At 43.2% G+C, this 72,089-nt stretch overlaps 1 protein-coding gene across 3 annotated transcripts; it reads right to left on the reverse strand.

The window, feature by feature from the left end:
* Positions 1-2,136: 2,136 nt before the first annotated feature.
* On the reverse strand, positions 2,137-45,737 carry LOC126281859 (uncharacterized). 3 transcript variants are annotated; one of them, XM_049981122.1, is made up of 4 exons: positions 45,584-45,737; positions 44,656-45,128; positions 3,491-3,707; positions 2,137-3,417 (listed from the first exon to the last, which is right to left on the reverse strand). In XM_049981122.1, the coding sequence occupies exons 2-4, from the start codon at positions 45,108-45,110 to the stop codon at positions 3,241-3,243; spliced, it is 849 nt and encodes a 282-aa protein (XP_049837079.1). In that variant the 5' UTR covers positions 45,111-45,128; positions 45,584-45,737; the 3' UTR covers positions 2,137-3,240. The 3 variants fall into 3 exon arrangements, with proteins under 3 accessions (XP_049837079.1, XP_049837078.1, XP_049837077.1); XM_049981121.1 differs by having other exon boundaries at positions 2,137-3,414; positions 45,573-45,737; XM_049981120.1 differs by having other exon boundaries at positions 45,573-45,737.
* Positions 45,738-72,089: the final 26,352 nt, after the last annotated feature.

Below are 72,089 nucleotides of genomic sequence, written 5' to 3' on the forward strand. Positions count from 1 at the left end.
GAGAATAACAAGAGTGGACAGCCAAGAACGGAGTGCTCAAATGAGAAAGGGTGCAAAACAGGGATGCAGTCTTTCGCCCCTACTTATTGTTCAATCTATATATCTAAGAAGCAATGATGGAAATAAAAGAAAGGTTCAGAAATGGAATTAAAATTCAAGTTGAAAGGATATCAATGTACGATTTGCTGATGACATTGCTGCCCTGAGAAAAGTTAAAGAAGAATTACACGACACGCTGAAGGGAATGAACAGTAACGAGTACAGAATATGGACTGAGAGTAAACCAAAGAAAGATGAAGGTAATGATAAGTACAGAAATATCGACTGCCAATTACAGCTGTGTATGTTCATATTATGGAGTTTTTATTGTATTCCTCAATTTGGCATTGCCTTTGATGCTGCCTTAAAAGCCAATGATATTGCAGTGTTCACTCTCTAAGCCGATCAGAAAGTGTGCTGCAGACCTTTTAATTAAAAGAAGCACAATGGAACTCTGCATGAAAACAAATTTAGGCCTACCAGCATTCTGACCAATGGAAATCAGTGAACCAACGGATGATGACTTGAACACCCGGAGGTGTATCAAGCTGTGCGAGGATAATGATGATCAATATATGGACTTCTGGACAAATAACTGTAAGGATTATTCAAGTTAAAATGAAATAATTGTACATGAAACGGGACTTTCTGGGGAGGTTTTTCGTTCTGTGTGTGTGTGTGTGTGTGTGTGTGTGTGTGGGCGCGCGCGCATTATTAAACCCCTGCACTATATATGAGTTATTATCTATACTTGTCTCATTGCAAAAATTTACAACAGAGTAACCGTTTGTCATAATAAGTTACATTCAATACCGTTATGTAGGTTAGTGTTACTAGGTTTTTCTAAGACCATTTACATTAGTAAACCTCAACTTGTGCTCCCTTTGTAGCTCTGAGAACGTTGAGGCGGTATTCCAGTTCCCACCACCTGTTTCGTAACATGCGTTCTGTCACAGTGGCCACAGCAGCTTGTATCCTATAGCCTTCAGTTTGTCAATGTCAGCAAATGGTGTGACGAAGACTCTGTCCTTGATATAGCCCCATAAAAAAGGGCAAGAAGCATAATGTCTGCAGAGTGAGGTGTGCAGGGTGTTGGATTGTTCCTTCCAATCCACTGATACGAACATTACTCACCTCTCCAGAAATTACGCTCCTTGACCTTTTTTTATGGGGCTATATCAAGGACAGAGTCTTTGTAATACCAGTTGCTGACATTGATGAACTGAAGGCTAGGATAAAAGCTGCTGCAGGTACTGTGACAGAATACATGTTACGAAACACCTGACGGGAACTGGAACACCTCCTCAACATTCTCTGGGCTACCAAGGGAGCATATGTTGAGGTTTACTAACGTAATTGGTCAAAAAAAAAAAAAAAAAAAATATTAACACTAACCTATTTAACAGCTTCAGATGTAAATTATTATATCAAATGGTAATTCTGTAATAAAGTGTTAGAATTGGGGCAAGTTTTTGTGCTCACTCTGTACTTCTGTTTTGTCTCTAAAACCAGTGGCAATAAATGCAGGGAAGTGTTGCACTTTACTGCATGGCAGTCAGAGCAACTCTTCAACCAAAATATCAACAGAAAGGTGAACGGAACACACTGACTGAATTATAAAAATTCCAAATTCAATATTATCAGGTTTCTTTTTAAGGGATCATCACGTGTTTTCGTTTTCATTTAAAGGATTTAAAGCAATGTGTACGGGAAAAATTTCATCAGAAAATCATCTTTCCAAATCCCATTCCTTTTTTACTAGAACACTGAACTACTGAATTGTGAGCAAAAATTATAAATGATGAAAGTGTGAAGCATGTATCAGATCCATGTTGGGAATAAATATTCCTTTGTATTGCTTCACAGTAACAGTCATCATAAAACATAAAAAGCTACTTTTTCCTTGTTTCTTACAATTAATTTGCTCCACCTGAAGTTTATGGAGAAATGCCTGCTTTAGGTAAATCAGTCTTTATCACATTCAGTGAACCTGAAATAGTGGGAATGATTATGGAAGTGACAGTAGTAAATAGTTAAGTTTATAATTTGGAACTTAGAATTACCAGTCATGGAGACAAAATGCACAAGACAGCATCATTACTATTTCTTCTTGTTTTATTGTCCAACTTGAAATGGGAACAGGCATTAAACTAAAAAATTCAGTAACAACAAAAATTTTGACCATTGTATGCAACAAATAAAGTGAACACAGCACAACATGTATTACAAGGTAGCAGACTCCACTTTTTTTTCTTATTCGTAGGTCATTAAGGTTTCATTCTATTACCACACTTGTTTTATAGTTGTTAATAATGATTACACTCATAAATCCAGAGTGGACAAAATTACAACTCGCTGCATCATGTAATGAATAGAAGCACCAGTGTTTGAAGAGTGGATGCACTGAAAATCGAATGTAGTCTTTTTAATAAAAAAAACTGCATTGTACGGTCTGTGCTGTAGCATTTCTTTCTGGTAAGTCTGGCATCTCTGGAACCAGACTCATACAAGCAACACAATTACCACTACTATGTTTATTACGTTTTGTTGTGTCACTGCCCAAATTCAACAACGAAAACTGTTCATGCAACACAATGTAGTCAGACAATCACAATCTAATACAGAAAGCATATTATTATTATTATTATTATTATTATTATTATTAATGATGTTATGCTTGTTCAGACAGTCTCCTTCAAACTTTAGCATTACTTTCTTATGCTGAAACTTTAGTCTTTAACGAGTTGTGGCACAATAGCAGAGTTTCATAATATTCAGTAGATTTTACTAATGTAGATATATATCATTATGACCATTATCTACAATGTATCCACAGAATGAACTGAAAATATGACCAATGGAATGAAATTAATTGAACTGTGTCAGTGAATATACATTCCTGCAACTACACACTACATTTCTGAGTACACCAACAGAAGGTATTACAAGAAGAGACAATTCAAACTGACATATGATCAACAGCAAAGTTCACTATGACACATACATACTCATCTGCATGAGAACATTTATTTACAAAATATCTCTCCAAAACATAACTTTATATAATGATAATTTAGTAGTACCGAATTACATAAAACTGAAAAAAATAAATGGAGAGGTACATGAGAAAACAGTAATTTATGTTACATACATACACTTTGAGGATTCATACGGTAAGATTATACATACATAACAAAACTGTTAACTGAATATAGAACATGCAGGAATTTCCACAGACTCCATCTTCACCTCAGCACCACTCTCAGGAGGTGGTGTTTCTTCAAGCGTGTCATTGAATGACAGATAATGACGAGGTAGTCTTAAAGGATTATAGCCTTGTAATTCTAACAGAAAATCTTCCTGTTCATGTGATGCCTGCTGAGAAAAACATGAATAAATACTTGTAACACACTGCAATGTTGCCAAATAGAAATTGGATATTGTTTCTTACCATTTGTTTTTTACCCGGATACTTTCGAACTCTACCTGATGGTGGGTAATTAATTCTTGCTACATTCCTGAAGACATCAGATCTCTCTGCCATTGGTGATGTCATAACAAGTTTTGACAACTGATCTATTGTTTTGTTGAAGAACTCCACCGTTTCTTTATTAAGCTGCTTCCCAGGCAGACCACAAAACATATAATATAAGGTTTCATACAGACTTCTGGGAAAACAAAAACAACCAATAGAGAATGTTAGTGATACAATGCACAAAGCAACTTTCACATTAACTATTAAGAACCCTTTTCCATTAGCATGAAAACTCTAAAGCCATCAAGTACTGAAGCTGTAACATGATGCTACTTAAAGACACAGGACCAATGAACAAATTAATAATATTTATTTCTGCCTTTGTATTGCCAAAGTCAAGAACATTATGGCTCTAGTATACTGCGTATTTAACTGAATGTAGGGCTACAAAAGAATACAGGTGCCAAAGATACTGACAGCTACAAACCTCTGTTTCCAAAGCTTGCATAATCAACTGAGCTGCCATAACAATGTAATAACAGAGAAAAAAGCTATAATTACCAGAACTCAGGAAACAGAACTTTGAGCTCTAAGGCCAATGGGGAGGAAAGACATGGAATAGTGAAGCCAGCAGAGAACAAACTACACAGACACTTGGGACCTGGTAGAAATCCTTTGATGACACACAATATACTGAATTTGATCGATTAAAGAAGATGATATAAAAATGCAGCAAAATTGGAAAGGTGGATCACAAGGAAGTGCAAAATGACATACCTATTTGGAACTGTTAAAGAGCTAATGAAAGTGATATGTTCCCACTCAAGTCTGAATTTATCATTGAGTAGGAATGGGAGTGCGAGGGCTAGGCTGAGTTAAGGGGGATCGAGCAATACAGGCTCCGACAGTGACAGCGAAAGGCGCGCCTTAGAATAGGCAACTCTCTCAACCCAAATACGCGCCCAACGTACAGGGTAAAAGATCACGATTGGGTGCGGAACATTGGAAACTAACGTCAGCCCTGATGATTATTATAAATACAGACATTTCTTGTCTTCCCAAAACTTAAGTCGGAAGAATATATATAAAAGGACATACCAAAATTATGGTCACTACATAATCAATACCCAGAATTACTTTAACTTTTAAATATTAACAGACAGATAAAGGACTACAACAAAATAATCATTGAAGCAACAAGTAGTGGGTGTTACTAACAACCATAATACTCACAAAGAACGAAACTCCTCTAGCTTGAAGGGCAAAACAAGATGGCACTACGGTTGGCCCGCTAGATGGCGCTGCCATAGGTCAAACGGATATCAACTGCGTTTTTTAAAATAGGAACCCCCATTTTATATTACATATTTGTGTAGTACGTAAAGAAATATGAATGTTTTAGTTGGACCGCTTTTTTAGCTTTGTGATAGATGGCGCTGTAATAGTCACAAATGTGTAAGTACATGGTATCACGTAACATTCCATCAGTACGAATGGTATTTGCTTCGTGATACATTACCCGTGTTAAAATGGACTGTTTACCAATTGCGCAAAAGATCTATATCGTGTTGACGTATGGCTACTCTGATCAAAATACCCAAAGGGCGTGTGCTATGTATACTGCTTGGTATCCTGTACGACATTATCCAAGTGTCTGGACCGTTCGCTGGATAGTTACATTATTTAAGGAAACAGGAAGTGTTCACCCACATGTGAAACGTCACCCATGACCTGCAACAAATGATGATGCCCAAGTAGGTGTTTTAGCTGCTGTCGCGGCTGATCCGCACATCAGTAGCAGACAAATTGCGCGAGTATCAGGAATCTCAAAAATGTCTATGTTGAGAATGCTACATCAACATCGATTGCACCTGTACCATATTTCTGTGCTCCAGGAATTGCATGGCGACGACTTTGAACGTCGTGTACAGTTCTGCCACTGGGCACAAGAGAAATGACGGGTTGATGACAGATTTTTTGCAGACGTTCTATTCAGCGATAAATCATCATTCACCAACAACGGTAATGTAAACTGACATAATATGCACTATTGGGCAACAAAAAATCCATGATGTCTGCGACAAGTTGAACATCAGTGACCTTGGCGAGTTAATGTATGGTGAGGCATTATGGGAGGAAGGATAATTGACCCCAATTTTTTCAATGGCAATCTAAATGGTGCAATGTCTGCTGATTTCCTACGTAATGTTCTACCGATGTTACTACAAGATGTTTCCTGCACGACAGAATGGCGATGTACTTCCAACATGATGGATGTCCGGTCCACAGCTCGCTTGCAGTTGAAGCGGTATTGAATAGCATATTTCATGACAGGCGATTGGTCGTCGAAGCACCATACCATGGCCCACACGTTCACCAGATCTGACTTCCCTAGATTTCTTTCTGTGGGGAAAGTTGAAGGATATTTGCTATTGTGATCCACTGACAACGCCCTGACAACATGCGTCAACGCTTTGTCAATGCATGTGTGAACATTATGGAAGACAAACTACTCGCTGTTGAGAGGAATGCCGTTACACATACTGCCAAATGCATTGAGGTTGACGGACATCATTTTGAGCATTTATCGCATTAACGTGGTATTTAGAGGTAATCATGCTGTAACAGCATGCATTCTCAGAAATGATAAGTCCACAAAGGTACATGTATCACATTGGAACAACACAAATAAAATGTCCAAATGTACCCACTTTCTGCATTTTAATTTAAAAAACCTACCTGTAACCAACTGTTCGTCTCAAATTGTGAGCCATATGTTTGTGACTATTACAGCATCATCAGTCACAAAGCAAAAAAAGCGGCCCAACTAAAACATTCATATTTCTTTACGTACTACACAAATATGTGATAAAAATGGGGTTCCTATTTTTAAAACAATAGCAGTTGATATCCGTCTGACCTAGGGCAGCGCCATCTGGCAGACCAACCATAGCGCCATCTGGTTTCCGCCTTCAAGCTAGACAAGTTTCGTTATTTGCAGTTTTTCCATTTGACGCATATTCATGATACATTTGACCCGGTCACGATTAATGGACCACCCAATAATCACAGAGCAATGATGTATTTGGTTATAACAGTAATATCAAGTGTACACTCATTGAACACTCAGTGTCACTCTGTCGAAAGGCTCCTCTCTTGTTGCTTGCCGTTAAACTGTCATTCAACGGTGCACGTTAACAACAACAGAAAAATTCGGGGGACACTACACGAAAGCCACAACAAGAATCCGCACATACGAACTCACAAATCAAGCTGACAATATACTATTGAACGGTGAACACACACACACACGACCACAGGCAGATTCCAACTGTGAGCATCGCTCTACCACGAGGCAATCTCGCCGGCAGCAAAATAAACAGCAAACCAACAGCACATACTAGCAACCAATGCGGCCGTCCTCACGGGCCACCTCACATCAACTGCCCATATGCTAGTACGTCCTCTCTCTCTCTCTCTCTCTCTCTCTCTCTCTCTCTCTCTCTCTCTCTGAAAGCCCCAGTGATTGCATGCTAGGCACAGTGACGCCCTCCAGACAGAAGCCCCTAGAACCGCTCGGCCACACCGGCCGGTGTCGATGTAGAAGGCCGAACAGTATTTACATAACAGCTGGTATATGACGTGTTGCTTCGCATGTAGCTTTCCCTTTCATAGTGTACGTTTTGCCACTTACAGGGCTATTATCGGTTGTGGTGGGAGGGTGTACAGGGTAAGACTTGCAGTGGGGAAGGCCATAGGCCTATGAGCCATAGGGTAAGGGATGGGTGCAGAAGGAGCATAGGGTCCGACAAGAATTGCGGAGATTGGGAAGGGTGACCGAAAGCTATTCTAGCTGTGGTGGGCAAAATTTCAGGTAGAATGGATCTCATTTCAGAGCATGATTTTAGTAAGTCATGGCCTTGTCGAAGTAGCTGATTAACACATTCCAGACCAGGATAACACCGAGTCATCAGTGGTGTGCTCCGAAGTTGTTTTATGGAGGGATTTGCAGTACCATGACTGGATATGATGGACCAGGAAATATGTTTTTTAAGTAGGCTGGTGGGGTAACTATGTGCAGTGAAGTCTGAAGTGAGAATCTGAGAGTCTGCATCCAAACAAATACATTTGCCTCAGATGCCAAGGCTCTATGGGAGGGAACATTTGATATGGAAAGGATGGCAACTGTCAAAATTTAAGTACTGCTGTTTGTTGATAGGTTTAACATGAACGTGTGTTGCTGGCTTTCAGTGAGGATGAGAACATCATCAAGGAAAGAGGTATGGGATTCGGAACAGGACCATGTGAAACTTAATTGGGAGAAAGTATTCAGAGATTCCAGGAATTTTAGCACGTCAGCCTCACCATGAGCCCATATGGTACATATGTTATCAATGTATCTAAACCAAACCAGGGTCTGAAGGCTTATGAATCTCAGGAAAGCCCCCTCCGAGTGATCTATGAAAAGGATGGCATAGGAAGGAGCCATCCTGGTTCCCACCTCTGTACCTCTGACCTGCTTGTATGTCTGCCACTCGAAGGTAAAGTACTTGTTGGGAAGTATAAAGTTGATTAACGCGAGTAGGAAGGTTGTTATAGGTGTGAAATCAAGTGGGTAGTGACTGAGGAAATGTTCAGCGGTAGACATACTATGTACTTGGGGGATGTTGGTATAGAGGGAGGTGGCATCAATAGTGACAAGCAAGGTGTGCGGTTGGAGTGGGACGGCCACAGATATCGGATGATCTAAGAAACAGCTGGTTGGTTGGTTTGGGTTGAAGGGACCAAACAGCAAGGTCATCAGTCCCTTGTTTCAAATGTGGTCCATTCCGGTAGTGTGATATCTCAGTTAAGTCAGAATGATAAAAGGGGAAAGACTAAAGAATGTAAAAGGGCAATCATGTTGTCAATGGTAAAACAAAATGAGGTAAGTCAGCAAGAGAGAGAACCCAACGCTATGATAGAGGCAGGAAATATCCCACCTCTGAAGCAGCAGAAGCAAAACCACCTGCGACTTAAAAGGTGCAACCGCTAGAATGTGGAAGTGCGTATGGGAAAAGGAGACTAACCAATCCTAAAAAATGATGAAAACAGAGTAAAAGGGAGAGAAAAAGAGGATCGTGGTCAGGGAGGGGAGTCGGTAACCTCCAAACACGGATTACAGTGGGAGATACCCCAACACTCACCGCCCTGCCCCAACACCAGAGAGAGATTAAAAACCTTAAAACTGAGAATGAAAACCACTTTGCCAGTGGAAACCAAGAACCAGGTCGACCATGCGGGAATCGTCAGCCAACATAAAAGGTAAAGTGCAGGGGAGCCTGCACTTAGCACGCAGAGCCAAAAGAAGGGGGCATTCAACCAAAATGTAGGCTACTGACTGGAAGGCTCCACAACTACAAAGTGGGGGTGGCTCATCACGCAAAAGAAAACCATGGGTGAGCCTGGTATGGCCAATGCGGAGACGACACAGTGTGGTCGAGTCCTTTCAAGAGAGGCGAAAGGAAGAACGCCAAGGGCCTGTTGTCACCTTAATCGCACGAAGTTTATTAGACAGGTAAGTAGCCTCCCAAGAGTTGGCCCATGAGTGTGTAAAGTGGGATTTGATGTGAAGCCGTAAATCCGCTGCAGGAGGGGTTACAGAAAACGGGGGGTAAGTGACTGCTCCCCCAGCCAAACGATCAGTGAGCTCATTACCCGAGATATCCACATGACCATGGGACCCCAAGGAAGTCAACGGAACAAGCAACACGGTGAATATCAGCGAGTGGTCACGGATGGCAGAGACCAAGGGATGGCGCGAAAAACACTGGTCAATAGCCAGAAGGCCACTCATTGATTCCGTAAATAACAAAACGCGGTTGTGTTGGGACTGTTACCAAAGGTAAGGGTCTGGGAAATTGCCATAAATTCCGCAATAAACACCCCACATGTAAGTGGCAGCAGATGATTTTCAGTTCCAACAGAGGATGTGAAGGCATATCCACATGATCAGCAGATTTAGAGCTGTCAGTGTAAAAAACATCATCCCGAAACTCCCATAAAATTAGGCAGAAAAAGGAACGGAAAAACCATCAGGGGGATGGAATCTTTTGGACCTCGGTGGAGATCCATCCGAATTCGAGGCCAAGGAACTAACCAAGGGTGGGTGGAGGGAAGGGAGTGAAGAAGACAGGACAAAGAAGGAAGCTGAAAATCACAGCAAAGAGACGCAAGGCGGAGCCCAACCGGTAAACCCGCCCGAGGACGGAATCAGTTGGGTGACGTCCATGGTCTTGGAACAGGATAGAATAGGAAGGATGAGTGGGAGTGGAACGGACAGTGAGTGCATAAGACACCAGAAGCTAGGGCCGCCAAACAGAAAGGGGGTGGGGATTCCAGCTTCAACCAGGAGACTATCAACAGGGCTAGTAGGGAAGGCACCGGTGGCCAAACGGATACCATGATGGTGGAATGGATCCAGCACGTGCCGTGTGGAAGGAGCAGCCGAACCATAAACTTGACAACCAAAGTCCAAGCGAGACAGAACTAGAGCACGATAAAGACGAAGGAGGAGGGAGCGGTCCGCACCCAAGAGGAGTGGGCAAGGAAGCGAAGGACATTGAGTCTATGGAGACATCCTACCTTCAGAAGTCTGATATGGGGCAGCCAAGTGAGCTTGTTGTTGAAAAGAAGATCCAGCAAACAAAACTGTGGGACCACAGGCAATTGTTTTGCATCGAGACAGAGCTTTGGATCAGGGCGGATCGTAGTATGGTGACAGAAGTGGACCATCCATGATTTTAAAGGAGAGAATTGAAACCCATGTAAGTGGGTTCATGCAGAGGCACGCCGTATAGCTCCCTGGAGCTGCCGCTCTGCACACACCATCGGAGAGGAACTAACTCAAATGCAGAAATCATCCACATACAGGGCAGGGGCGATAAAAGGTCCGAAAGAGGCGACGAGTCCATTGATACGAATGAGGAAAAGTAGGACACTCAAGACAGAACCCTGTGGCGTGCTCGTCTCCTGGGTTCGTGGAGAACTAAAAACAGTACCAACCTAAACATTGAATGACCGATGGAACAGGAACTGGCAGATAAAAATCGGGAGTGGGCCCCCTAAGATGCCACTGATGAAGTGTAAGTAAGATGTGATGGTACCAGGCCTTGCGTAGGTCAAAAAATACTGCAACAAAATGGCGGTGTGGGGAAAAAGCCTGCCGAACTGCGGATTCCAAGTGAAGTAAATGACCGATTGAAGACCGCCCCTCTCGGAAGCCACACTGGTAAGGGGACAATAGATCCCGAGATTGAAGGACCCAACTGAGCCGACAGGCTACCATATGTTCAAGTAACTTGCAAACAACATTTGTCAGATTAATTGGCTGATAGCTGTCAACATATAGCGGGTTCTTACCAAGTTTAAGGACAGGAACCACGAAGCTATCCTTCCACTGACAAGGGAAGTCACCCTGGAGCCAAATACGGTTAAACACCCATTGCCGTTGTGGAGCACTGAGATGTGAAGCAGTTGGTTATGAATGGAGTCTGGGCCAGGGGCTGTATCATGGGAAGAAGAGAGTGCGGAAAGAAATTCCCATTCAGTAAAAGGTTCGTTGTAAGATTCTGACTGACAAGGGATAAAACATAAGGTGGAAGCTTCGGCCTGCTATTTCCGGCGAAGGAAAGCAGACTGATAGGATGCTGATGATGGCATTGCAAAATGGGTCGCAAGATGTTCCACAAGAACTAACGGGTCCGTACAAAGGCCATCTGGGAGGTGAAGGCCTGGGAGGGTGGACTGCCGATGGCAACCTTGGAGAGGGCGAAGTGTAGCCCATACCCGTGACATAGGGACAGTAGAACCGAGGGAAGAAACAAATCATTCCCAACATATCCGTTTGCTCTGTTTGATTAAATAACGGGCTTTAGCGTGAAGGCGTTTAAAGGTAATAAGGCTGGCAAGGGATGGGTGCCTCTTAAGGTGTTGCAAAGCTTGACAGTGATCATGGATGGCAATGGCAATGGCAATGGCTGTACTCCACCACAGGACTTGCCAGTGACGAAATGGTCCAGATGAGCGCGGTACAGCTAGGTTAGCAGCACGAACAATCACGTCAGACATGTCACGTAGGATGTCATCAATACAACCCGACAAAGAGGGAGAAAACACGACCTGTGCAGTGAATAGAGGCCAATCGGCGCGTTGAAAGACCAACTAGGTAACCTGTCCATCGGGGAGTGGGAAGGAAGAGAGAGAATCAACGGGAAATGGTCACTACCACAAAGGTCGTCGTGTGGCGACCAGTGTAATGAAGGGAGGAGAGAGGGAGGAGAAAGAGAAAGATCAATGGCAGAAAAGGTACATGATCGGCACTGAAATGAGTAGGGGAGCCATCATTAAGAAGGCATAGGTTGTGGTCTGCAATAAACTGATCTAAGAGAAGACCTCATCTAGATGGAAATGCACTACCCCACAAGGGATGATGAGAATTAAAATCCCCAAGGAGGAGGAAGGGAGGAAGTTGCTGAAGAAGGGCAGTTAAGGCAGCAGGTGTAAGAGCCGTCTGGAGGGAGATAAAGATTGCAAACCGTGACCTCAGAGTCCAGGTGGACTCTAACAGCAACCACTTCCAATGCAGTTAGAAGAGGAAACCACATGCTAGCAATGTCTGTACAGACCAACGTACAAACGCCACCAGAAGCCCGCAAGGGTCAGACTCGATTTCGACAGAAAACACAGAACCCACGAAGGTTCGGTGAGTGAGCATCAGTAAAATGAGATTCCTGGAGAACCACACAAGATGCAGAGTAAGACGAAATAAGGGATTTCAGTTCCGGAAGGTTACGGTAGTATCCATTACAATTCCGTTGGATAACCACAGAACGATGATTTAAATGGGGGCTGAACAAGCTAAAGCCAGTCATACCGCCGGGTCACCACCCGTCACCGACAAGGAAGGAGCGACATCATGAACGATAGGTCAGCATCTGGTTGTGAAGCCGGGGATGGGACCTCTGGTGACACCAGAGGCTCTTCGTCCTGGAACTTATGTTTATTCTTCTTCTCAGGTTGAGATCGAGGAGGGCTGTGTGGCATAAAGAAGCCAGCTGCAGCAAGATCGGGAACAGAAAGAGATCGGGCGACCTGGGGGCCGACAGACCGCGGTTCTCACGGTCGTCGCGTGGCAGCAGACCTTTGGCCTGGAAAGTGCCAGGAAGGGGCATCCCGGGAGGGTCGCTCTTGACCGGCAGATGCCGAAAGAGTAGGACACTTCTCCGGCTGGGGAGGGGGAGCAGCACCTGGAGGAGAAGGTGTGGAAGCTGCAGGGGAGGGGGGAGGGGGGAGGGGAAGGAGAGGGGTCCGGGACTGGGGTAAGGAAGGGGTGAAGATGTAACTAAAGCATAACTATACGTCATGGACACGGGGTGAAGATGTGTATACTTCTTACGAGCCTCTGTGTAGGTTAAATGATCAAGGGACTTATACTCCTATATCTTCTTTTCCTTCTTATATACAGGGCAATCTGGTGAACGTGAAGAATGATTGCCATGACAATTAACACACACAGGAGGTGGAACACAGGGAGTGGACGTCCACAGTCACCACAGAGAGGGGCCTGCGAACAGCGGGAAGACGTGTCCAAAATGCAAGCACTTAAAACACCGCAGAGGAGGTGGGATGTACGGCTTCACATCACATTGATAAACCATAATCTTTACTTTCTCAGGGAGAGTATCCCCTTCAAAGGCCAGGATAAAGGCACCAGTGTCAATGTGATTGACCTTAGGACCCTTCTGAACACGCCGAACAAAGTGAACACCCCACCGTCCGAGATTGTCCCGAAGTTCCTCAACAGTTTGAAGGATGAGGTCTATGTGAAAAATCACTTCTTGAACCATATTTAGAGACTTGGGGGGGGGGGGGGTAATGGACACAGGAATAGTGCCAAGATGGGTACAGGCACGAAGGGCCGCAGACTGGGCAGCTGAAGCAGTTTTGATCAGCAACGAACCCGAGCGCATCTTTCTCAGGGAGTCCACTTCGCCAAACTTGCCTTCAACGTGTTCCACAAAGAATAAAGGTTTGGTGTTGATGAAAGTATCCCAATCAGTCCTGGTGCAAACCAGATAGCAGGGGAAAGGCTTTGCCCCTAGCTGATGGGCCTAACCCTCTTCCCAGGGGGTAGCCACGGAAGGGAAGGCCGAAGGGGCAGGAGAAGCAGCATCAGAAGAATCAGTTCCATGCAGAGACGGTCGCAGAAGAACAGCCAGAGTTCTGGACCCGTATGCGTTTCATTTGCATAGAGTCCGCCCTGATACCACTCACTCCGATCAGGGGCTCTCCTCATGGGCGCCACCCAGCCACAGCAAGGGCTGTATGGCACGGCGGCCATTGCCCCGAGTTCCGATGCTCCAGGATGACAAGAAACCACTTCAAGGCTTGCATGAGGAGGTGACAGCTCAGGTATCTGAAGTGTGATCCCTGTGTTCAGGGGGCGCAACCAAAAGGGTACATAGCGACCCCACCACACGGGCTGGCTACCGTGCTGGCTATGCACCCTAGCATCAGACGACGACGTGAAAGAAAAGGCGGAATGAACTAGGAGGGCACACGTCGGAGACACTAGGTAAGGTGCTCTTCCCCAAATGGCTCACACTACAGAAGAGAAATTTAGTAATGGAGCAAACTCCAAAGGGGGACCAGGGAGTGCCAAAAGGAGGTGAGTAACCAACAAAGCTAAACTTCAACACCAACAGAACCAGGAGGATAGCAGGGGCCAACATAAGCAAGGGCACCGAGGGAGAGGAGAGGGTGAGGGGGAAGGAGCAAGGAGAGGAAAGGAGGGGAAGGGGAAGGAAACGCAGCCCTGAAAGAAGGAAGGCTCGGGGCCCCGTGCTCACCACGCACATATCCACAAAAGAGTTGTGGACCCCCTGGAGGGGAAATGGTTGGTATCTTTGATGCAGGAGAGGAGTCTTTGCACTATAAGTTGTGGGTGTTGATCAACTAAGGCAAATACACGTTCGGTGAGTGCTTTGAAACCAGCAACTATGGGACAACCAGTATTAATGGGTTTGTGGATCTTAGCAAGAAGGTAAAAGATGGGGGTGCGTGGTTTGGGTGGGGTGAGAAGTTTTACGGATTGAAGTGTTGGTCCTTGTGAGGGGCCTGAGGTTTTGAGGAGGGACTGCAGGTCAGTTTTAACCACAGGGATGGGATCTTGATGGCAGACGCTGTATGTAGTGGCGTAGAACTTAACTCACATACCCTTTCGATCATGTATTGTAGTGGTAGATCCTTTGTCTGCTGGGATGCTGGGAGGATAATGATGGAGTCGTCAGATTTTAGGGAACATAGTGTCTGGAGTTCTGCAGAAGACAGGTTGTAGAGATCTGAGAAGGGTTGCGAAGCAATGCTGGATGCGAGCAATTCTTCGAAAGAATAATTTTGAGGTGGTAGTTATGGATGAAGTTGGGATTGTGGTCTGAACTGTTCAGGATTCAATGCCAGGTTCGCTGTTAGAAAGGTTTTGGGATTGGGCTGCAAAGTGATATTTCCAATGGATATCACGCGAGAAGGAAAGTAGGTCCTTCAGCAAAGCTATATGATCAAATGTAGGTTTAGGGCTGCAAGTTGTTTGTTTTTAGGGTGCAAAAACATCTGGGGTCATAAGAGACCTAGTCAAAACTATACAACAGGAAGGCAGAGAGGACAAACGATGACTATAGGTTAGTCCCAAGTGCCAAAAGAGAAGACAGCTAAAAACAGGGGTGTGGAGAAAGTGCTGAAGAGACACTTTACAGAAATGGAGGTCCAAAACTAAAAATTAAATGGCCTTAGCCATACTTCTTTGTCGGATAAAAAGTAAAATGCAGTTGACATCCTGCACATCGTTTGCTAAAATGACCAATAACTCAGATGGCAAACCCGAGCAGGAACGTGAACGGTTAAAAAATGGGCATTCCCTCAGGAACTGGCTGACAGTTAAAACTTGGGTGCAATGCGGACAAAGTGGTAGGCTAGCACCACTTATCAAGTGACGATGACTAAGAAGGCAGTGCCCAATATACAACCTAGTTAAAATGACCTCCTCCCAGCGAGAGGGCCAAGCCGCTGGGAGAGGCTTAATGAGCCAGAGCTTATTCCCATGAAGGGAGGACCATTGGCGATGCCAAAGAGATACCACCTCCTGGCAGACAGCAACACAGATATCATTGGAGGGAATATAGGAACTAGCAGGCGGAGGTACGAGGACTGCGCCTTGTTTCTTGGCAGACTTACATGACCAGGAACCCACATAAACAGCACAGTGGCCCCACCGAGAGTGAGCAAGTGACAGTTTTCTTGGATCCGTTACACTAAGGGATGGGCGTGTACAGCGTACATAAACTTTAAAGGGTGATGAGTGAGTCTGAGCAGAGGACACAATGGATAACACTGTGTCGCCAGATGTACCCCCATGCTCTAATACAGTGCGAAGAGCTCAGCTGTAAATACTGAGCAGTGTGCCGAAGTTGATAGCGAAAGACGCAGGCACCAATGACGAAGGCACACCTGACACCACAGTCTGCCCGTGAGCCACCTGTGTACACAAAGGTATTATTGCGAAGTTCTATGCAAAGGTTCTTAAACTGAAAGCAACAGAGCGTGGCTGGAATTGTGTCCTTAGGAAGTGAATGAAGGCATAGGATGGGTGGCCATGCATGGAAGACATACAGCATGCATACCTGCCTAGGAGAAAGTCACGGTGGTCGGACAACGATAGTTCAGCAGCTTCAACATACAGACTCTCAACCGGGTTAGTGTAAAAGGTGTCAGTGGCCAAACAGATACCACAATGGTGGATAGTGTTTAGACGGCATAAGAGGGATGGATGTGCAGACGCATAAACAAAGCACCCATAGTCAAGTTTTGAATGAAAAAGGCACCAGTACAAATGGAGGAGTGTGTTTCGATCGGCAGCCCAGGAAGCACCATTGAGGACACACAGAACATTGAAGAACAGCGTACAGAAGGCTTACAGGTAGACACATGGGAGCACCAAGAGAGTATCCTATTGAGCATGAGCCACAGGAATTTCGTAGTTTCGATGAATGGAAGGGCAACAGGCCCAAGATGTAGAGATGGTGGGAGAAACCATTTGCACAGCCAGAAAGTCATACAGACAGTTTTGTCAGTGGAAAAATGAAAGCCATTGTCAATGCTCCAAGAGGAAATACGATCAAGACATTGCTGAAGACACTGTTCAGTGTGACACATCTATGGAGAACTGCAATGGACGGCAAAATTGTCGTCAACAAAAAAAGGAGCCGAAGATGCCTGGTGGGAGACAGGCCAGTATAAGGTTAATGGTGATAGCAAAGAGGACGACGCTCAGGATGGAACGCTGAGGCACACCGTTTTCTGAAAAGGCAGAACCCCTACGCACCTTGAAAACTCGGTCTTTTAAAAATTCCTGAAGGAAACAGGGCAGATGGCCATGGAAGCCCCACATGTAAAGAGTACAGACGATAACAGTTCCCCAGCAGATGTCATAGGCCTTCTCCAAATCAAAAAACATGGTCACAGTCTGGGATTTCCGCAGGAAACCCCCCATGACATGGTTGGACAAAGTAACGAGATTATCAACTGCAGAACACCACGCTCAAAATCCACACTATGCATTCATTAGTAAACTGCCACCATACCAGGCGGGGCATGAAATCATATGATCCATCACCTTGCACACACAGCTGATGAGAGAGATGGGGCAGTAGCTAGAAGGAAGATTTTTCTCCTTACCGAGTTTAGGTATGCGTATTACAGTGGCTCACACCAAAGTCCAGGAAATGTACCTCTGCCCAGATACAGTTGTATGTACTAAGTAGAAAGAGCTTGCCTGCAAGAGAAAGGTGTTGCAACATCTGAATGTGGACAATGTCTGGCCCTGGGAGGGAGGATCAAGGTCTACTGAGAGCATGGTCTAGTTTCCTTGTAGCAAAGGCGGCATTGTAGCACTCACAAGTCTGAGAAGAGAAGGGTATCACTCGGGCCTCCTCTACTTGTTTATGGTGGGGAAAGGCAGGGTGATAGTGGGAAGAGCTCAAAACTTCCACAAAACAGCGGCCCAATTTGTTGGAGACAGCAATAGGGTCTACGGTAATATAGTCTGCTACTGTCAGGCTGGAAATTGGCGAATGGATCTTGGTCCCTGAGAGCCGTTGGAAATTGGCCCACACAACAGAGGAAGGGGTGGAACTGTTAAAAGAATTAGCGAATGAAACCCAGCTAGCTTGTTTGCTATCCCGGAGAACATGACGACACTTTGCATGCATCTGTTTCTAATGAATGCCACTTGCCATCGTAGAATGATGGTTAAAGCACAAAAAGCATGAGAGTGCGAATTGCGTTGCAGCATGCCTCAGTCCAACAAGTGACTTGGACACGGCGTGGTACAGACAAAGTGTGAGGAATGAAATGTTCTGCAGCAGTAAGGATAATGTTTGTGATATATTACACCTGGTCATCACAACCGGGGAAATCTCTTTCTTCGAAGGTCGCCAGGGAAAAATAAAGCCATCAGACAGCCTTAGTAAGCTGCCATTTGGGTGTGTATGCAGTGGAGTAAGAGTCAGCATGTGGGAAATAGTCGCTCGTGTAGGCATCAGAGAGAATGGGCCACTCAAGACGATGGGCAAGCTGGGCAGTGCAGAAGGATAGGTCCAAATGTGAATAGTTGTGAGAGGAGTCGGTAAGAAAAGTGGGTGCACCAGTGCTAAGACAGAAAAAGTTGAGTTGATTAAGAAGACCAGCCAAGAGTTTCTGGGAAAACCCCAAAGGGGGATGATGTGCATTAAAATCACCGAGTAGCAGAAATAGGGGGACGTAGCTGCCCATTAAGCTGAATTAAGGCTGCTCTAGTGACACTGAATGATGGAGCGACATAACTGTTAGAGAGGGACAAAGTCAGGTGGGGAAGGGAAAGTTGAACTGCAACAGCTTGAAGATGGGTAGTCAGGGACATGGATTTACTATGAATGTCATCCTGTGTGAGCAGCATGACACCCCCATGAGATGGAATGGGCCGGCCTTCAGGAGCACTCAGGAAGGATGGAGAAAAAGAGGAACCTCAAACGACGAAGTGGAGGAACGAGAGGAGGAAGGAAACAAAGAAAAAGAAAAAGAAAAAGAAAAGGGAGCGAGAAACATTGTTGAGATTGTTCTTATGTCAGCGACAGACAATGCAGAACATTCCCAGTAACATCCTGGACATGTTCCCCAAGGGAGAGGCAAAAATAATAGCAAGAGGATAGATATGCAGCACGCAAGGGAGAAGATGCTGCAAAGATTGGGGCCCTGTGGTAGCCAAGCATGAACCCACCAAAGAATGGCGAGCCCCCTGCGGGGGAGGGGGCTCATGATGAGGCTGACCTGCTAAAATTCCTGGAATCTCTTAATACCTTCTCCCCATTAAATTTCACATGGTCCTGTCCTCAATCCCAAGTCACTTTCCTTGATAGTTATCTCATCCTCATTGAAGGCCAGCAACACACTTCCATCCACATTAAAGCTACCAACAAACAACAGTACTTACATTTTGACAGTTGCCGTCCTTCCCGTGTCAAACATTTCCTCCCACACAGCCTGGGCATCCGAGGCAAACATATCTGTTCGGATGCAGACTCTTTAGAGCAATACACCACCATTCTCACTTCAGCCTTCACTGCATGAAAGTATCCCACCAGCCTAGTTGAAAAGCAGGTTTCCAGGGCCAACACATCCAATCCTGGTACTGCTAAACCCTCCAAATAACAACTTCGGAGTGCACAATTGGCGACTCCGTATTATCCTGGTCTGGAATGTGTTAATCAGCTACTTCGACAAGGCCAAGACTTCCTAAAATCGTGCCCCGAAATGAGATCTATTCTATCTGAAATTTTCCCCACCACTCCTGGAACAGCTTGCCTCACCTTTCCAATCTCTGCAATATTCTTGACAGACCCTATGCTCCTTCTGCACCAATTTCACTACCCTATGGCTCCTACTCCCATGACTGTCCTCACTGAAAGACTTACCCTATGCACCCTCATACCACCAACTTTAACAGTCCTGTAATTGGCAAACCTTATACTGCCAAACAAAGGGCCATCTGCGAAACAACACATCATTTGCTACCTGGTGTGTAAACACTGTTCAGCCTTCTACATTGACATGACTACCACCAAATCATCAGTTAGGATGAATGGGCATAGGCAAAGAGTGTATAAATCCGACTCTTAATATCCTGTTGCTGAGCATGCTCTACAACATAACATCTGTGAACTCTGCAGCTGTTTCACCACACATATCACCCCCAGGCACCAGTTTCTCAGAACACAGATGGGAACTAGCACTACAACATGTCCTTGATTCTCATCACCCCCTTGGCTTTAATTTACATCAATTCCTTCCATCTCAACATTTCTTCACCGTAACTACTCTTTCCTTCACTCCATTTTAGTTTTCTACATCTTTCACTGTCTTTCCCATCTATTTTTCCGCCACCACCCCTCCCACCTCTATTACAGCTTTTCACCCACCTCTGTTACAGCTTTTCACTCTTACGAACTCATGCTTGATGTTAAAGCAGTAATTTTTGTCTGCATGTCACCCTGTCTTCCCCCTTTAACTGCTCAGATTTTTCAAGTCTCTTCCAATAGAGTCCCCAACACTCAGTCTTTCCTTCTCATTGCTACATTAAGTCTCCTGTGACCTGAGGTCCTGGGTGACTATCAGTATCTACGCCTTTTCCTAGTCCTCCTCAGTCCCTTCCTTCACCTTCAAATCTTCTGCCTGTGGAAGGAGCCACAGGCTATGAAAACTTGGCCATTACGACAGTCTTATGTGTGTGTTCCACCACCATTTGGTGAGCAGATTTTTTATCTATCCAATTAAATAAATAAGGCTGAAAGGTGGAAGAAATATACAAAAAAGCTATTAACAGGAAATGAAGACCATATTTTAGGAAAGGGAAAGGAATTAGATGAAGATACAATACTGGGGGGGGGGGGGGGGGGGGAGACATCCACTACACCAAATATACACGATACATGAGAGACGAAATACCTCCAGACAGCATGAATGTATATAATTAATAATTCAAGTTTCCCAGAAGGCTTGGTGCTGTTAAGTGTGAATGCTACCGCCCATTTTAAGTCATGGTTGCAAAATACTGACAACTTATTTATAAAAGGATGGAGACGCTGGTAGACATCTACATCTGGGAAGGTGGAGAAATGGATGGACACACCCAATACATGGGCCATTTCTCAACCTATATCTTATCCACGAAGCTTTTTGCACTGCCTCACAGGTTTCTGAAAACAGTTAGAATTTTTGGATTTTGTTATGTAGTTTTCTTTTATTTATAATTAGACTCTGTAATTTGCAAAGTTAATGGTATCCAGTAAATATACACAAATGCTTGGTGCATCAATGTTCTAAGCAACAATGAGTTTTCATGTAAAAATAATGTTCATGGTAAAAACAAGCTGTGCATAGAAATATGTAATGAATGATTGCTGAATATGTGCACGTAATTTGTGAAGCACGGAATACCAATGGAATTTTTTTAGAAGAAATACATTTCGCCACATGAAAAACATCAAATATGTTCATCAGTGGTAATTATGGCAGAATATGAAGTTAATTTTACATGAAAATGTTAAAATATATGAAAGTCTCTTATAAAACTTTGTAACTACAATGAATATTTCTGTACCTCAATTTTCAACAAAGTTAAATACTATAAATACAGGTAACAGCAACCAGTTGATTTATTGTAGTAAGTGTTTATTCCAAAACCAGTTTCCACACCTTTTCGGTCTTGTCTTGCAGACTTCCTAGCAGGCATACAAAGTAACCGTCTTGGAAATAACACTCTTAGATCTCAAAATCCCTTAGAGATTAGCTGCTTTATTACAAATGTTTTGTTAATGACACTCTTCTCCTGTTTAATGGAACAACGGAAGAAATAGAATGCCTAGCAGGAAAACTTACTTGATTACAACAAAAAATTAAATTCACTGCAAAACATGGAACTCGTTATTGATGGTAGGGATGTAAGAAGATTTTTTTTTTTTAAAAAAAGGGCTATAAAAGAAGCAGCAAAATGGGAATCTAGAGATCTAAAAAGGGAAATCAAAAAGAAAGCACAAAATGACAAATCAGGAATCGTTAGACAACTACTGCAAGATTCTATAAACTAAAAAGAGGAAAGATGAATGCCATATGAAACATACAAAAGCTCTATATACTGGAAATGAAGAGAATACTGTAAGAAAGCATGTTCATACATGAATCGTTTACGAACAATAGACAGAATCTGGTTTCACTAATATTCCGGACCATGTTAATGTAAAGTTCATGTTCATATAAATATCTGCAATTCTCTGCATATATTGTAACTTTGATTTGTTTTATTTTTGGACATTCAAGCTAAAATCGGTTCTGATCGAAGTTTTGTCCATACACTGACTGTATCATATTCTAAAAAAAACAGTATGTTATATCTTTGTGTCAAGGTCTTTGTAACGAGCACCAGTTGTACACCACATGTTGAATGCTGGCTAAGCTTTGTGGCAAGTCATATAACCAGCGAAAAGTGGGTTACTGAAACCAACTGGCAAGCACATTGGAAGCTGCCAAGTGGATAAGTACAGAACTCATTTATGGATAAAAAGCACCATCTAAACACAACTCATTGTGAAATATGAAAACATTTTTTTTATGTTCTTGCCACTGAGCCGGTAACATGCTATGGAATCATCATTTAACTTCCTGCACACTGACTGACCATTTCGATGAATATTAGAAAGCTTACATGAAGGCTTACAATAGGACACCAAAAGCTGCAAAATTTGTGGGTAACATGACTGCTATGTTACTGAACAATATCAGGAGCACATGGGAGATAACTGACAAAGAAACAGGAAAATCTTCAGACAGTAATAGCAGATGTCTAAAGATTTAAAAAAAAATAAACAAACAAATAAAAAATAAAAAATAATAGTTTCCACAGTAGATAGTAGTACTTTGAACAAATATTTTACCAAGCTATGCGGACACTACACAAAATAACAATCATGATCCTCTGCAAGCCCTACATATGCTTAAAAATAAGGAAGACCCCATCACTAATTCATGTTATTTGTATCCTACAACAGAGCAGGAGACAGAAAGTGATAAAGAAATTTGATATATAAAGCTTCCCAATCAAATGGGCTATCAAAATTTTAAAGTTAGTAACAAATGAAATGGCCATACCACTTCACTACCCACTTAATTCATGTTCATAGAACAATATTTTTTCATATAAAAAAACAACAGAGAGTCTCACAACTACACAAAATGAAGATCCAATGTGTTGAGGAGGAGGGAGAAAGGACATAACAGACAAAGTTAGATGTAACAGACACAGGGTGAAGACTGTCATATTTCTCACAAGCCTCAGTGTAGGCTGAACAACCAAGGGACTTACACTCCAATATCGTCTTTTCCTTCTGATAAACCGGGCAATCCGAAGAGTGACGACTGTGGCAAAGCTCCCCTCAAGGAGTAGGTGTCCACATTCACTGCATAGAATGTCTACGGTACAGTGGTAAGCCACGTGCCCACAATACGAACACTGAAAACAAACACCTAATGGGTGGCAGGATGTACAGCTCCATGAGACATAGATAACTGACAACTCTGATCTCTGGGACACTTCCACTGAAATGCCGAAGAGCATCAGGATTGATGCAATTGTCATTACAACCTTTGTGAATACTCCAAACAAACTGAACATCTTGCCATTCCAGATTGACTCCAAGTTTCTCATCATTTGAAGGATGATATTCCTGTGAAACATAACACCCTGAGCCAATTTTCAAAGACTGGTGAGAAGTAATGGACACAACACTGTCACCAAGATGGCCACAGACATGAATGGATGCGGATTGGGCTCCTGAAGAATCTTACTCAGAGACCACTTAACCCAATTTGCCTTCAATAGTTTTTACAAAAAATAATGGCTTGATTGTGGTGAAAGTGTACTTGTCAGTCCTGGTGCAGACTAGGTAGTGGGGAAAGGCTTCCACTCCAAGCTGGCAAGCCTGGCTCTCCTCCCAAGGCGCAGCCAGGGAAGGAAATGCTGCAGGATCATAAGACGCAGATTTGAAGATCCATTCCCCAAAGGAAGAGATGACTGTAAGAGAATTGTCAGCCTTTACAAGCTTAATACTTTTCATATACAAAGCATCTGCCATGATACCATCCAGTTTGATCAGGGGCTCTCCCTGTGGGTGTCAGCTAATCAGAGCAAGATCCATCAGACAGCTGACACTGCTGGGGGTTCTGGTGCTCCAAGATGACTATCAGCAACTCCTAGGTACACACGGGATAGTAGAGAGAGAGAGAGAGAGAGAGAGAGAGAGAGAGAGAGAGAGAGAGAGAGAGAATTACTCTTTCCGGTACTGTTGTACATTTAGTTTTTTGGATTCCCTTGCACAGCACTTATTTGCTGTAGTTTTGCCTTGAAAAAGGCAGGGCATGCACCTGTTGACTGCATTCTTGCAAGTTATTTGAACATGGTGTAAGCCAGGAGAAACATGTGTCTCACATAAAACAACACTTTACAAAAACTGGATGTAAATGTAGTTCGAAATGAAGTTCTTGGGGCTCACCATTTATAACTGTTAACTGGAAAAAGTCCATATTACTACCAAAATGGTTCAAATGGCTCTGAGCACTATGGGACTTAACATCTGTGGTCATCAGTACCATAGAACTTAGAACTACTTAAACCTAACTAACCAAAGGACATCACACACATCCAGGCCCAAGGCCGGATTCGAAGCTGCGACCATAGACATTAATACCAGAACAAGCTATATTTGTTCCAGCGAACTGTAAATTACTAGTTCCAGATGATGCTATGTGAATGGCAAGCGTCTATTATTGTAATGCTATCACAACCTATGGAACAGAAATATGGGGTCAGTTGGGTGATGGAAAACAGATATTCAAACTGCGAATAGTAACCATCAGACAAAAATGTAGACACACATCACCATACCAACAAAAAATGCATGAAGTTAAAGAGTTCCACACAAGATAACACAGCTAATCTCTGAAGTAGTACTGCTTAATACAGCACTGTAACTGTACAACTATTTTTCCTCTTCATATTTCAAGTATTAGCTTGAACGAGAAATTTAAGCAAACACTAAATTATTGCTTGTAGTAAATCCTTTCTATTCAGTTAATGAATAAATACTAATCACAGAAAACTGGAAGTAGGTATATAGTGTGATACAATTAACACTTTTGAGATGAGCGACATAGCTCCTACGTCGGTCCGACAGGACCCCAAAAAGACCATCGACGTAGTTCCTATGTCGGCCGATTATCAGCGATGTTAATGACTCCCAGCGCATGACTTGCGTATTGTGTAGGTTTAAAAGACACGTAACGTGTATCCACAGGACATGTGGCCTGTAGTTGAAGAAGTGTCATGATGATCTCTCCATTGGCAAAAGATTCCGGTATAGTCCCCCATTCGGATCTCCGGGAGGGGATTGCCAAGGGGGAGGTTACCATGAGAAAAAGATTGAATAATCAACGAAAGGATAATGTTCTACGAGTCGGGGCGTGTAATGTCAGAAGCTTGAACGTGGTAGGGAAACTAGAAAATCTGAGAAGGGAAATGCAAAGGCACAATCTAGATATAGTAGGGGTCAGTGAGGTGAAGCGGAAGGAAGACAAGGATTTCTGGTCAGATGAGTACCGGGTAATATCAACAGCAGCAAGATTCGTTATGAATAGGAAGGTAGGGCAGAGGGTGTGTTACAGTGAACAGTTCAGTGACCGTGTTGTTCTAATCAGAATCGACAGCAGACCAACACCGACAACGATAGTTCATGTATACATGCCGACATCGCAAGCTGAAGATGAACAGATAGAGAAAGTGTATGAGGATATTGAAAGGCTAATGCAGTATGTAAAGGAGGACGAAAATCTAATAGCCATGGGCGACTGGAATGCAGTTGTAGCGAAGGAGTAGAAGAAGAAGGTTACAGGAGAATATGGGCTTGGGACAAGGAATGAAAGAGGAGAAAGACTAATTGAGTTCTGTAACAAGCTTCAGCTAGTAATAGCGAATATCCTGCTCAATAATCACAAGAGGAGGAGGTATACTTGGAAAAGGCCGGGAGATACGGGAAGATTTCAATTAGATTACATCATGGTCAAACAGAGGTTCCGAAATCAGATACTGGATTGTAAGGCGTACCCAGGAGCAGATATAGACTCAGATCACAATATAGTAGTTCTGAAGAGTAGGCTGAAGTTCAAGACATTAATCAGGAAGAATCAATATGCTAGGAAGTGGGATACGGAAGTTCTAAGAAATGACGAGATACGTTTTAAGTTCTCTAACACTATAGATACAGCAATAAGGAATAGCGCAGTAGGAAGCACAGTTGAAGAGGAATGAACATCTCTAAAAAGGGCCATCACAGAAGTTGGGAAGGAAAACATAGGTACAAAGAAGGTAGCTGCGAAGAAACCGTGGGTAACAGAAGAAATATTTCAGTTGATTGATGAAAGGAGGAAGTACAAAAATGTTCCGGGAAAATCAGGAATACAGAAATACAAGTCGCTGAGGAATGAAATAAATAGGAAGTGCAGGGAAGCTAAGACGAAATGGATGCAGGAAAAATGTGACGACATCGAAAAAGATATGATTGTCGGAAGAACAGACTCAGCATACAGGAAAGTCAAAACAACCTTTGGTGACATTAAAAGCAACGGTGGTAACATTAAGAGTGCAACGGGAATTCCACTGTTAAATGCAGAGGAGAGAGCAAATAGGTGGAAAGAATACACTGAAAGCCTCTATGAGGTTGAAGATTTGTCTGATGTTATAGGAGAAGAAACAGGAGTCTATTTAGAAGAGATAGGGGATCCAATATTAGAATCGGAATTTAAAAGAGCTTTGGAGGACTTATGGTCAAATAAGGCAGAAGGGTATAGATAACATTCCATCAGAATTTCCAAAATCATTAGGGGGAAGTGGCAACAAAATGACTATTCATGTTGGTGTGTAGAATATATGAGTCTGGCGACATACCATCTGACTTTCGGAAAAGCATCATCCACACAATTCCGAAGACGGAAAGAGCTGACAAGTGCGAGAATTATCGCACAATCAGCTTAACAGCTCATGCATCGAAGCTGCTTACAAGAATAATATACAGAAGAATGGAAAAGAAAATTGAGAATGCGCTAGGTGACGATCAGTTTGTCTTTAGGAAAAGTAAAGGCACGAGAGAGGCAATTCTGACGTTAAGGCAAATAATGGAAGCAAGGCTAAGAAAAATTCAAGACACGTTCATAGGATTTGTCGACCTGGAAAAAGAGTTCGACAATATAAAATGGTGCAAGATGCTCGAGGTACTGAGGAAAGTAGGGGTAAGCTATAGGGAGAGACGGGTCATATACAATATGTACAACAACCAAGAGGGAATAATAAGAGTGGACGATCAAGAACGAAGTGCTCGTATTAAGAAGGGAGTAAGACAAGGCTGTAGCCTTTCGTCCCTACTCTTCAATCCATACATCGAGGAAGCATTGATGGAAATAAAAGAAAGGGTCAGGAGTGGAATTGAAATACAAGGTGAAAGGATATCAATGATCCGATTCGCTGATGACATTGCTATCCTGAGTGAAAGTGAAGAAGAATTAAATGATCTGCGGAACGGAATGAACAGTCTAATGAGTACACAGTAAATCGAAGAAAGACGAAGGTAATGAGAAGTAGTAGAAATGAGAACAGCGAGAAAGTTAATATCAGGATTGATGGTCACGAAGTCAATGAAGTTAAGGATTCTGCTACCTAGGCAGTAAAATAACCAATGACGGACGGAGCAAGGAGGAAATCAAAAGCAGACTCGCTATGGCTAAAAAGACATTTCTGGCCAAGAGAAGTCTACTAATATCAAATACCGGCCTTAATTTGAGGAAGAAATTTCGGAGGATGTACGTCTGGAGTACAGCATTATATGGCAGTGAAACATGGACTGTGGGAAAACCGGAACAGAAGAGAATCAAAGCATTTGAGATGTGGTGCTATAGACGAATGTTGAAAATTAGGTGGACTGATAAGGTAAGGAATGAGTAGGTTCTACGCAGAATCAGGGAGGAAAGGAATATTTGGAAAACACTGGTAAGGAGAAGGGACAGGATGATAGGACATCTGCTAAGACATGAGGGAATGACTTCCATGGTAGTAGAGGGAGCTGTAGAGGGCAAAAACTGTAGAGGAAGACAGAGATTGGAATACATCAAGCAAATAATGGAGGATGTGGGTTGCAAGTGCTACTCTGAGATGAAGAGGTTAGCCCAGAAAAGGAATTCGTGGCGGGCCGCATCAAACCAATCAGTAGAGGGTAAAAAAGGTTTACAAGTACACTCTGGTTTTCCAAGTACCCAGAAAAAATTATAGATGGCAGCATATGTCACTGCTGGAGGTGGTACAGGAGTATATTTTGAGTCATTTGTTTTGCCGCACTCACGCTGGACTTACAACAGGCACGCGGCAGTTTGTAATTTTAGATTGTTGTCGCCTGATAGCTTTGCACTTTATTTTCATCATGTCCTTGCGAGATGAAGAAATAGAGTTTTTATTGAACAATAGTGGTTCAGAATTAGATGAAGAAATTGCAGATTTTGTCATTAGAGATGGTAAGCTATTTTTTGTCCGAATTTTCCGTAATTCTGTGGTTTGATTCCTGGTCAGAAAAAAAAATAATTTTTACGTATTTTCTTATAGTTGAAAACGATCCCTCGGATGGTGAACAGTCAGGAAGACCTGAAGATGAGGTGATTGACATCGTTGTCACAACAAACACAAGTGGTCATTAAAATTTGCCATATTCTTCTGGCCAGTGGACAGATATTGTGAAACCTGTGATGTAGGAAATTGTTTTCCAAAATGTTTCGAAATATTTCATACAAAAGCCAATGTAACTGTGTGATTATTAATAAAATAAAAGTTCATATTTCAACAGTTATTCATTTAAAACTAACAACTTCAATCCTATGTCCCTTAGAGGTAAAAACCACTGTGAAAACAGCATACTCTCAAATTAATGTACCACCCTTGTCACTAACGTAAATGTTTATTTCTTTGCAGTGCTCTGAAGGGAATGGACGTAGTTTTTAAATGCAAAAGAGCAATCTGTTTTCTGTGGTATATAATCTGCTGTAGAAAATTTAGAAAAACTGTGAAATCACTCAGTACTAGCCGGTTGAGTGTCCGCACTTGCGCTCAGTCTTGAAAGTGTTAAAATTTGTATAGACAGATAGGTAGTAATTTCAATATGTGTTCTTAGGGGTATGGAAATAAAATGTGTGTAGGTAAACACAAAATGTGGAATATTTAAAAATGATATCCCTATGTTAATTAAGAAGTATGTGATTATGATTGTCTAAATTTGACATTGCAAATGTGTACTTGTATCTGTTCCATGTTTGTGCATCCAAAGCTAATAATTTATTTATTAATTGCTTTAATTTAACAACAACCAATTTCGGTGACTCTCCATCCACAATAATATGCTGTCCCCCCCGCCCCCCATAAAATCAATAACTTCTATGATTAAACAGCAACAAAGCTAACTAAAGAGTGTGATTTAAGCCTCTGTTTAAGGAAGAAAATACAGGAATACTGTTAAACTTCCATTCAATTTCACTTTTGCCAACAATCTTGAAAATTTTACAAAAGGTAATACATTATTGGTTTCTTAACAATCTGACAACAAATAATATATTGTTACAGTCACACTTGAGATTTCTAAAAGGCCCTGGTATTGAGAAGGGAGTCTACATAAAGCAAGAATAAACTTAATTTGTAACACACAGTAAATTAAGGAAAAAAAAAACTTAATTCACTGGACACACTAAATCACAATATCTTTTAAGTAACTTAGAATATTAAAACGTAACAGAAAAAATTATGTAGTTATGGAAAAGATAGATTGCTGCCCACCACATAGATTAGATTAGATTTACTTTCATTCCAACTGATCCGTAGTGAGGAAGTTCTTCAGGATGAAGAACATGTCAGAAAAACAACAACAAAGGACAAACATTTACAACTAAAACGAATAAGCTAATGTACCATTCCACAGGTCCCAAGTGGAATGATTGTCATTTTTTAATAAACACCATCTCTCTCACTCACACACACACACACACACACACACACAAACACACACACAAACACACACACAAACACACACACACAAACACACACACAAACACACACAAACACACACAAACACACACAAACACACACAAACACACACAAACACACACAAACACACACAAACACACACAAACACACAAACACACACACACACAAACACACAAACACACACAAACACACAAACACACACACACACACACAAACACACACACACACACAAACACACACACACACAAACACACACACACACAAACACACAAACACACAAACACACACACACACAAACACACACACACACAAACACACACACACACACAAACACACACACACACAAACACACACACACACAAACACACACACACACAAACACACACACACACAAACACACACACACACAAACACACACACACACAAACACACACACACACAAACACACACACACAAACACACACACACACACAAACACACACACACAAACACACACACACAAACACACACACACACACACAAAACTAAGTGACTTTAAATTCTTATCAAGATTATTCTTATTTCTTGTACTGATTCCATTAACTGAGCTGCTGGTTTGAAAAAGGAGTAAATATATTGGGAAGCAGTAGTTAGTATCCCTAGTTCCCTAAACACACTTCTGCAGGATGTTCTTGAGTTCACAGCACATATAACTCTTACTGCACGTTTTTTGTGCACGGCAAACTTTAGCTTGGCTTGATGAATTGCCTCAAAAAATAATCCCATATGACATTGTAGAATGAAAGTAAGCATAGTATGCCAGCTTTTTCATTTTTATATCCCCTATGTCTCACAAAATTCGCATTGCAAATAGAGATCTGTTAAGACGCTTCAGCAGTTCTGTGGTGTGCTCCTCCCAGTTGAATTTATTATCAAGCTGTAATCCCAAGAATTTAACACTGTCCACTTCTTCTATCTGCTTGTCATCATATGTTAAGCATATACTAAAGGGACACCCCTTACAAGTTGTGAACTGAATGTAGTGTGTTTTTTTCTAAGTTTAGTGACAAAGAATTGGCTAGGAACCAGCAATTAATGTCCACAAATATATTATTAGCTGATCTTTCTAAGACTATACTTGATTTGCTATTTATTGCAATGTTTGTATCATCGGCAGACAAAACTTAGTTGGCATCTGGTAATGTCACTGATGGAAGGTCATTTATATACTCACGAGAAGGTAAGGGCCCAAAATGGAACCTTGTGGGACCCCTCATGTAATTAGTTCCCAGTTGGATGATGCCTGATAGACTGATACATGTGTCTTTCCTAATAACACCCTTTGTTTTCTGCCAGAGATATATAAGATTTCAACCATTTTGCAGCATTTGCTGTTATGCTATAATATTCTAATTTACTTAAAAGGATATTGTGATTTACACAGTCAAATGCCTTTGACAGATCACAAAATATACCAGTTGTCTGCAATTTTTTGTCTAATGAAATAAGCACATTTTTACTGTAAGTTGTTGTTGTTGTTGTTGTTGGGATGTTTAAGGGGGGACTAAACAGCTAAGGTCATCAGTCCCCCATTCCAAAAAACCGGCGAAACAAAATTTACGGAACAGGTAAAACCCCAAGGGGGGAGGAGACGCCCCTCCCCCCAGTCACTGAAAGAACACCAATGTGTCAGCGAACACTAGAGACAAGAAGAGTACAGACGAACACTGGACAGAAAGAAACGGAAGAAAATAAGAGGGTCGGAGACTGGTTGACTGACCCATGGGTACAAAAATTGGGAAAGAGTCAACCATCCGAATACACACATTAAAATCTGCAACCAATGAGACACTCGAGGACAAGATACACAGAAAGGGAAAGGGACAGGTCCCCCCTAAATGGAACCATAAAAAGGACTACCACGGATAAAATTTAAAACGTCGTCAGCCATGGAGGCATCGTCGCATAAAACCAAAGGCAACGTGCCCGGGAGATTAAAAGTCTGCCGGAGGATGCGCAGGCAGGGACACTCCAACAAAATGTGGGCGACCGTCAACCGGGACCCACACTGACACAGGGGGGGATCCTCCTGACGCAAAAGATGTCCGTGCGTCAGGTAGGTATGGCCGATGCGGAGCCGACACAGGATGACAGAGTCCCTGCGAGAAGCCCGCAGGGAGGACTGCCACACATCGGTCGTCTCCTTGACAGCCCGCAGTTTATTCGGAGAAGTCAGGCTACGCCACTCGTCACGCCACATCTGAAGCACCTTACGGCGCAACGCCAGCTGCAAATCACGAGCCGGGAGGCCGATCGCCAAAGTGGGGGCGTCGACCGCCCCTTTGGCCAGCCTGTCGACACGTTCATTCCCCGGGATGCCAACGTGACCTGGCGTCCAAACAAAGACCACCGAACGACCAGAGCGGGTAATGGCAAAAACAGACTCCTGAATAAAGGATACCAGAGGACAAGAGGTATAGCAGCGGTCGATAGCCTGGAGGCTGCTCAGGGAGTCACTGCAGATGACGATGGACGTACCTGAGCAGGAACGCATATGCTCAAGAGCGCGCAATATGGCCACCAGCTCTGCAGTAAAAATACTGCAGCCAGCCGGCAAGGAGCGCTGTTCAACATGGGCAGCATGAGCAAAAGCGTAGGCAGGACGACCATCCACCAGGGAACCATCAGTGTAGACAGGCTCACAGCCTGAAAACGAGGCGACGAGCGCAAGAAAACGGTGACGGAGGGCCACATGCGGAACCGAGTCCTTGGGTTCCCGTGCCAAGTCCAGGCGGACGGACGGACGGGTCATACACCAGGGAGGCGTGGGTGCACAGGCCCGGAAGGGCGGCAGAAGAGGGAACGACCCCAGTTCCGACAGCAGGGACTGGACACGGACAGCAATGGAAAGCCCAGACCTAGGTCGCCGGTCGGGCAGAGGGAGGACCCTGGCAGGGAAAAGCAGGCGATGATTGGGATGGCCCGGTGAGCAATGCACATGGACAGCATAGTCGGCGAGCAGTCGGTGGCGGCGAATCCGCAGCGGGGGAACCCCGGCCTCCACCAGCAGACTATCCACGGGGCTTGTACGGAAAGCACCAGTTGCAAGCCGAACCCCACAGTGGTGTATGGGGTCCAACAACGTCAACACTGAGGGCGATGCAGACCCATAGGCCAGGCTCCCATAATCAAGCCTGGACTGCACAAGGGCTCTGTACAATCGCAACAGCGTGCTGCGATCTGCACCCCAAGACGCATGGCTCAGGCAGCGGAGGGCGTTGAGGTGCTGCCAGCACTTTTGCTTCAGCTGAGTAATATGAGGAACCCATGTGAGCCGGGCATCAAAGACGAGTCCTAAGAAGCGGCTAGTGTCCACCACTTCAAGTAGGTGACCGTCGAGGTAAAGTTCCGGATGAGGGTGGACCGTCCGACGCCTGCAGAAGTGCATAACTCGAGTCTTGGCCGCAGAGAACTGAAATCCATGAGTCAGAGCCCATGATGCCGCCTTGCGAACGGCTGCTTGCAGCCTGCGTTCGGAGACTCCCGTAGTCGTTGAGCTAAATGAGATGCAGAAGTCGTCGGCATACAAAGAAGGAGACACCGACGACCCCACAGCTGCAGCCAGACCATTAATGGCCACTAGAAATAAGGAAACGCTCAATACCGAGCCCTGCGGGACCCCATTTTCCTGTATATAAGATGAACTAGAGGCGGCACCGACTTGCACCCGGAAAGAGCGGCGCAATAAAAAGTTTTGAAGAAAAGCTGGAAGCTGACCACGAAGACCCCACTCGCGCAACGTAGCAAGGATGTGATGCCTCCATGTTGTGTCATATGCCTTCCGCAGATCAAAAAATACAGCAACGAGATGCTGACGGCGGGAAAAGGCCGTACGGATAGCAGATTCCAGCCGCACCAAATTGTCCGCAGCAGACCGGCCCTGACGGAAGCCACCCTGGGATGGAGCGAGGAGACCGCGCGACTCAAGGACCCAACACAAACGCCGCCCCACCATACGTTCGAGCAATTTGCACAAAACGTTGGTTAGTGTAATGGGGCGATAGCCGTCCACCGCCAGAGGGTCCGCACCGGGCTTCAAGATGGGAACGATAACACCCTCTCGCCATTGCGATGGGAACAGGCCCTCGCTCCAAATGCGGTTAAAGATGGTGAGGATGTGTCTCTGGCAGTCCCTGGAGAGATGCTTCAGCATCTGCGCATGGATGCAGTCCGGTCCTGGCGCTGTATCAGGGCAATTGGCGAGGGCAGCAAGGAATTCCCTCTCGCTGAAAGGAGCATTGTATTTTTCAGAACGACGTGTGTGGAACGATAACGGCGTCCGCTCGGCGCGCTCCTTTAGAGAGCGAAAGGCAGGAGGGTAAGTTGCAGTCGCAGAGCTCGTAGCAAAGTGCGTGGCAAGGTGGTCAGCAATGGTGGCGGCGTCCGTGCAGACAGCGCCATCCAGGGAGATTCCAGGGACACCCATAGGGGTCTGGTATCCATAAATCCGCCGGATGCGGGACCACACGAGCGACGGGGAGACACGGGAGCCCAAGGATGAAATGTACCTCTCCCAGCATTCCTGCTTACGCCGTGCAATAAGACGACGGGCCAAGGCACGGAGCTTCTTAAAGGCGATGAGGGTCTCCAGAGACGGGTGCCGCTTATGACGCTGGAGAGCCCGCCTACGGTCGCGAATAGCCTCAGCAATCTCCGGCGACCACCAGGGGACAGACTTCCTCCGAGGGAGTCCAGAAGAGCGAGGGATGACAGTCTCGGCCGCAGAAATAATTGACGAGGTCAAGACACGGACCACCTCGTCAATGTCACCCTGTGGGAGAGAAGCAATGGTGGCAGCGGAAGTAAAAGCCGGCCAGTCAGCCCTGTTGAGAGCCCAGCGGGGCAGGCGACCAGCAGAATGACACTGGGGCAGTGACAAATAGATGGGAAAATGGTCACTACCACACAGATCAGGATGCACTCTCCAGTGAAGGGATGGGAGAAGTCCGGGGCTGCAAAGAGAGAGATCGATGGCCGAGAACGAGCCATGGGCCACACTGAAATGCGTGGGAGCACCGGTGTTCAATAGGCTAAGGTCGAGCTGAGCCAACACATGCTCCACAGCGCGACCACGGTCATCGGAGACAGTCCCACCCCATAGAGGGTTGTGGGCATTGAAATCGCCCAGAAGCAGCAATGGCGGCGGGAGTTGAGCCAGCAGCGCAGCCAAGACATGTCGGGGGAGTTGCCCATACGGAGGAATGTAAACAGAGCAAACAGTAATAGCCGGCGAGAGCTCAATCCTGACAGCGACTGCCTCTAAAGGCGTCAGAAGGGGTACTGGTGAGCTACAGACAGAGTGGTGAACAAAGAGGCAAACTCCACCTGAAGCTCGTTGACAGTCAGCGCGGTTCTTATAGTATCCCCGATAACCGCGAAGGGCAGGGGTCCGCATTGCTGGAAACCAAGTTTCCTGAAGAGCAATGCACAGAACAGGGGAAACACTCAAAAGCATCCGGAGCTCAGGCAGGTGGCGGAAATAACCGCCGCAATTCCACTGGAGAATGGAAGCAGGAAGGGACTGGGAGGGCGTTAAGTCCACTAAGAGGCAGACGGCGCCGCAGAGTCAACGGCCGCCACCGAGCGAGAGTCAGCTGTGTCCATAGGAGACGTCCCCGAGGGTTCCGTGAGGGCGAGATCCGCGGCAGAGGCGAGGATCTCCACCGCATCCCCAGAGCCAGAGCTATTGACAGCAGGCGGTACTGAAACTGCCGGAGCGTCCTTCTTCTTGGACACGTTCCGGTCCTTCTTCTCGCGTCTGTCCTTTGGCTTAGAGGGCTGGGAGAGTTTCTCTGAAGGAGCGTCGGAGGCTGACGACGACGCAGAAGCCCTACGACCAGCAGGTGGATGAACCTTCAGCCACTGGCTGACATCCGGCGGGGTAGCAGAAGAAGCGGAAGAAGGGAGGGCCCCGAGGGACCCCTTCCGCGAGAGAGGAGCCGGCAGAGACGACGCCGGCGGAGACGACGCCGGCAGAGAAGGGGGAGGGGGAGGGATCGAGCCCCCTGGTTTTGGAGCAGATGTCACTCCTGAAGCATGTGCGGGGGGAGTGACAGAAGGGGGTTTGCCCCCAACTGCTAAGGGGGCAACAGAGGAAGGCTTGCCCCCAGACACAAGGGGGGCAGACAGAGATGGACGGCCCCGAGGGCCAACTGAAGGCGGCACAGAGGAGGCGACAACTGCCGCCCGCGAGGGCGACGATAACGTAGCTGCAGCATAAGAAGTTTGAAGAGGGACAGGATGCAACCTTTCAAATTTCAGTTTTGCCTCGCGATAAGTAAGCCGGTCCAGGGTCTTAAATTCCATAATCTTCCGCTCCTTATGAAGAACGGGGCAGTCCGGCGAGCATGGAGAGTGGTGTTCCCCACAGTTGACACAGACAGGCGGAGGCGCACATGGAGAATCGGGATGGGAGGGGCGTCCGCAATCTCGACATGTGGCACTGGATGGGCAACGGGAGGACATATGCCCAAACTTCCAGCACTGGAAGCACCGCATCGGGGGAGGGACGTATGGCTTGACGTCACAACGGTAAACCATTACCTTGACCTTCTCAGGCAATACAGCACCCTCGAAGGCCAAGATAAAGGCACCGGTGGCCACCCTGTTGGTCTTGGGTCCTCTGTGCACACGACGGACAAAATGCACACCACGTCGTTCCAAGTCAGCTCTCAGCTCGTCATCGGACTGTAACAAGAGGTCGCGATGGTAAATAATCCCCTGGACCATATTTAAGCTACTGTGGGGAGTGACGGTAACAGGGACATCTCCCAGCTTATCACACAAGAGCAACGCCCGTGACTGGGCTGGGGAGGCCGTCTTGAGGAGGATGGACCCATTCCTCATTTTAGACAAACCCGCCACTTCCCCAAACTTATCCTCCAGGTGTTCCACAAAAAACATAGGCTTTGTCGAAAGAAAGGAGTCACCATCACTTCTGCTGCAGACAAGGTATTGTGGTACATAAGGCTCCTGCTTGGCAAAAGATCTGCGTCCCTCCCATGGCGCAGCCAACGAGGGGAACGACTGAGGATCATATTGTGCAGCATCGAATTCAATTTTACCTCGCTTAGAGACGCTGGTGGCAGTGCGGCCACCAGCTTGCTGAGATTTATTGCGCTTCATTGCGCCACATCCGCCCAGATGCCACCTACTCCGAACGAGGGCTCTCCCCAAGGGCGCCACCCAGCCAAAGCAACGGGTACCTGGCCGATATCCCATTGCCCGGAGTCCCCGTGCCCCAGACAAGATGGGCACATACTCCTTGGCATGCATGGGGAGGAAACAGCTCTGGCATCTGTAGTGCGATCCCTGCGTGGTCAGGGGGCTACCACCAAGAGGGTACATGACGACCCCACCACAACGGACTGGCTACCGTGCTGGATTTTAGGTGTTGAAAGGGTCCACAATTGCCGTGGGCGCTAAGAAGGGGATTGCGCACAAGACGAGGAGGCAACCCAGAAGACATGGGGTGTAAATCCCTCCACACGACAATAGATAGCATGCAATATGGAGGTGCACGATGGACCAATAGAAAAACACCACGTAAGGCGTCCTTCCCCAAATGGCACGCACTAACAACGGAAATTTTGAAAATGGCAGGTCAAACCCAAGTGGGGACCATCACATAAGGCCGAAACTTTGAAGACTCCTTTTAGTCGCCTCTTACGACAGGCAGGAATACCGCGGGCCTATTCGTACCCCCGAACCCGCAGGGGGGTTACTGTAAGTGCAGACAACCTTCTCAATACCAGAACCCTTTAGAAATCCAAACTGTGACTTTGATGTTATGTTATTTGAGATAAAATGGTTATAAAGCCGATAGTACATTACTTTTTCTAAAATTTTAGAGAATGCTGGAAAAAGTGAAATTGGACGGAAATTTGATGCTATTCCTTTAGTTCTCTTCTTAAACAGTGGCTTAACTTAAGCATATTTCAACCGTTCAGGAAATATTCCACTGATAAACGACTGGTTACATACACAGCTTAATACGTTACTTAGCTCAGAATCACATTCCTTAATTAACTTCGTTGATATTTCATCATACCAACTAGATGGTTTTGATTTTAAAGATTTCAAGATGAACATTATTTCTACTGGGGTAGTGAGGGTCCAATTCATATTACGGAAGTTACTTGAAATGTCTGGTCTGAGGTATTCAATAGCAGTATCTACCGCACCTGACAACCCCATCTTTTCAGTAACAGTTATAAAATGTTTGTTAAAAAGTTATGCACCACTATGCACATCTTTCACCAATGTATCATTTACTCTTAATGCTATTTGTCCCTCTTCATGTCTGGTTCTACCGATCTCCGCTTTCGCTATATCCCATATTGTCTTTATTTTGTTGTCTGTTTTGTGTATCTTTCCTTTTAATATATTTGCTCTGATGTCCATATTACAGTCTTTAATATTTTGCAGTATTTCTTGTAATGTACTATAGAAACAACATCAAAACTGTTTTGGATTGACAGCTACAGTTTTTTGTTTTGTTTTACAAGATACCCCTATTCCTTGAGTAACCCATGGCTTCTCCGTAAACATTGCCCTAACCTTGGTAAGTTTAGGGGGAAAACAGTGTTCGAATAAGGTAAGCACTTTATTAGCAAAAGTGTTATATTTTTCATTCATGCCATGAGCATTGTAAACATCTGTCCAGTGAATTTCTCGGAGGAGTGTCCTAAAATAATCAATTTTTGACTTATTGATTACCCTCTTGAGCTCAGATTTTATATCCTGTTCAGTATTAACATTTAACAGAAGGAACTGCATGTCATGGTCTGAGAGGCCATTGACTATTGGTTTTGTAATATAATTTTGTTCATTGGACTTTTCTATAAAGATAGTATCAATGGCTGTTTGTGAGCAATTGGCTACCCTAGTGGGGAACTTTACAGTGGGAATTAAGTTGAACGATAGTGTTATTAACTCAAATAATATATAAGAATATACAGCCTACAGTTGCAGGTTAATTTTATTGTTTACCTAGGTTTCAACGTTATTAATAACGTCTTCTTCAGAACCTGCAACAAGTTAATATTATAATGCACTAGCAAGTTATATTAGACATGGTCATCCTACAGGGTGCAACGTATATTACTTACATAAATTATTATTTAAATGTTTGCCTAAAACAGGCCCTGTCCTAAGTCAACTTCATAAAACTTGATGCAGAACCATAAGGTTTTGTCATTTCTATTAAAGCAACTGTAGAAATTCACGTTAAGCCCATTGTATGGGCCTCGTCGTGTGACTAGAGGCTGCAGACCGTGAGGGCTTCGCGGTCTGCCTCACAGAGGTAGCAGTGCGCATGCGCGAGACGTATAGAGTCAAACTCTTATTACGCATGCATCAGATAACCTTATTGCTATGAATTAATTTTTTATTTTACTATTGTAATTTAATTACAGTATCCAGCATTACTATGTTTTACATTCTATTACAGAGCTTTCTAAACTGACCAATTGTAAACCTAGTATAGATTGGAAGCATTTGAAGTATGTCCTATTTTTTTAGATACAGTTGATCGTTCAGTAAATTGCTTCCATCTGTAATTAGGTGTACATAAATTTGTAGTTACTCAAGCGTGTCAAGTCTATATCCCTTAACTTCATGATGTTGTAGCTCTATGTCACGCAAAGGTTTAGGTGTATGAGCCATTTGCACCAGATGTTCCGCAAAGGCTGACCCCCGTGTTCCTACGCCCTTTATTGGAAGATGTTCTTCAAACCTCACTAAGGGTGTAGGACATTTCACACTGACTGAGTTAAAAATTGGATAGATTTAAAATATCTGCTGACTGTTGAAAATTCTTAACCAATAGCTGTTTATGCTGATTTAATAAGCTAGAATTATGTTTTTTGGTTTCTTTCTCAAACTCAAGGTTTATCTAAGTTCTAACCTATCTTAAATTTGGTTTGTTTCTGTCCTCCCTGCCCTAAAAATGGGTCTTTTCTGAACCCTATAACCACTGGTATTTCACCACTCATGACAGTGCCTCCCCCCTTTTACTTTCCGGCTATTTTCCCCAGCCAATTTACCCTTCCAATTCCTGTTGAGGGGGGAGGCCATATCCAGTATAATCCCACCTATTGAGAGAATCAACAGGAACCACACCAATGTGTGACCCTGCACCTGACATAGGTATCCGTTCCAGTTCCAAATTAACTCTCTTGACAGAAGAGTTCAAATGAGATTGGTCATGGCACCCAAGAACAAATACAAATTCAACACTAGTATGCTTCGATGCTGGCTAAGTCTTTGCTAGGTCAAACACTATACTGTACCCAGGATCCCTGTCAATACTGTTACCTGCCCCACCCACTATAACCACAGTGTCTTCCTTAGTGAAATTTTTGCAAAGTGATCCTAAAGCCTCTGTCACCTACTCCAGACCAGCACTAGGTTTAAAAAAATTGGTGACCTGGTAATCTGATCCTAATTCATCCTGCAAAAGTTGGCCAAAACCTCTTCCATGGGAACTACCTAACAACAACACTTCCTTTCTCTTTACTGGTTTCCCTACATTCAATTTGCTGCTGAAAGTTTGTTGCGCCCTGTCTACACCTGCAACTGCTTGAGACTGACGACCTAACTGAAGCAACAGGTCAAATCTATTTTCCACATTCACCACGAAGCTGTCAGACAAAATTCTAGGCCTGTTCCTCCTGTTGCCACTTCCCACCTCTCCTTACCCTTCTCCTTCCTTTACCTGTCAAGATCTCCCCTGGCCTAGTCTAACTCAGCCTGAAGGGTGGCAATTTTCCCCTCCTGTTCTCGTATCTTCCTATCCCTACTACAAATCCTACAAGACCACTGACGAGTCTTATTTACTTCCCCTATTCCCACACCACTACAGTCACCCACAGGGAAGAAACTACAGCACCCACCACACCAAAGCCCCGACCTAACAATTCCACGGCCAGTCAGGCACTTTTCGCTCATGATAAACATAATAGTTTATTAAGAGTGAGTCAGTTAAATTACAGATACGGGGTCACTGAAAAGCACAGCAAAATGACTTAAGTAAGCAAGCAACAAACTTACAGCATGCTCGAATAACTGCGAGTCAGCAACTTCTGTTAACCAGTACAATGAAAAACCACACCAATGTTACTTTTTTTTATTGACTCTATGATCAATTTTGGGCTTCAGCCCAGAACTAGTAATCGAGAAAATAAAAAAGTATAATTTGCAACTTTCGATTTGTTTTTTGTTGTACTATTTAAGCAGGCTTCTGGCCGAAAAAGAAAAAAAAAAAACCACGGCTACTGTCTCTGGCCGTCAAGGTGCCATACTGCAAGCAGCTGCACATCTTGGGAGAACCAATCTGGGTGGTGGGGGTAAGGAGGAGGCTGGGGTGGGGGTTGGTGAGAGGGGACAGCAGGTTAGTGAGGGGGGGGGGGGGATGGTAAAGTGCTAGTTGTGGGAGCGTACAGGAAAAAGGTGAAGAGATGGTAGTGCAGCTATGATGCAGTTGTGACGTTAGTCATTGGATGGAATAAAAGGGGGTGGGAGAGGGGGCAGAAAAGGAGAGAAGAAAAAATAGTGGGGTTGCATTGGTGGGACAGAGGGTTGTGTAGTACTTGACTGTGAACAGGAAAGGGGATATGTGGGTGAAGGGTAACAACGAACGAGGGTTGAGGTCAGGAGGGTTACATGGAACGTAACATATATCTAATGACTGTGTCACAGGTTATGCCATTTGGATCTTTCCTACTAACACCATCTATTCACAGTGGTGCAGGTGGGAATTCTCCCTGCAATGTATCATATGTTCCCATAACCCTCCTGACCTCAGATTTTATTAGTCATTGTCCTTCACCCACCTGTCCCCTTTCTCTGTTTCCACTGCAGCCCTACACAACCCTCTATTCCACCAACAAACCCACAATATTCCTACTTCTCTCTTTTTCCATCCCCTCCCCTCCCCCCACCGCATCTAACCTCCCAGCGGCATCTAACAGTCCTATTCTTTCTCCATCTCGTCCCTGTATGTTCCCACAAGCAGCACTTACCACCCCGCACCCCCCCGATGCCACATCCACCTCTTTACTGCCGTCACACAGAGTGTTTCTCCCATCATCATGAGCAGCTGCTCCCGTCTGGCCTTGAGGCAACGAAAGACAATGGTCATGTGTGTGCAAGTTTCATTTGCGTGAGTGAGTGTGTTTTCTAATTCTGGAGCAGGCCTTTGGCCTGAAGCTTACTTATTTGATAGCCTACAACAAAGTAGGAAAAGAGATTGCTACATACCGAAAAGACGTCAATCCGCAGACAAGCACAATTAAAAAGTCACTTACACAAAGCTTTTGGCTCCAGTCTTCAACAGTGAAAGAGAAACACACACCATTCATACACACAAGCACACCTCATGCGCACACAACCACCTACTATGGCAGCTAAGGCCAGAATACCACCATCACGTGAAATGGCAGCAGGAATCTGGAGGGGTCGGGTTAGGGATAGTGGTATGTGGGTGGGAGGACAGAACAACAAGCACTGATCAGGAGATTGCATGGCCAGAAGGTGGAGCAAAAAGGGGAGGAGTGAGGTATGATTCGTGGTTGTGTGGGCAGACAGTGGCAAAGAAAGGGGCTGAGAGATGAAAATGGGGAGGAGCAGATAGGAGAGAGGCTTGGGTGGAGAGTGTGTGGACAGTATGTTACCACAGGTTTAGGAAGGGATAATTATGGGAGCGGAGAATGTGTTGTACATAACTTTGATCTGTGCAGTTCAGAAAAACTGGTGGTGAAGGGACCCACATCCACAAGGATCACTTTACTTGGCAATTGTTTAATATCCATTTGCATATTTGTTTTTCTTTGAAAACATTTTGGCTATTGTACATTTTTGGTCCTCTGACAAGTTCTAAATCCTCACTGATCTTCTCACTATGCATCTATTGGTACAAAAAGAGTAATCTAATCTTCAAACTTAAGAGATACTGCATTCTGTTGGATTTGCTTGAACCATAGTGTTCTGTATGTTATGTGTGAAAAGTGCAAGTTAACATCTGAGAAAGGAAAGAAACAACAACAACAACAACAATAATAATAATAATAATAGCAGATTTAAAGGGTCTGAACATTCATGTTTTCTAAGTGTTTGCATAGAGTATATCTCAGGTGGGGCAAAATTTCCTAGGGGATGCAAGAAACCACCTAGAAACTACACCCACACCTGCTGTCTCACCAGTCCTAATCATTCATCTACATCTACATGATTACTCTGCAATTTACATTTAAGTGCTTGGCAGAGGGTTCATCGAACCACAATCATCTGTCTGAAAGACAGATTCAATCCAGCCCAAAGTTATCTCTGTGTGTTCCAAAAGCGAGACAATGCACTTGCCTATCCATGTGGGTAATGTTTGCTTTGCATGGAGGAAGTAATTTTATGTGAGATACATTATTACATGTTCTGAGGCATCAAGGGATCACCAATTTCGTATTGGAGGGCAGCTTGGAGGGTAAAAATCGTAGAGGAAGAACAAGAGATGACTACACTAAGTAGATTCAGAAGGATGTAGGTTGCAGTAGGTACTGGGAGATGAAGAAGCTCGCACAGGATAGAGTAGCATGGAGAGCTGCATCAAACCAGTCTCAGGACTGAAGACCACAACAACTCAAGTCAACGAGATAGGATGCTAGTTTTGTATGCCACATCTGTGCTTTTTGTAGATGGGTGTGGCCTGTGCTTTCTGTGATCACTGGGCGTCTGGTGATGTAAGATGGCTGGGCACTGACAAGTTGGGGCAAATTCCCAACATAAATGCATGGGAAAATGCTCGAAATTAATAAATTCTCAGGCATTTATACATTTTTAATGATAAATTGATAGGTGGCACAAAAAAAAGAAAAAATTAAACTGCTATTTTATTTTGGGAAACATGTTTCCAGACACTGCTTTTGTAGTGATTGGTTAACCCAGTTGTAAAAGGTGCTGTTAGGAAGAGTTCCTAATGGAAATAAATTGGACTACATTTTTAATGAGGTCCATTCTTGGGGTAGTACATAATAAAAAAATAAAACAATACTAAAGTTTAATGTAATGCTTGAAATAAAGTTAACTAAGTATGCAGCCTGAAGACATTTTTTATTTGTACTATACTGCAGAAAAAAGTTTCCCCCTTAACGATTTTAATTAGGGATGACTCATGTGTTAATTCCCATTCCCTGAGTAGAAGAATCGCCAATTCCCTAAGACTCTGCTAGTAGCCTATAGGAATGTAACCACTACAGTATGTTGGGCATCAATTCCTTATTATTAGATCTTTTTTATGTTGGCGTTCTCACTTTATCTTCACAGTAGTGCAGTCGTATGAAAGTAGATAAAGAAAGGAGCAGAGCAGCAAACTAGTCCGTCTTAAATGTCAATACATCAGACAAAGCAATTTTTGGTTATTCACTGAAAACAGTTTAACATTTAAGAATACATTTATTATCAACTGACATGCATTATACAATACTACACGTGTGTGTGTGTGTGTGTGTGAAAAATATTTTAAATAAGCAGCTATCAGCTATGATTAACACACATCCTTCTCCTTTCCTTTGGGTCTTAGTAATAAAGGCAATGAATGACACTTGTATGTTCACATTTGCGAACTCTGGACATCACCCTGCTTTATTTACCAATGTATGGAGTTGAAAGAACTTCAGCCATTCACCACAAAGTGCCCAGTTAAAAATATTACAACCATTTCTAAAGATTTCTAATTTGTGTTACCACAATCCTAGGGAAGGTTCTTCTTCTAATTCAGTTTACGAGAAGACATGGTGTCTTTACTGCTGTCCACTCGTTTGAAAGAGAGGTAAAATGTAAAATAAAGTTTGCTATTTGTACTCACTTGAAGTCAACTCCTTTACAATTCTTTGGGTCTGGATGCTCCTCAAATTTTGAAATATACAGAAACGCTCTTGCTATTGGTAAAACCTTTATTTCAGTATAACCAGGTGGTTCTGCAGCATGAAAACGCTGAAGCCACTGATCAATAGCTTCATCTGTAACAGCAGACTTTATTTTCTTGTGCTTACAACACATTGCAAAACTTTTGTTTTTCTTTGAATATGTGTCTGAGCGTTTTTCCATTAAATAACGCGCATTCTTACTACAGTGACTAATAAATAACTTAATGCTCTCTTCACTTTTCGTTTGGACTTCTCTCTGTAGAGCTGTTATATTTAAACATCCATGTTTCTTAAGTGCCTTCAGAAAACGAGACTTTTCTTCTGTTGTCCACGTTCCTTTCTGTGGATCGTAGTCGCGTTGCGGTTTTATTATTTTCCGTTTGCGGCGTGTCATATTAGTCTCAGGAAGCACCTGAAATAACATTCACGCATTTATTACGGAAAAACAATTTCTTGTGAATTAACTATCAATCAGATGGAATATAAAGTATATGAGCACATAACTGGACTTTTCGCCTGTAAGCATACTGTAATGATTATGAAAACATAATCTTTTTGAGATTTTGATGCTCCTATTTCTATATATATTTTTAATATTAGGTAACAGAAATTTAACACATGTACGGCAGACCACAGAATGAGTAAAGCACAAACTGATGTCACGATGAACATAACACCTACTGAGGAATCCCTGCAGCTCATAGTTTATCTGCGACGGTTTTAAACTTCAACTCCTATACTTGGTTGCAGTTTAGTTAACGTAAACAAATAACACAATGACATTAAATTTACAACTAGTGCGTAAGTACACATTTAACATAAAACCTTTAACATCAATAGTAGTACGTTTACTAACATCCTCCCTACTTGATTGCTGACATCCTTCGCTTTCTTCCATTTTTATAACTCCAAGTCGTTATCAGACTACAGAATAGACCACACATTCCTTCGAGTCTTTAAATGTTTATGTGTTTCCATAGATGTACCGCTTTACGACTTTACGACTACTCGCTATGCGCAACTCTGACGTACATGCTACCAACCGTTCAGAGTAAAAGCCTGGTCACACGCAACGATCAGTCTGCGCAAATGGACACATCATACACGCGCAGACAGATCGTTGCCTGTGAACTGGAGATTTGCGCACATTTATCAGTTCTAATAACCCTTACGAGGGCACGGTAAATCATTTTTGATTTTGCTTCTTCGTGTTTAATGTTCCTTGCTCCAAGACTTCCTTGATTCTTCGAGATCATCCAGGCCGGAGACTTTAACGAGACAACGTCGCGCATCTGTCAAATAGACGGCCGGCTTTCTAGAACGGAGCATGTTTAAAATAAAAGTGCTGTTCCAGTTGTCATCAGTAAAATTTTGCTCCAAATACACATCACAGTCTTTTAGTTTTGTGACACAATCATGCACAAAACTTTCACCGGATGATTACATATCGCCGTAGAATGTTTCCTAGCTGTGATCATTGAGTTATTTTCAAGTTTAGAGGCACTATCCATATCAAATCGTAAGAACTTTCAATGTTATTACCAACACACGCTTGAATACACACGCAACAGTGGCAGCTCGTGAATTTGCATTCTGGGCATGTTTACAAATTTTTAGATTCAGATAAATATGAGAGTGTGAAATCGTCTAATGTACAACTAGTTCAAGAATTTTATACAACTACATCCCTTGCCAATAATAATAACAATAGTAATAATAATAATAGTATTTTAATTGAATCGACTGTGGGTTCATTGTGAAACATTGTAAATTACATAAGCATACACTGTTTTTTGCCTCGTTTCACAGATTTTATTGTTGTTACTACACACCCTAGGTTTCCGGTTATAAGCCCATTTTCAAGAACATTATTGATTCCCAAAGATGACAATGCATAGATAAATATCTGAATCAGTAATGTACTTAAAAATGGGCTTATAACCCGAAACCTAAGTTGTGCAGTAACAACAATAAAATATGTGAAACAAGGCAAAAAACAGTGTTTGTTTAGTTCATAATAATGATGATGAAAAGATGCATAACATACCTAACAAGAGAAAGAATTGGTTTTGTAGAATTTTGTTGTTATGTATATAATTAATTACAGTTTAGGGCAATAATGAAATAATGTGTAAGCTTTCGCAACTCTCCATTTTGCAATTTTGTGTATGTACGATATCCCTAACAGGTGAACTCTTGAATTTACTTGTGGGGTGAAAGTCAGATATTCTTGCACTGCATCCACACAAAAACTTGTGCTAACTGTACACTTATTTGATTTCATCACTCTCCCAGTTAAAGGATCTGTTGTCGGCCCTGGTTCCTTTGCGGAATACCGATAAGTGGTACAAAATATTAAATCGCTCGCCGACAAGTGGGACACAAAACAAAGCAAAATGAAAATTGTAAAACTTTAAATTATTGAAAATATCAGGCACAGACTCTGAAAATGAGCGTGTAATTAACTTTCAGAACGGTAATTTGCAATGAAACGAAATAATAATGAAGCAGAAGACTCTATGACTGTGTAGAATCTATGTAGCAACGTAATTGTTCTTTTACTCGCTGGTGCAAGAAACCAAAAAGTCCGGCATTAGTAAACACTCTCACTGTTCTAGGCTTGAAGAAACGCACGCTACGGCGGCCATCTGGCATTGTAAGTTATGAATTTTTTAATAATATATCGAAATTTATCCTAAGTGTGCATTTTTCTTTCATGTGTATAGTGTCCTTCATACAGAAGTAAAAATTTTATTATCAACATTTTCAGTATACTGGATAAACAACAAGAACGACGAACAATCTATCATTCTTGGCAGACATCTTGCATAGGAATAATTTCATGCAGTCCATCATCAACGGACGTTTTAAAAGACTTGCATCATAATAAGTAAAGAAGAGAAAGTGCATAAATTAATTTATTTCGTATTAGAGTAAAAATTAAGAAGATTCAGTTTATTACAGACATTGGCCACTTCTCGGCAAATAAAGATTATTCTGTTTAAAAAAGGAAATATTTTCTTTAATTCAAAGATTTCTTTTGATTAAATTTCGCTTTGTTTAAGATATCCTGCAGCAATATTTTAATGTGATAACACGAAATATAATCCCTGAGATTACGTTTACGTTTTTGTCTCTATGAACGCTCCACATAGACAGCAACTCATGCATTCCTATATTAACAAGGTGGTGTGTCGCATGTTGTTAAATAATCAGAGCTGAGAGAACTATTTTACAAAAGTATAGCTTCCGGTCCCCCATATTAACATCTTTCTTTCTTGTGCTCACTCTCCCAAATGAGTGCTCTATTCACGCTCTTGCCAGCCATAAATATGAATAAGTTAGGTGTTGAGGATACGGGGTATTTTTCCAGCTCAACTTTATGTAAAAATCAACAACTATTTCTTGCAGGCACTGTTTATAATGTATATGTTTTTCCACCTATTATGTATATTACAAGGATAAAAGATATCACACCTTACATTTTAATTTTAATAGTTTTTTTCCTAATAAAAATATTATTTTTTTCTACAATTTAGTTGACTCTGCAATAAAGCTTTGGTCTACTACATAAGTATAGACTACTGCAAGTTACAGAAAAAATTATAGCAATGCTTTATAAACTTCAGGAAATATTTGTACCTGAACTCTGAAAAACACAACTTGCTGGAAATTGCGAATGAAGATTAAATTGTGTCTCGGAATATTCATGGAGCATAGTCTTCATCCTGCAGCATTACTTCGCCTTCAAGCTTCCTCTTGGTATACCTTTTAGGACTTCTTGCTTCATGGGTAAGTTGAAGAGCGAATCTTTCAGCTTCATGTACCTGTTGTCAGTCACATGCAAGCAATTGATCTTCCATATCAGAGCCACATTATATGCCTAATTTACCCAGTACTTCCAAGCTTTGAATCACTCCATCATTGAAACATATCACTTCATTTAGTACACCAACATTTAATGTATTTAGTCCTACAAAAACATTCTTGGGTGATCTTTCCTTTATGCAATCGTTGAAACTTTCATTTGTATTCTGAGTGGCCCCATGAAGACATTTACTAAGCAAATCAAGGTCACTCAGGTCTCTAAAAACTGGTTTAATATCATTCATAACAGGCTGTGGAAGATAATGCTTATGTGGTATATTTGACCACTTTCTTTTGCTTTTTGGTAACCACACCAAGAATCTGCTCCTTTAGGGCAAAGTCTGTGAACAGGTTTCTCATCTGTGGACAACTTATGAAAGTAGGTGGCCCTTACAGGTTTTCTCATTGCTGTTAACATCATTCAGAGGTGCAATTCGTCTAATGGCCAGTCCATAATAATTCTGAAGAAGGTCTATTTAAGTTTCTGTCAATCTGCTTCGCCTAGACAGAGATTTTCCATCAGCAACTTTCCTTTCATTTCTGTTCATAGCTTTCTTAATCGTTACACATGTCCACAAAACTCCACTTTTGTTACCAAGGTATCACCATAAGCATTGCAGTCATTAATTGTATTGAAAGCTTTAGAATCCCCATCACCTAGGTGCTTCTCAGATCTAACATTATGAATAGGCACCAACCCCTGAAATATTTTTAGAGCTCCATCACACTCCATACCTCCACTGTAACCATCATAATTCTTAGAACACTGATATTCAATATGTCCTTCAGTGTTACCACAGCAGGTGTGGCAGAACTTAGATAAGCACTCAACATCAACAACTTTTTCAATCTCCAGAGAAGTAGCACTAACAACATCACTCAAGGAATGATGTCCTCGACATTACTATGTCCCATCAAGTGCAACAGCAATGCCCTTGGTTCCATTAATATTTACAGTTCCTTCTACTGCACGTTTCATAGATGCTTTAGATAAAAAAGTCAAGGCACCTAAAACAGGGTGCATACGTGGACAAGGAAAAAAAGTACCCGGTTTTTTCCCAGTTAAAAATACACTTTCTCACAGGTGACAGTATATTTTCCCTTATCGATCCTTTGAATGGTTATGGTTTTATACATGGGTGTACAATTTCCCGGCACTTTAGAAAACGAAACTTCGATGCGCTTTTGTAAGCCGTTCGTAGCTCATGTCATGTGATCTCGCCAGCCGATAACAGCGGATATTCAGAGCACCAGAAACGTGATTTAGTCAGCCAACAGCAACATCACTTAAGTAGCACGGACACACAAACTGGGAAAGTCAATAGTTTAAATTAATATACATAATGTAGATACAAGAAAAGCAAAGCTTTCACATATACTTTTCATCTTTTTTGCATGTGTCACACTTTAAGGTATATCACACAAATGTGCCAGTAAAATTTTTAATAATGACATAAATGTCTGATCTTCAGGGTTCGAAATTCTTCTAAATGGCTCGTTATCAAAGAGTTGATTCTTAAATGAGAGTCAAACGCTCTGTGATTCAATAAATTCATATTCTATTCTTGTATCTACGCTATGTATATTCATTTAAACTATTTCTCACCTGTTATACCGGTCAGTCGTTTATTTCCATTCTGGTAGTCGGAATCTATGGATTGCGCTAGTAATTATAATCCAACCAACCACATAATCAGACAGCGATTGGCATTCATCCATTCGGCTTTACTCCTGCAGCTCGTGAAGCCCCGTCCTCTTTTGTCTGCAGAAAGTTTATTTCTAGATGCGACAAGGACTCACCTGACAGAGACATCACGTACACGTACACTATGCATGCATTCAAAAGTCAACTTATGATTCATTCAGAAATCAACTTAAAATGTGTTCAAAAACCAACAGGGGAACGTTTCAAAATCATATGAATAATCGATAGACAAAATTGCGCTGGATGCTAGGCGCTTTGTGAAACAAGTTTTTTTCCTCAAGAATATGAATTTGGCGCCCCCTTTTTCCGATAGCATCTAGCTGCTTGCTGCGAGTGTTTGCACAGCCAACAGCCACATTCCTGTAGCCAGAAGCAGGAGAATCTACTACTCAAACGCGCCTCAACTGTGAATGCTCATGAGCCTGCTCGTAACTGCTGAAACAAATCTAATATAAAACCCTTTGACACATTTTGCTGTTGGCTGACGCTTGCATGAGCACTGTGTGTCGTTGTTGTATATGGCACATTTCCTTTAAGTTATCGCTTTAAGTTATTTTCGTTTTTTCTCTCGTTTATGTTTTATTGTTGAAGTATTATTCTGCAGTAGCGTGATACAGTAATATCCTTTGTTAGAGCATCGGTTCTTACCAGTCAAAATTACAAAAATTTAACTGAAAACTAAAACAGTGAAAAATTCTCTGAATTCTACAAATATCCCAGTTTTTCCCCGGTTTTCTCCCGGATGAAAAAATTACCGGTTTTTTCCCGGATCTCCCAGTTGTCCCGGGTCATATACACCCTGTAAAAGTATTTTTATGTACTTGCTGAACCTACTGGGAGGAGGAGGTAGGTCCATCAAATCACAAAACGTTTGAGCAGTTTTTTTTCCTTTTCCTATTGCATGCATTGCATACACTAACTTCAAATTCACATCATATAAATTATGCACAATGTTCCAAGTCATTTTTGAGGTAGATTTATTGCAGGATCTACACAGAACCACTAATTTTGACACTAAACCCTTCCTGCTACTTTGTTGTTCAGTTATTTCCAGACAGCATAAACCATCACATTGTTTACACATCGCCACTTCCTTTATCAAAGAAGATAAGATGCCCACATTATTAACAACAAATCAACTACAAACAGCGTCATTGTAAACACAAAAATCTGAATCACCAGGAGGTGTGCACTGTCGGAGTTTCTTCACTGAAGAACTGATACATAGGTTATTTTCAACAGTGTGGCGTCCTTTGTTTGAAAACTGGTTACCACGGAATTTCCTTTAATTGAATTTCTTCATATGTGGCATAGTTCGTATTTATTGCACACTAAAGGATATGTACTTCCATAAATTTATGTAGCACTTGGGCAACAAACATTAACACATGAACAAAGTACTTCAGCAGAAAAGAAAATAAATACTAGCAATGATAATCATTTACAGACACTAGAAACCTGCACTGTTACCGACACATACAATGTATCATACGTATAATCAATGGAAACAGAAAGTTCACAGTTCTTTTCGAAATAACACTGGTTTCTGTAAGAGAAATAAAGGAGATGTGAATGGCATACAACACTGTAAATTTAAAATTAGGTATATGTAGGTCATTTTTCATTTGAAACCCTATAATGTATATATCAATGTAATCAGGAAAGATTATAGAATTTAATAAAGTCATAAAGAATTTCGATTTTTCCACCATTTAGAAATACCCTATATCCTTAAGTTTTTCTTTCACTCTTTTCGTCACATTCATTGAGGACACCAGAAGTATATTTGATATGTTGTCCGGACCTGGGAGGTAGTGGTACAGTGGGTGACTTTTCCTGATAATTTACATTTCTGTTCCCAGAATGAGGTTATCAGACTGCAGTGTGCATATATGAAACTTCCTGGCATATTAAGGTTGTGTAGCAGACCGAGACTCGAACTCAGGACATTTCCCTTTTGCAGGTAAGTGCTCTACCAGCTAAGTTCCCCAAGTATGACTCATGATCTGCCCTCATAGCTTTACTTTTCTGTTAGCATTTAAATAGATTCAACATATATGATGTTTAAATTGTACACAAAAGCCGATTCCCACACACTAGCCAACCAACTCCAAACACAAGGTGCCGTTTCTGGAAATAATTCAACTCAAGCAGTAATGTCTACAAACATGGTCACTTGACTAAAATACAAATAAGGCGCTGAGACCCATAAGGACCTAAAGCTCACCCCATCGATTCCACATTTAAGTGAATATCAGAGAAACAAGTGATACAATTTTTTGTGAATTGTAATATATACAATGTGAGCCTACAGCACAGATAAACGTGACTCACCATACGATCAACAGATTTCAGAAGCATGAATAACTGCTACAATCTTACACTCGGCAGCGATTTGCTTTAGGCCATTACGATTATCATGCCTCAAATGGATTACTGAAAGATAAAATTCAAAACTTAATACACTATAACTCATTCTGAAACTCAAAAAATAGGTTTACTCTCTAATTTCACTGTAGTATATAATGAGTGAATTAGCATATCTGAGGAGCGTGCCATCATCTAACAGGATTTATGCTGAGCAATGGATCAAAGTCTGCTGCAGTGTGCTACCACCTGGAGTCACTGGTGTAAACTTCAAGGGTTAGCTGTGCACACCATGAACCATGCACGCTGTGTATCAAATCTGTATGTATTTGGCCCATAAGGCAATTGCGCAATTGTGTCGTGCAAGATGTGCATGAGCAAAAGCTCCTTGAACCGTGCTGTACCGATGGTGTGCTCATGACCATGATGCCAAGTTCCATGGAGTCCAGATGAGCAACAGTGCGGTAGATTTAAGTGAACCATCTTTCAGACTGCAGCATCTATGTTGCTAAAGAATCCACTCAGTGTCAAAAGTTTTGGTGTTCACATGCTCTGTGCTTTTGCACAGCAACTGTCTCTATGCAACTGTCAGTCTCTACACTAACTTGAATTATGGATGCCTTCCACTGATATCCTACAGAAACATATAGACCCATTGAGTACAGTGTGGCACCACACATCACTTCACACAATTCTACCTCTGTTTTTACACTAGCCTGTGAAACTTTTAATAACACCTTCTGGAAGCCATTCTTCATTTCTCTTAAGATCTTCCTCTTACTTTCGTCTTCTTTCATCTGGATCATTTCTAGAGTCAGACAGGGTGTTTAAATAATGCGCTACACTGGCGAAAATTCTTGGTCTTGTGCTGTCTCTTAATTTTGGTCGAGCTCTTCGCGTTTTTAGCATATCTTTAAATGTATCAAAGTTTATTACATCCTGTTCTTCGATATCCTTACCACAGACCACAAATCTCATGGAAGACGACCAGTCCCTTCTTGGAATGGCATTTAACCATTCACAGAACACATCTGTATCTGCTGGGAAGCGGAACACTGTGATATAACTTTTACCGACACTGGATCATTAGCTGCTTGACCATCCTGGGACACAACACTTGTCTGTCATTTGAAAAATATCATTACATTAATGGCAACGTGCATTTCGTGTAGATAACAAAGTACACTGTACTAGTATGTTTATTATGTGGCTCCACTCACTTCATTAATTTACATTTCGTTTCTATAAAAACATAGTCAGAAACCAGACCAGCGATCTTTCGCCGTCTAGAGAAAAAGTTTATAGTAACGAAAGTAGCAGATATCACAGCAACTGAATCCAAACATTCACAATGGACACAGAACTGCAACAGTTCAGTAGGCCATCTTCACAGTGTTGCCACTTCTCAAGACTCAGGCTTGTGTAAAGTGGGTTGGAGTGTCGTTACTTTTCTTTGTGGGTCCATTTCTTTCCTTTTGCAATGTAGTTTCTTGAAATCCTGCAGTTTAAGTTTCTTTTCTAATAAGATTTATTTTATCTATTGTGTCCATTATAATTTCCCCTGTGAATACTTTTGTAGTAAACAATCCTCAAGGGTACAACCTAATAGAAAGCTCATCTGTAAACCAGGAACTATTGTTGTGAACAGAAAACTAATAAATATAAAAGTTTTAACCACATTAAATGTATTGAAGCAGATAATTCATTAAGGGAACAAGCTATAAAACAGGCGATGCATAGGAATTCAAAGAAATAATAACACTCAGACCATCTAAATCGGCATCTCGTGCACCATATTCAACGAAAGGTTCCACTGCTTCATTACTCTCTTCAAAACAGATTAAGGAATTCATTGGCACCACGACACAGCAGTACTTACATAAGGGCTACTACAGTGCTAGACACATTGTTATCATTATTATTAGAGTATTTGGATACAAAGAAGCATTGTCACCCTGAAGTCGTCCAGTTGCCGCCAGTTCAGAGGTAAGCAGTGCAGCAATGAAGTGATTTACTTACAATAAGTGTAGGGCACACATCTGAACTCGTTTCATTTTAAATGGATTTGTAATGCGCAGGTCAAGCAAGTGCCACAATGGAGAGGAGTAATGCGGGGGCCGTATGCTTTGTAACAAGTGTGTGCCCTCACTGTGGATAGTTTTGAATTTTCCGTCCTTTTGGGAACCACGCAGGAGCTGTAGTGATGTTTGTCATATATTGTGTCTTCTCGGTAGAGATCTGTAGGCCTGCTTTAGCGGTCCATCTCTGCAGTTCTGTGGTTTGGTTAGCTGCCTCTTCTAATGATTTGGTCAAGATCGCAATGTCATCTGCGAATGCTAGACACTCTACCCATACTCCTTTATTCTTACACCCAAGTCGTATTCCACCCAGTCCTTTCATTCCTTGTCGCCACTCTCTGATCGCCTTATCGAGGACACAATTAAAGAGCAAGCACCCCCAGTTTTAATCTTAAAGGCCTCTGGCAGCTTCCCTCTGAATTTGACCTTGGATGTTGTATTGCTTAGGGTCTGTTTAACCAGGTCACTGGATTTTCTGTCCGAACCCATCTTCCCAAAACTTCAGAACAGTTTGTTGTCTACGGAATTATAGGCTGCCTTGAAGTCCATGAATGCAAGCACAAAATTTTTGTTCCTCTGTTTTTGATAAGCGATTATCAGTTTTAGGTTCAGGATCTGTTCTGCACATTATTTCCCCTTTCTAAAACCTCCTTGGTACTAATCAATTTGTAGATTTACTTGTTCTCCCCTTCTATTTAGCAGTGCCTTTGAGAATATCTTATAGATCACAGGCATTAAAGAAATTCCCCTGTAGATCCCAGGTTCCGTCTTATTGCCTTTCTTGTGTATAGGAAGTATTAATGCTGAAGTTCAACCTTCTGGAAGTTGCTCTTCTTCCCACATTTTTCATATAATTTATGTTAGTTCTATGATCACATTATCGTTTGCATACTTTTAAGAGTTCTGCGATGATCCTGTCTTCCCCAGAGGCTTTGTTATTTTTCAAGGTTTTTATAATGTTCTTCCGATTCAAATGCAGCTTCATCTGTATGTCTTGTTTCTTGTAATGCAGTTTCAATGATTTTTTGCTTGGCCAAAGTATCAGTGATGCTTTTCAATTTTCCAGTTTTGAGGAGTGAGTTAACATTGAAGGTAGCAAAGTATAACACTTTCTTACTTTTCAATCTCTTGCATGCTGGTGCGAGCTCCTCAGAATCCGTTGGCTCACTAACATTGTCATTGACAATGGTGGATTGGTTACCACCTGGGGTAATGCTTTCTATAAGCCATCATGCTGAACACCTATGCGTTGGCAGGTTTACAACTGGGGTAGTTAGTCTCAGAGGTGCTTTGAGATGGGACGTGGCTTTTCTTTCATGGATTATTTGAGTGACAAAACTCCTTTATCTAGGCTTAGGAATGGCAGCAGCACTTTCAGGTTACTCAATCGACCTGTTAGTACTGCAGGTGGAGTCTTCCTCATTTCTATTATGTTCATTAAATTTAATAATTGCTCTGCACAAGACTTTCCGATTCTGAATCCTGCTTGATATTTTCCTAAAGGTGGTTGAAGTATTCCTTCAGCTTTAAAACTGCCATGGAGGAGATCTTACATGTTACTGGCAACAGGGAGATTCCTGTATAGTTGACAGGATTAGTTTTCTTTCCGTTTTTATATAAAGATTAGTTTTCTTTCCATTATTATATGGTGGATGGTAAGATGTTTGTTGTCCAATTTTCATCAATGATTTCTGTTAGACGTAGAATAATGTTGTCACTAAAGTGTTTCCACAATTCAGTAGCCATATTGTCTTCTACTTGATGCTTTGTTATTTTTAATATGTTTCATGATTTCTCTAATTTGCGCTATTGTCTGTGGTTCTGAGTCTGGTTGTATTTGGATTACATTATCAAAATAAAATTCTTCTTTTAGCAGATTACAGTTGTGTAGTTCTTTGAAGTAGTCCACAACTACTCTGCAGTTCTTGGTGTTATTATATGCAATCTTCTGTATTTTTGGAACTGTAAACTGTAAGTTTTGTGGTGTGTACTTCTTTTAACTAATTTTGAATGTTTTATAATTCTCTCTTGTGTTGTTCTTCTAGAAATATTCCTCAACTGACGTTAACTGATTGTTTATACGTTGTACTTTGATCTTTTTGAAAACTTTTGATGCCCACTTCCTTGTTTCTGTGAAATTTTCCCTGCAATTATAATTTTAAATTGTATTCCAGGTATTCCAAGTTCATTATCTATATTTAACTACCTCATCACAATCTTTTCAAAAGGCGTGTTTGTATTTCTTTTTAAGAGGCTAATTTTTTCTGTAGTCTGAATAATGCGTTTATGAATTTGTTCCCAACATTTAGGTACTTTTTATTCCATCTCCATTATGTAATCATTTTCTCTATATAACACTTTTTGGTTTGGTATTGGTACTTTTTTCTAAATACTGGTCTAACTTCGGATTTAATAAGAGATATGTATTGGTCTGCATATAAACTGACACTCTTAACAGCTTTTACATTGAGTGCCCCCAGTGCACAGTGGACTCAGTTTGCGCATGTATGATATGCATGCTAACCAGGAAGTTGCAAGTTGGAGATCTGAGTAAGATTGCTCAAATCTGTCAGCACCAACCACATCTGTGTAGACAAATCATAGCATGTGAACAGATCACTGCAAATATCATGCTTGAGATGCACTACAGGCAGCTGTTTGCTCGAAATGATTCAAATGGCTCTGAGTACTATGGGACGTAACACCTGAGTTCGTCAGTCTCCTAGAACTTAGAACTACTTAAACCTAACTAACCTAAGGACATCACACACATCCAAGCTCAAGGCAAGATTCGAACCTGCGACCATAGCAGCAGCGCGGTTCCAGAGTGAAGCACCTAGAACCGCTCGGCCTCAACGGCCGGCAGCTGTTTGATCTATTTAGTGTTTCTCATCATCTACATCTACATCTACATTTGTACTCCGCAAGCCACCCAACGGTGTGTGGCGGAAGGCACTTTACGTGACACTGTCATTACCTCTCTTTCCTGTTCCAGTCTCGTATGGTTCGCGGGAAGAACGACTGTCTGAAAGCCTCCGTGCGCTCTAATCTATCTAATTTTACATTCGTGATCTCCTCGGGAGGTATAAGTAGGGGGAAGCAATATATTCGATACCTCATCCAGAAACGCAGCCTCTCGAAACCTGGCGAGCAAGCTACACCGCGATGCAGAGCGCCTCTCTTGCAGAGTTTGCCACTTGAGTTTGTTAAACATCTCCGTAACGCTATCACGGTTACCAAATAACCCTGTGACGAAACGCGCCGCTCTTCATTGGATCTTCTCTATCTCTTCTGTCAACCCGATCTGGTACGGATCCCACACTGATGAGCAATACTCAAGTTTAGGTCGAACGAGTGCTTTGTAAGCCACCTCCTTTGTTGATGGACTACATTTTCTAAGGACTCTCCCAATGAATCTCAACCTGGTACCCGCCTTACCAACAATTAATTTTATATGATCATTCCACTTCAAATCGTTCCGCACTCATACTCCCAGATATTTTACAGAAGTAACTGCTACCAGCGTTTGTTCCGCTATCATATAATCATACAATAAAGGATCCTTCTTTCTATGTATTCGCAATACATTACATTTGTCTATGTTAAGGGTCAGTTGCCACTCCCTGCACCAAGTGCCTATCCGCTGCAGATCTTCCTGCATTTCTCTACAATTTTCTAATGCTGCAACTTCTCTGTATACTACAGCATCATCCATGAAAAGCCGCATGGAACTTCCGACACTATCTACTAGGTAATTTATATATATTGTGAAAAGAAATGGTCCCATAACACTCCCCTGTGGCACACCAGAGTTTACTTTAACGTCTGTAGACGTCTCTCCATTGGTAACAACATGCTGTGTTCTGTTTGCTAAAAACTCTTCAATCCAGCCACACAGCTGGTCTGATATTCCGTAGGCTCTTACTTTGTTTATCAGACGACAGTGCGGAACTGTATTGAACGCCTTCCGGAAGTCAAGAAAAATAGCATCTACCTGGGAGCCTGTATCTAATATTTTCTGGGTCTCATGAACAAATAAAGCGAGTTGGGTCTCACACGATCGCTGTTTCCGGAATCCATGTTGATTCCTACAGAGTAGATTCTGGGTTTCCAAAAACGACATGATACTCGAGCAAAAAACATGTTCTAAAATTCTACAACAGATCGACGTCAGAGATATAGGTCTATAGTTTTGCGCATCTGCTCGACGACCCTTCTTGAACACTGGGACTACCTGTGCTCTTTCCCAATCATTTGGAACCTTCCGTTCCTCTAGAGACTTGCGGTACACAGCTGTTAGAAGGGGGCAAGTTCTTTCGCGTACTCTGTGTAGAATCGAATTGGTATCCCGTCAGGTCTAGTGGACTTTCCTCTGTCGAGTGATTCCAGTTGCTTTTCTATTCCTTGGACACTTATTTCGATGTCAGCCATTTTTTCGTTTATGCGAGGGTTTAGAGAAGGAACTGCAGTGCGGTCTTCCTCTGTGAAACGGCTTTTGAAAAAGGAATTTAGTATTTCAGCTTTACGCGTGTCATCCTCTGTTTCAATGCCATCATCATCCCGGAGTGTCTGGATATGCTGTTTCAAGCCACTAACTGATTTAACGTAAGACCAGAACTTCCTAGGATTTTCTCTCAAGTCGGTACATAGAATTTTACTTTCGAATTCACTGAACGCTTCACGCATAGCCATCCTTACGCTAACTTTGACATCGTTTAGCTTCTGTTTGTCTGTGAGGTTTTGGCTGCGTTTAAACTTGGAGTGGAGCTCTCTTTGCTTTCGCAGTAGTTTCCTAACTTTGTTGTTGTACCACGGTGGGTTTTTCCCGTCCCTCACAGTTTTACTCTGCATGTACCTGTCTAAAACTCATTTTACGATTGCCTTGAACTTTTTCCATAAACACTCAACATTGTCAGTGTCAGAACAGAAATTTTCGTTTTGATCTGTTAGGTAGTCTGAAATCTGCCTTCTATTACTCTTGATAAACAGATAAACCATCCTCCCTTTTTTTATATTCCTATTAACCTCCATATTCAGGGATGCTGCAACGGCCTTATGATCACTGATTCCCTGTTCTGCACATACAGAGTCGAAAAGTTCGGGTCTGTTTGTTATCAGTAGGTCCAAGATGTTATCTCCACGAGTCGGTTCTCTGTTTAATTGCTCGAGGTAATTTTCGGACAGTGCACTCAGTATAATGTCACTCGATGCTCTGTTCCTACCACCCGTCCTAAACAGTGTGTGTAGAGAGATCTTAAATGGCATGTAGAGCAGGGACTTTTCTTTAGCCTACCACAAAGTGCGCAGTAGGAACGACTGTTATCCTGTCCAACATTTCTGATTAAGAGAGTGTCATAATAAGAAACATTTCAAACTATGAACAAAGTTACGAATCAATTTATATATCAGTAACGTCAATCACATTTATATTCGGAAAGTCGATGAAATTAATCGTTAATTAAACCATATCAAACTAATTGTCCCTGGCAATCAATTAACCAGAGGACCGTTGTCTCATGCGGGCGGGGTAATTTTCCTAGTACGAGGGTCGGTCAAAAAGTAATGCCTCCCATTTTTTTTCTACTTAAAAAAATTAAGTTAAGTGAAAAATTTGAATTTGGCGCCATTCCTCAAACCTTCTTCTGCAATCCACTGCAGTAGTAACTTTCTGTGTCAACAGGTGCCAGCACAGCAGAAGTTTGTAAGATGGCCGACATCGATGTTCGTTTGAGACAGCGTTGTGTGATTGAATTCTTGAATGCAGAAGGTGAAACGCCCATACGCATTCATGAAAGACTGAAGAAGGTTTATGGTGTTGTGACAGTGGATGTCAGCACTGTTAGACGATGGGTTCGTCGTTGTAAGGAAGCTGAAGGGCAAACACCGTTGACTGACGAAAAGCGGAGCGGCAGGCCGGTGAGTGCAGTGACTCCACACAACATTCAGCAAGTTGATGACATCATTCGTGGTGACCGTCGGGTGACTGCAGATGAAGTGTGTCGCATTATTTCTCTTAGTAAAGGCAGTGTGATCACGATTATTAAACAATTGGGGTACTCAAAAGTTTGTGCACGGTGGGTTCCAAGAATGTTAACCGATCAGAATAAAGAGGCAAGGAAAACAATAGCCTCCCAACACTTGCAGCGCTTCCGTTTGGAGGGAGATGAGTTTCTGAAAAAAATTGTGACCGGGGACGAAACATGGGTGCATTTTTTTGAACCCGAATCAAAGAGGCAGTCAATGGAGTGGCGTCACACAAGCTCGCCGAGGAAGAAAAAATTCAAAACTGTGCGATTGGCAGGGAAAGTTATGGCAACAGTTTTCTGGGATACAGAGGGTGTGATTCTGGTTGATTTTTTGGAGCAGGGATGCACAATAAATTCTGTTCAATACGTCACAACCCTCAAAAAACTTAAAGCACGTCTTCAGCGAGTTCGCCCAACAAAATCAATGGCAGATGTTCTTCTTTTGCATGACAATGCAAGACCACACACCAGTCGTCACACCTCTGACGAGATTGTCAAAATTGGATGGGAAGTTTTGCCTCATCCCCCATACAGCCCTGACCTGGCACCATCAGACTTCCATCTGTTCGGGCCACTAAAAGAAGCTCATCGTGGGATTCATTTTGAAGATGAGGAGGCCGTCAAAACATCCGTGCGTCAATGGCTTGGGAAGCAGAGCTGTGATTTTTACCGTGCTGGGATACATGCCCTTGTTCAAAGATGGACCAAAACTGTAGAGATGGGCGGAGATTACATTGAAAAATGACAAAATGATCCTCAATGTTGTGGTTTTCAACCTATGTAATTGCATTTAAATTTCCTGACAATTAAACGTAGAAAAAAAATAGGAGGCATTACTTTTTGACTGACCCTCGTAATTTGCTATATGACTTCTTCGCGGCGGAGGGACAACAGTCTGTCCCACCTTTTTCGCCGAATTGCCGCTACTCCAGGGAACTCAACTTCCGAATCGTGAGACCAGACCTTGCGAGCTGGAATAAATTTTAACCGTCACTACGGTTAGGTTGGCTACGGACCCCCTTTCTGTGCAGACGCTTAATGGGTTGCGATCTTCTCGGTAACAAAACTGCGAGAGAGGCTCTCACGTTCACAGTTGCTGGCAGTTATTAGTTGGAAATCGGTGTGTGAACTTCATTAGTTCAGAAGCTGCCGCCATTTGTATGTCTTTGCGCTTCCTTCCCCTTCTCAGTAGCACCCATGTAGCTTACAAATCCGTTTAGAACTGTTTCGCATTAAAGGTAATCCAACCATGATCTTTTCGGCGGTGGATCGTCACAAATACGTTTGCATATACACTATGTGATCTAAATTATCCGGATACCTGGCGGAAAATGACTTACAAGTTCGTGGGGTCATCCATCGGTAATGCTGGCATTCAGTATGGCGTTGGCCCATCCTTACCCTTGATGACAGCTTCCATTCTCCTAGGCATACGTTCAATCAGGTGCTGGAAGGGTTCTTGGGGAATGGCAGCCCATTCTTCATGGAGTGCTGCGCTGAGGAGAAGTATCGATGTCGGTCGGTGAGACCTGGAACGAAGTCGGCGTTCCAAAACATCCCAAAGTTATTCGATAGGATTCAGGTCAGGACTTTGTGTAGGCCAGTTCATTACAGGAATGTCATTGTCGTGTAACCACTGCGCCACAGGTCCTGCGTTATGAACAGTTGTCGATCGTGTTGAAAGATGCAATCGTCATCCCCAAACTGCTTTCATCACTGGGGAGCAAGAAGGTGCTTCAAAAATCAATGTAGGCTTGTGCCGTGATAGTGCCACGCAAAACAACAAGTGGTGCATGCCCCCTTAATGCAAAACACGACCACACCATAACACCACCGCCTTGGAATTTAACTGTTGTCACTACACACGTTTACCGGGAATTCGTCATACCCACACTCTGCCAACGGATCGCCACATTGTATACCGTGATTCGTCACTCCACACAACGTTTTTCCACAGTTTAATCATCCAATATTGACCCTCATTACACTGAGAGAGGCGTCTTCTCGGCATGATGTGCCGCTCGACTACGAAATCCTAGTTATCTCACCTCCCGCCTAAGTGTCATAGTACTTGCAGAGGATCCTGATGCAGTTTCGAATTCCTGTTTGAAGATATGGATAGATGTCTGCCTATTACACATTACGAGAATCTCAACTGTTGGCGGTCTATGTCAGTCAACAGACGAGGTCAGCCAGTACGATTTTGTGCTGATCGTGTCCCTTCACGTTCCCACTTCACTATTACATCGGAAACAGCGGACCTATGTGGTCAAAAGTATCCGGACACCTGTATAGGAGTGTGGAAATCTCGCGCATGGACCTATGACATAAGTGACACCCAAATACCTGACCACGTACAAAGTCCGTGAGTTCTGCGGAGCGTCCCATTCTGCACTCACGATGTCTAATGACTACTGAGGTCGCTGATAAGGAATATCTGGCAGTACACTGCACCTAATACGAAAAAACGTAAGTTTTGGGGATTGTCCGGATACTAAAGATCATATACACTCCTGGAAATTGAAATAAGAACACCGCGAATTCATTGTCCCAGGAAGGGGAAACTTTATTGACACATTCCTGGGGTCAGATACATCACATGATCACACTGACAGAACCACAGGCACATAGACACAGGCAACAGAGCATGCACAATGTCGGCACTAGTACAGTGTATATCCACCTTTAGCAGCAATGCAAGCTGCTATTCTCCCATGGAGACGATCGTAGAGATGCTGGATGTAGTCCTGTGGAACGGCTTGCCATGCCTTTTCCACCTGGCGCCTCAGTTGGACCAGCGTTCGTGCTGGACGTGCAGACCACGTGAGACGACGCTTCATCCAGTCCCAAACATGCTCATTGGGGGACAGATCCGGAGATCTTGCTGGCCAGGGTAGTTGACTTACACCTTCTAGAGCACGTTGGGTGGCACGGGATACATGCGGACGTGCATTGTCCTGTTGGAACAGCAAGTTCCCTTGCCGGTCTAGGAATGGTAGAACGATGGGTTCGATGACGGTTTGGATGTACCGTGCACTATTCAGTGTCCCCTCGACGATCACCAGAGGTGTACGGCCAGTGTAGGAGATCGCTCCCCACACCATGATGCCGGGTGTTGGCCCTGTGTGCCTCGGTCGTATGCAGTCCTGATTGTGGCGCTCACCTGCACGGCGCCAAACACGCATACGGGCATCATTGGCACCAAGGCAGAACCGACTCTCATCGCTGAAGACGACACGTCTCCATTCGTCCCTCCATTCACGCCTGTCGCGACACCACTGGAGGCGGGCTGACGATGTTGGGGCGTGAGCGGAAGACGGCCTAACGGTGTGCGGGACCGTAGCCCAGCTTCATGGAGACGGTTGCGAATGGTCCTCGCCGATACCCCAGGAGCAACAGTGTCCCTAATTTGCTGGGAAGTGGCGGTGCGGTCCCCTACGGCACTGCGTAGGATCCTACGGTCTTGGCGTGCATCCGTGCGTCGCTGCGGTCCGGTCTCAGGTCGACGGGCACGTGCACCTTCCGCCGACCACTGGCGACAACATCGATGTACTGTGGAGACCTCACGCCCCGCGTGTTGAACAATTCGGCGGTACGTTCACCCGGCCTCCCGCATGCCCACTATACGCCCTCGCTCAAAGTCCGTCAACTGCACATACGTACGGTTCACGTCCACGCTGTCGCGGCATGCTACCAGTGTTAAGGACTGCGATGGAGCTCCGTATGCCACGGCAAACTGGCTGACACTGACGGCGGCGATGCACAAATGCTGCGCAGCTAGCGCCATTCGACGACCACCACCGCGGTTCCTGGTGTGTGTCCGCTGTGCAGTGCGTGTGATCATTGCTTGTACAGCCCTCTCGCAGTGTCCGGAGCAAGTATGGTGGGTCTTGACACACCGGTGTCAATGTGATCTTTTTTCCATTTCCAGGAGTATATATATATATATATATATATATATATATATATATATATATATATATATATATATATAGCAAGACGTTGTCCACTGTTCAACTTTTTCAATATATATTTAAAAGTTGATAATACACTTTTACAACACTCTCAAGAATGTGAGAAAGAGCTAAAACCAAAGACTTCTTGCTGCTCCCTGAAATGAAGGAGCTTGTTGTCCGTTCGTTCGGAGCTTACTTGAAATTCTTTTATCACTGAATACTTAGTTGAAACCATGCCCGGCTAGCCGCGCAGTCTGAACACTCTGCTCCCCGAGCGGGAAGGCGGATTAGTGTTGGGGTCCGGTGTGCCGGCCAGCTTGTGCATGGTTTTTAAGGAGGTTTTCCATCTACCTCGGCGAATAAGGGCTGGTTCCCCTTATAACGCCTCAGTTACACTATGTCGGCGATTGCTCCGCAAACACTGTCTCCACATACGCGTATATCATAATTACTCTATCAAACAAACAATGCGGTTACAAAAATGGTTCAAATGGCTCTGAGCACTATGGGACTTAACATCGGAGGTCAGCAGTCCACTAGAACTTAGAACTACTTAAACCTAACTAACCTAAGGATATCATACACATCCATGCCCGAGGCAGGAGTCGAACCTGCGACCGTAGCAGTCGCACGGTTCCGGACTGAAGTGTCTAGAACAGCTCGGCCACACTCGTCTGGGATGAGACGTTCCCGGGGGGGGGGGGGGGGGGGAGGGGGGAAGGGGGGAGGTGTCCACTGGGGGCCGAACCGCACAATAGCCCTGGTTTGGTGTGGGGCGGCGGTGAGGTGGGTGGACTGCTGTGGCCTGTTGTGGGGGTTGTGAACCAATGAGGGATACGGCGGAACGAAGCCTCTCCGTCGTTTCTAGGTCCCCGGTTTAATACAAAATACACACCCTTCATTGAAGATTTTGCTATCATAATGTCGTCTGCAGCTCGTCGTCTTGCGGTAGCGTTCTCGCTCCCGCGCATGGGGTCTCGGGTTCGATTCCCGGAGGAGGTCAGGGGATTTTTTCCTGCCCCGAGATGACTGGGTGTTATTGTATTCATCATTCATCCTCATTACGGTCAGAGGAAGGCAATGGCAAACCACCTCCGCTAGGACCTTGCGTAGTACGGCGGTGCGGGTCTCCCGCATCGTCCCCTACGCCCCTCGGAGTATGGAATCTCATCATCATCATCATCATCATCATCATCATCATCAATGTCTAACATATTCCCATGTTCTAAGAGTATTGCAGGTAAGGTTTGATTTTAAAATGTTCATATTCAATATGAACAGCAGTAGTCGGTGGGAGTCGCTGTTCCGTTTTGAATGGTGTAAGCAATTGTGTGGCCTAGCACCTAGATAGCAGCATTGTTTTTTGTTCGTGGTGTGGCCACGTACGTATTGATTTGAAATGGTGTATAAGAGGACAAGGAAAAATCCCGGATAAGTCGGGTAAAAATACACTTTCTTCCAGACTAAAATACACTTTTTCGTGTTAAGTGACAGTATACTTTCCCTCGGAACTGTAAAACTTATCAATCCTTTCAATGGGTATGGTTTTATATATAGACGTAGAATTTCTTGGCAATTTAGAAAGCGAAACTCAGGGTAAAAAAGACACGTTTTGGGAAGACTTTGATGTGCAGCACCATGTATGCTGCACATTTTCGTAATACGAAGGTATAAATTCTACATCCATCAAACACCGTATATTACATTTCGAAGCATTGAAATAGAAATTGCGATGTGCCTTTGTAAGCCACTCATAGCTCATGTCACGTGATCTCGCCAGCCGATGACAGCGTGTTGTAGTCAGCCAATAGCAACATCACTGTTAAGTAGCGTGAACACACAAACAGGAGAGTTAATGGTTTAAATTAATATACATAGTGTTGCTACAGGAAAATCAGAGCTTTCACATATAATATTGGTCTCGCAGATTGATAAGCTGCAAGAAACGCTAAGCTTTCACATCTAATTGATTTTTTTGCGCATCTTTCACTTTAAAATATATCATACAAGTGTGCCCGTAAAAATTTTAATAACGACATAAATGTCCGATCTGGGCTAGAAATTCTTCTGAATGGCCCGCCATCGAAGAGTTGGTTTTTAAATGAGAGTCAAACGCTCTGTGATATAAGAAATTCATCGTACAATCTCGCACTTAGTTCATCTTGCGTAAAAGGAAATTTACTTTGAAAGTAACCCTTTTCAAACCAATATTTATCCCGCGATGTGTTAGAAATAGGTTCGTTTCAGCAGTTGCCAGAGAGCACCAGATAACAGGCGTCACCGCGCTTGCGCAGCAACGATGACGTAGGTAGCCCATCTGTTCGTATTTGCAAAACATTAGAAGATGTGTCCGCCCCTGGTAGGTGAGTGGTCAGCGCGACGGATGTCATACCTAAAGGCCCGTGTTCGATTCCCGTCTGAGTCGGAGATTTTCTCCGCTAAGGGACTGGGTGTTGTGTATCATCATCATTTCATCCCCATCGACACGGAAGTCACAGAAGTGGCGCCAACTCGAAAGACTTGCACCAGGCGAACGGTCTATCCGCCGGGAGGCCCTAGCCACGTGGCATTTCCATTTCCATTAAGAGATCTTACATTATGTCATAAAAGAAACACGACATCAGATGATACTCCAAGAGCACTCACTATAACTCAAGAGTGCTTTGAGCATCAGCCTCGAATCTACAATATTTCCGAACCGGAACAATACTAGGTAGTGGCGTACCCGCCTACTATGCAAGCATTCAAAAATCAATTTACGATTCACTCAGAAACCAATTTAGAACGCGTTCAAAAATGTTAAAAAACCAAGAGTGATGCGTTTCAAAATTGTACTAATAATTGATAGACCAACATGCGCTGGATGCAAGGCGCTTTGTGTAACGATGTTCCACCCCCCCCCCCCCCCCCAATCCCGAAATTGCTACTCGTCTCATATACCCCTGTTTGCCACTCCCCTTCTCTCTCTCTCTCTCTCTCTCTCTCTCTCTCTCTCTCTCCCCCCCCCCCCCCCCCCCCTTACAGATTCTGGCTACTGCGCATGCGTGAATCTGGCAGCTTCGCGCGCCAGGTAAAATTTTTCTGGTAGCATCCAGCTGCTTGCTACGACTGGTTATACAGCCAACATTCACATTTCTGTAGCCAGAAGCGGGAGAAGGTCAACTCATACTCGACTCAACTGCGCATGTGCATGAGCCCGCTCGTTACTGCTCAAACGAATCTGATATAAACAGTTGTGACGTCACGCTCAACAGAGACAATTTGTTGTTATGAAGCATTGCATAGTCTTCGTAAAGCCTTTGACACATTTTGCTGTTGGCAAGCGCGTGTATGAGCACTGTGTTTTGTTGCATATGGCGCATTTCCTTTGCAGTTTTAAGTTTTATTTTCATTTTTTCCTCTCGTTCATGTTTTATTGCTGCAGTATTATTCCGCAGTAACGGGACACAGAAATGTCCTTTGTTAGAGTATCGGTTCGTACCATGTCACAATTACAAAAATTAAAATTAAAATTTATAAGAAATTCCAGGGTTTTTACCGCATCTCCCCGTTGTCGCGGATCGTATACACCCTGCTTGTCTATGTGTCTTTCGGCGAAGCGATCGATAATTGCCAGTCTCCTGGATAAAAGATCAGTAATTTGTTTAGCAGGCCCAAATGTGGATCGACAAATTAAAGTGTCCACAAAGCCACAGGTAGTATAGGTAGGAGAAGCCAACAGATGGTTCAAAATGGCTCTGAGCACTATGGGACTTAACTTCTCAGGTCATCAGTCCCCTAGAACTTAGAACTACTTAAACCTAACTAAGCTAAGGACATCACACACATCCATGCCCGAAGCAGGATTCGAACCTGCGACCGTAGAGGTCGCGCGGTTCCAGACGCCGACAGATGGGTTTTAAGGAGCTTGTTGTCAGTAAGTATCTTGTCAGTGGCCGCCATGTACCACGTGGACTTGCCAACACTAGGCAGGATGTCACTGAATATGTTCCTCCAATTAATGTACCATTTGTAATGCTGCCGTTCCTATTCCACTGGGTTTCTTCTGCAATTTTTTTTTCAGGAAGTCATAAACTACCTTGTTCGTCAGGCCAGCGGAACTTGAATGGGAAGGACAGTCTTTATAGATGTAACTGAACTTTAAACAATACTTTTTTACATATGGAATCTTTCGAGGAATCATTGATACATCAGGGGGAGGTTCAGGCCGACTTGGGCTCCATCTGTCAAACCAGATCCTGGCTGTGTTATTTTTAGGGGTCCCAAGAGACATCCTGAAACGATTAATTAAGAGGACAGTACTCTGTGTTCTTGCATCGAGTAAACTGAGACCTCAGTTCGTCTGTAGCAAGACCAGGGTCTGAACATCCTGAAGCGATTGATTAAGACGACAGTACTTTGCGTCCTTGCATCAAGTAAACTAAGACCTCCGTTGGTGTATAGCAAAACCAGGGTCTCAAAACCTGGTACACAAAGCAGCTATTTCACGAGGGTCAAGGAAGGAATACACCCCCTGCTGGGCGACAGAGTATGAAACACTAATGGACGAATTTGAGAAGAGTGGGAACACTGATAAACGCTAATGATGGGGAGCGAAGGAGCAGATGGAAAGAGGCAATGGAAAATCTAGATTTCACCAATTCTAGCAGAAAGAGCAGGGATCTGCTGAGGAAGTTAGGTGGTGCTACAGTATCTCAGAGGCCACTCTTGGCACAAGCGTTACTGATATTTCAGTTGTCCTGAAACACACTTCCATAATCGAACTAAAGGCATGTGAAAAATGGTTCAAATGGCTCTGAGCACTATGGGACTTAACTTCTGAGGTCATCAGTCCCCTAGAACTTAGAACTAGTTAAACCTAACTAACCTAAGGACATCACACACATCCATGGCCGAGGCAGGATTGGAACCTGCGACCGCAGCGGTCGGCATGTGAAAAGACAGGGATTTCCGAAAACCAGGACAATTTATTGGTCTATAATCCAACCAACATGGACATTGTGAAAGAAGTGGAGACAGAAGAGTTTACCCAGGCTTTGAAGCTAATGAAGAAAGGAAAAGCAGCCGGATCTGCCGAGATCCTACCAGAATTCTGGAAGGAGCTGAGAACTCTAGGAAGAAGGTGGGTCGCCAAACTCTGCACGGAATGTATCTGTAAGGGTGCTCTCCTCAAGATCTGGAAAGAAGCAAAAGTCATCACTGTGCTGAAACCCGGAAAGACTGGAGTTAACCCAAAGAACTACAGACCAATATCCCTGCTACGTACCTCCTATAAATTATTCGAGGGAATATTACTGACTAGATTAACTCCGTAAATTGACGCCAACCTTTCAACATACCAAGCTGGTTTTCGAGCAAGCAGAAACTGTTGCTATCAAGTGCTGTCCCTTACAACATACATAAAGAAAGGCTTCGAAAACAAAATGAAAACTGAATTGGTTCTTAAAGATCTTACATCAGCTTACGATACAGTGTGGATGGAAGGGCTTTTGTTCAAGTTTACATGAATCATTGCTGTGTACATAGTTCCGCGTAGTCAGCGCGTACACAACTTTCCCACTAGAGCGCGCCCCGCTAAGGACAACAGGGCAGGCGCAGCGCTCGTCCGTCTCCGCACTACGAGATGGCCCTGCCATAAAGACGGACCAAATTCTGCTTCCGCCGATCCGCGTATTAATATGTAATGTAGCCAATGAGATGGGTGCTAACGTAGAACCTTTTCTTCTCGAGGATCACACTCGCGCAGTGATACCTGAGCGCGCGAGGTATTATAACGAGTGTACAGACCTCCGATTAGTCAGTCTGCACCAGTCCGTACCAGTCTGCATCAGTCTGCATTAGTCTGCATCAGTCTATAGTCAAGTTTCAGTCTGCGCCTAATAAGATTATCATATTCCTGTACATAGCCATGAAGAGAAATGTATAGACATTTTGTCAAGTATCAGAGATATGTGAGAATAAGATTAACGTACCAAGACCAAAGGAACTTCAGATTGTCAATTGTATACAGCACCCAGAATCAAGTTACGTAATATCTATGATTTTTATTATTTTAATAAATGTGAGTGAAAATTAATCAAGTTCTGTTTTACGTTGGTCACCGTCAAGCTGCTACTCTAAGCGTGCAAGTGGCATTTCTATCGTCTGACCTAATGGCAGAAGATAAACACGCCACGATAAGACCACGAGACATATTGCTGACACTCGCCTACTTTGTTAGAGCGACAACTCAAATAATCTGATGGTGTGTGTACCGAAGGTCTTACAGTACGCACACCACAATCATCAAATGCAACACAGACCTACACACTACTCAAGAAGATGTTAACAGGCAGGAAAATCAAAGTCTCACTTCATAGCACCAACAGCAAGAGCGTGGCACTGAATAATGGTCTGCCACAGGGCACTGCACTAGGACCCATGCTCTTTAAACTGTATACTGTATAGATGACATGCCAGAAACCAAATCACGTAAATTTGCATACGCTGACGTCCTGGCCATTGCGTATCAAAGTAAAATTATAAACGATTTCGAAGAAACAATGAATGCAGATCTGGAAGTCCTGAACACATATTACTCCAGGTGGTACCTACACCCAAACCCCAACAACACAACCAGCACAATAATGCACCTTAACAACAAAGAAGCATATAGAAAATTACAGCTTTCTATGATTCGGCAGCAAATCAGACACGAGAATAAGCCTAAAAACTAGGGTTTAAAACGCACAACTAGAAGACACAAAGCAGAAACTAAAATTCCGCAATGATATCCTTTCGAAATTGGCTGGGACGACATGGGGATGTGGGGCGAGCACTTTGAGGAGATCAGCACTAGCTCTTGTCTACAGAGTAGCTGAATACCGCTCACCAGTCAGGACGGGAAGTGCACAAATAGATAAAGCGGGCGTCCAGCTGAGGGAGACAATGCGAATTATCTCGGGAACACTGAGGGCCACTCCCTGTGCCTGGCTCCCTGTCCTAGCCAACATATGAGCCCCCTGAAATCAGGCGATCACAACTAGTCATAAGAACATACCAAAAAATCCTAGACAACCCGGACCCTCCTATCCACGAAGATCTAACAGCTACAGACAGGCTTAAATACAGGACAACTTTCTGGAAAATCGGCGAAGAGCTTCAAGGCTTCAACTCAAAAGCAACCTGGAATGAACTATGGGCTGCAAGTGCACACAAGAACTGCAATTTGGTGGACGACCACAACAAGAAGACTGAAGGACTCAATCTCCCAAAGAAACTGTGGACAACTTTGAACCGCCTAAAAATAGGTGTCGGCAGATACAAGCAACTAATGAAGAAATGAAGCCTGTCAGACAGCTCTGAATGTGAGTGTGGTGAAATCCAAACAATGGA

The sequence above is a fragment of the Schistocerca gregaria genome, chromosome 7 (genome assembly GCF_023897955.1).
Source record: "Schistocerca gregaria isolate iqSchGreg1 chromosome 7, iqSchGreg1.2, whole genome shotgun sequence".
NCBI lineage: Eukaryota > Metazoa > Arthropoda > Insecta > Orthoptera > Acrididae > Schistocerca > Schistocerca gregaria.

What these genes read in the sequence shown, in the direction of transcription:
- LOC126281859 (XM_049981120.1), bottom strand. Translation starts at nt 45,614, where the DNA reads ATGGAAGAAAGCGAAGGATGTCAGCAATCAAGTAGGGAGGAT. An exon ending in AGCAATCAAGTAGGGAGGAT is followed by an intron (nt 45,129 to 45,572) that starts GTTAGTAAACGT and finishes ATGTTATTTCAG; the next exon opens with GTGCTTCCTGAGACTAATAT. An exon ending in TGTAAAGGAGTTGACTTCAA is followed by an intron (nt 3,708 to 44,655) that starts GTGAGTACAAAT and finishes TTGTTTTCCCAG; the next exon opens with AAGTCTGTATGAAACCTTAT.